The sequence below is a fragment of the Choloepus didactylus genome, assembly GCF_015220235.1.
Source record: "Choloepus didactylus isolate mChoDid1 chromosome 11 unlocalized genomic scaffold, mChoDid1.pri SUPER_11_unloc3, whole genome shotgun sequence".
NCBI lineage: Eukaryota > Metazoa > Chordata > Mammalia > Pilosa > Megalonychidae > Choloepus > Choloepus didactylus.
The window spans coordinates 2,053,790-2,125,878 of NW_023637580.1; the positions used below are offsets into that span (position 1 = coordinate 2,053,790).

The 72,089-nt window shown below is 36.4% G+C and overlaps 2 protein-coding genes and 1 pseudogene across 2 annotated transcripts; all 3 read right to left on the reverse strand.

Moving 5' to 3' along the window:
* Positions 1-19,511: 19,511 nt before the first annotated feature.
* Positions 19,512-34,278, reverse strand: LOC119524635 (olfactory receptor 2L8-like). The gene is made up of 2 exons (XM_037823341.1): positions 34,245-34,278; positions 19,512-20,191 (listed from the first exon to the last, which is right to left on the reverse strand). Exons 1-2 carry the CDS (start codon positions 34,276-34,278, stop codon positions 19,512-19,514), a joined length of 714 nt encoding a protein of 237 aa, XP_037679269.1.
* Positions 34,279-41,223: 6,945 nt separating this feature from the next.
* On the reverse strand, positions 41,224-42,162 carry LOC119524664 (olfactory receptor 2T8-like). Its single transcript, XM_037823356.1, has one exon. It carries the CDS (start codon positions 42,160-42,162, stop codon positions 41,224-41,226), a length of 939 nt encoding a protein of 312 aa, XP_037679284.1.
* Positions 42,163-47,713: 5,551 nt separating this feature from the next.
* LOC119524636 lies at positions 47,714-48,669 on the reverse strand (annotated as a pseudogene).
* Positions 48,670-72,089: the final 23,420 nt, after the last annotated feature.

Below are 72,089 nucleotides of genomic sequence, written 5' to 3' on the forward strand. Positions count from 1 at the left end.
GTTTGTTTTCATTTTTCTCTCAAGAAACTTAAGGCAGGTTTTATGGAGAAATGGAATAAAACTTCAAATGACTTTGTTTTGTTGGGTTTGTTTTCCCCAAGTTAAACTGGCCTGCTTATCTTGACCCTTTTCTTTCTCATATTCTTTCTTTCCTCAGTGCAAAACTCAGCCACAATCCAACTCATACGTTTGATCTCTGTCTCCACATGCTTATGTACTTTCTACTCAGCCCACTCTCCCTCAAGGACCTGATGTACATCTCCAGTACCATTTCCAAGATGGCATTCAGCTTCCTTTCTGGCCAGCAAAGAATACATATGCTGCTCTTATGTCATGAATCAGCCAAATTGAACAACATTAACCTTATATTACGACCAATGATAACCTTTCTTTAGGATTATCTTTGATTAAAAGGAAGGTGACTATAGAGAGAAAATTTTCATTTCAGTGAGAAACTATAGCACAACTCTCAAGATTATCAGATACTGGTGTTTTTCAGCCATTTTACATGTTATCTGTAAGCTGCAGATGATTTATGACTTTGTTACCTATATGTACATTGGACTAGATCCTGTTATCTTGCACATATTGTCAACCCTTAACCAACTTTTGAATTCTTGCATTTCTCAATATTAGGCTTCAACTATCCAGACAGTTCCAACTTTCCTCTCAACTTCCTGAATTTGCTTCATGAAAATCTAAGAGTTGATGGCTTAAATCCTTAATGAAACCCTAGGTTGCCTTATAGCTTGCCTGTTCCCAAAGATCTAGAAGTTTGCTGTGAGCTAAAATGAATTGATGTATACCTCAAAGAATCCTTTGCCTCAGCAGACCATGCATGCATTTGTCCTTAGACAAGCCACTCTCTGGGTCACTAGGAAAGACTGGTAATTTGTTTTGGTCATGTATGCTCTAATATGGGAGATAACAAAGACCATGGACAATATCCCCAAGAACATCTACATCTTAGCTTCAAGAAACTCAAGGAAGAGTGCAGCATAATAGGAATATTACATCCAATGACCTCTTAGACTTTAATACAACCTCCTACATTAACACTTTTTTCTTTTAGACCTCCTTCTTTTAAGCTGCCTGACCCCAAGAAAATTGATTCTACCATCACTTCTCAACAGATTATTCAACTAATTTTATAGAAAGTATACCAGAAACAGTTTTCATGAAAGCATGTCTTGGACCACACTCAGATCTGTGACCTTATAAATTGTTCAGCAATGAATAAAACATATTTGTCTTTAAAAAAAAAAAAAAAGAAAACAAGTGTTTAACCAAGATGGCCTTAATTTTCCTTTCTCTTGACTAAAATTTAGCTTCTCTCTGGCTCAAAATCACTGAGCTCCATCTTACTCTAGACCTTAAACTATCTGGGCCCCTGACAGAAGTTTAAACAAAGGATTTCTCATTTCTTTCCCCTCTCCAGGCCCTTATGAAATCATGTAACTTAATCACAGCAAAGAAAATGTTCTAAATCAAATGGCCCTAATTGCAGACTCAGTGAATAACTGACCCAGCTCAGTGATCATCATCCCTTAAATTACTCCAGCCCACTGCACTGCTCTTTGTCTTGGCATATACACATAAGCATATATATATATATATATATATATATAGTGGAGATAATGGTAGGCATCGATTAGACATATGACTGAGCAGGTACAGTTATTAAAACCACTGGTGCAGAGAAGTTTACTCCTCACTTTCCAAACTTTCTAGGTAGAGTTATGGGAAATGTGAATGAGAAAAAAATTGCTCAGGACAGAGATTATATTCTATAGGCAGTACCAATGGCTACATGTGTTGTAAAATTTGAAGGCATTATGGGAACTTGGATAATCTAGCATGTCTCCATTAGACTGCAACTTCTATTAATCCTATTATGAAGTAGTTTCTCATACTTTGATACCACATTTGTAGTCTTCCTAGCCTAATTTTAGAAGCTGAGGTAAACCTATTAATAAATCATTTCCTTGGAATTTACCCAGATTCATCCAGAACCTATATCATAGAAGACATAAATTTGTCATATTTCTTCCTTAATAGTATAAGGTCTTCTAAATTCCAGAGGAGCTCTCTGCCTTTTTCTATATAGTTTAGTTCCTTTGAATATTGGGTAAAGGTATAATCAGTACAAACCTGTTAAGTGTAAACCATAATAGAAAAAAGTCAAATTTATTTTGCTTTGAATAGATCCATCCATCCTAAAATACTCATTGCTCTGTTTTCCTAATTTAATCATATCAGGAAATAATAAATATAGTAGTACAGTTATGTTGAAGGAAACTTCAATTTAAGCAGTTTCCATTTCCATTTCTGTATATTAATACAAATATACCAATACAAATATGCTCATGTTTTAGTGGAAACTATATTCCCTTTGTATTTACAGAAAATGTTACTATAGAAAACAAAATTATGGCTTGGAAATATACAATTATGTTTTTTTATAAATGCAATTTTATTGAGATATATTCATACACCATATAATCCATTCAAAGTATATAATCAGTGGCTCACAGATTCATCATATAGTTGTGAATTCATCACCAAAAAACATTTTACAACATTTTCATTACTCCAAAAAAGAAAAGAAAGAAAAGAAAACTAAAAAAGAACACTCAAAACATCCTTATTCCTCCCTATTATTTTTTGTTTTCATTTTAATACTCATCTGCCCATACACTGGATAAAGGTGTCAGTCGCAAGGTTTTCACAGTCACACAGTTTTGTGTAATAAAAGCTATATAGTCAAACAATCGTTATCTAAAATGAAGTCTGCTGGATTACAGTTAAATGGTTCCAGGTATTTCCTTCTAGCCATTCTAATATACAAGTAACTAAAAAGGAATATCCATATAATGCATAAGAATAACCTCCAGAATGACCTCTCAACTCTATTTGAAATCTCTTAGCCACTGAAACTTTATTTAGTTTTAGTTCTCCCCCTTTTGGTCAAGAAGGCATTCTCAATCCCACTATGACAGGGCCAGGCTCATCCTTGGGAGACATTTCTCACATTGCCAGGGAGATTTACACCCCTCAGAGTCATGTCCCACGTAGTGGGGAGGGTAGTGAGTTTATTTGCAGAGTTGGCTGAGAGAGAGAGGCCACATCTGGGCAATAAAAGAGGTTCCCTGGGGGTGAATTTTAGGCATAATTATAAGTAAGCTTAGCTTCTCATTTGCAGGAATAGGTTTCATAAGGACAAACCCTAAAATAGAGGGCTTGATTTATTAAATTGGAACCCACTAATGATTGTGAGAATATCAGGAATTCCCCAGGTGGGGAAGTTTAATATTTCCACATTTTTCCCCATTACCTCAAGGGGGCTTTGCAAATACTTTTTAAATTTCTGCCCCAAAATATTCTGGGATGTATTGGGGTATTATATTAGCCTGTAGAGTGTAACAAGATCTCATTTCCTATTCTATGTTCCATGTAATTACATTGTTTAAATAAGGTGACCAGTCAGGTTACATTAGATATTGTGGTATGGAAAATAAAGGTTTTGCACAGAATAAACATCTCTTCCTATCTTCTCACACAGAAGTTGAAGTTTTAAAATAGAATCAAAATCATCCTTTTTTCTTTAGTCTTATTTACCTTAGCCCTAACCAATTCCATTTCATTAAGATCTGTGAAATCTAATCTCTTTTTCACCTTCTTTAACAGTTGCTGTATGGGGTAATGCTGACATTCATAGCTGCAAAACTGGCTATGAGTGTCAGGTGTAACACAGATACCCAAAGGTCCAGGAACGGTCTGTGTTATACACAGAGAGCTCAGCATCTCAGAATTTAGAAGTAACCATTGCAACTCAGGAATAGATGTGACTGCTGTAAGAGCTTACAATCCAGGGACCATTACAATAAGAGTTCCTCTGTGCTCTAAGATTCAATTCTCAGAGTTTACACATTATATTTAGTCCATATTAGTGAGACATTGAAGTTTGTCTTTTCAATTCTGGTTTATTTCACTCAAAACACTATCCTCAAGGTCCACTCACCTAGTTGCATGCCTCACAACTTCATTCCTTCTGGCAGCCAATCAATATTCCATTATATGCACACACTACATTCACCATTCCATTCTTCAGTGGATGTACCCTTAGGCCACCTCCAATCAGGCTAAATTGTGAATAATACAGACATAAACACTAGTGTGCAAACGTCCATTTGTACCCTTCCTCTCAGTTCTTCCAATTACATACTCAATGGGGGGCTGCAAGACTATATGGCACCCCACAGTAAACTTCCTGTGAAACCAATACACAGACCTTCAGATGGGCTGCACCATTTTAATTCCCTATGAACGGTGAATAGAAACATCACTCCAAATTTTTCCTGGACTTGTATCCCTCTCTTTATTTTTTGGACAATTTTATTCACACACCATAAAATCTGTTCTAAGTGAACTATCAATGGCTCCCAGTATAATTACATAGTTAAGCGTTCACCAACGTAATCTATATGAGGGCATTTCCATTTCCTCTGCAAAGAAAGAGGAAGAGATGAAAAAAATAAATGAAGAATATCAAGATAAAAAAAGAAAATAAATGAAACAAAATACAATAACAAAGTCAGACAACAATGACATTACCAAGACTCTGTTCCTTTCCCTTATATCCACTCTTATTGGCATTTAGCTCTGGTGTATTGTCTTTGTTACAATTAATGGAAGCATATTAAAATGTTAATGTTAAATATCGACTCTAGTTTTCCTTGACTGTATTTTCCCCCATATCACCCCATTTTCAACACTTTGCACTGTTGACATTCATTTGTTCTCCCCCATGTAAAATTATTATTATATTTGTATGTTTCATCACCATCATTGACCACTTTAGGTATCATTAAGTTTTATAGTGCCAGTCTTTATGTTCTCTTTCCTTCTGGTGTCATATATGCCTCTAAACTTCAACTGTACTCACAGTCATCTTTGCTAATTTTACTTACAATATTGTTCTACCATCACACAGTTATGCTATCCATTTGTAGATCTATATAATCAGTCCTGTTGAACATTCCATACTTCTTCAGCATCAAATGTCCAATCTCTACACTCTTTCTACCTCCTGATAAATTGTGTTTTCAAATTTATCTCTCAAAGTTCACTCATTAATTTTACTTCATATTAGTGAGACCATACAGTATTTGTCCTTTTGTTTCTGGCTAATTTCTCTCACATAATTTCCTCAAGGTTCATCTACATTGTTCTGTGATTCATGACTTTATTCTGTCTTTCCACTGCATAATATTCCATCATATGTATATAGCACAGCTTGTTTATTCACTTGACCACTGATGGACAATTGGGCTGTTTCCATTTCTTAGCAATTGTGAATAACACTGCTATAAACTTTGGTGTGCAAATGTCCATTAATGTTTGCCTTCAGTTCCTCCAAATATCTACCTTGTAATGGGATTGCTGGATCACATGGCAATTCTATATTTTGCTCCCTAAGGAACTGCCATTCTGCCTTCCAGAATGTTTTCACCATTCTACATTCCCACCAACAGTGAATAAATGTTCCTCTTTCTCCACATTCTCTCCAGCACTTTTAATTTACTTTTTATAATGACCATTATGATTGTTGTTAGATTATCTCCCTGTAGTTTTTGATTTGTATTTCCCTAATAGCTGGTGAAAATTAATATGTTTTCATATGTTTTTGAGACATTTGTTTTTCCTTTTCAGAAAACTGTCAGTCAATGTCTTTTGTCCATTTTTGAATTAGGTTGTTTGTCTTTGTTTGTTGAGTTGTAGGATCTCTTTGTATATTATGGAAATTAAACCCTTATCTGTTAGGTGGTTTCCAAATATTGTCTCTTATTGCATAGGCAACATTTTTACTTTTCTGACAAAGTCCTTTGATGCACAATATGGTTCAATTTTCAGGAGATCCCAGTAATGTATTTCTGCTTTCATCGCTCTTGCTTTGTGTGTAAGGTCTAGGAAACCACCAGCTTTCTCCAGATCTTTAAGGTCATTCCCTAAATTTTATTCCACAAGTTTTATGTTCTTAGCACTGATATTTAGGTCTTTGATCCTTTTAGAGTTAATTTTTGTACAAGGTGTGAGACAGGAGTCCTCTTTCGTTCTTTTGGACATTGATAAACAGTCTTCCAAACATTATTTATTGAAGAGGTTTCTGTGAAGTTTAGGTTCATGTGTCAACTTGGTCAGGTGATGGTACCCAAGTGTCTGGTCAAGCAAACCCTAGCCTAACTATTACAGCAATGACATTTTGTGGTTTGTTAATAAACTGGAAGGCTAGTTTATTACATCATCAGTCAATTGATTCCATCTGTGGGTAATTACATCTATCATCAACTAAGGGAATGTCTTCCACAATGAGAGAATAAAATCAGTTAGATTTAATCCAGTCAGTTGAAGTCTTTTAAGGGAGAAGGGAGAATTTTCATGTTATCTTCAGCTAGCCACTCTCTCCTGAGAAGTTCATCAAGGACATTCATTGGAGTTGCCAGCTCTCCAATTCTGCCCTACAGAATTTGGACTTGTGCATCCTGCCCTACAGAATTTGAATTCATGCATCTCCACACTTCTATAAATCTCTTATTTACAGATAGCTCATGTTGGTTTTGATTCCCTAGAAAACCCTAATTAATACAGCTGCTCTTTCCCAATTACATTTTGACTGCCTTATCAAAGATAAATTGCCCATAGATGGGATGGTCTATTTCTGAACACTCAATCCCACTTGTCAGTATATCTATCTTCATGCCAGTACCATGCTTTTTGACCACTGTAGCTTTTGTAATATGCCTTAAAGTCAGCTAGCATGAGACCTCCCAATTCATTCCTCTTTCTTCAGATAGTTTTGGCTGTTCAGGGCACACTGCCTTTCCAAATAAATTTGGTTATTGGTTTTCTCATTCTGCGAGGTAAGTTGTTGGGATTTTAATTGGTATTGCATTGAATTTATCAATCAATTTAGGTAGAATTGACATCTTCACAAAATATGGTCTCCCAATCCATGAACACAGTATGTCTGTCCATTTATTTAGGTCCTGTTTGATTTCTTTTAGCTTTTCTTGTAGTTTTCTGTGTACAGGTCTTTTCTGGCCTTGGTTAAATTTATTGCTAAAGATTTGATTCTTTTTGTTGCTATTGTAATTGGAATTTTTTTTTCTTGATTTCTTCTTCTGATTACTCATTACAAGTGTATAGAAACACTACTGATTTTTGTGTGTTGATCTTGTACTCTGCCATTTTGATTTATTCATTTATTAGATGTAGTAGCTTTGCTGTAGATTTTTCATGTTTTTCCAGGTGTAGTGACATGTCATCTGCAAATATTGGAAGTTTTACTTCTTGCTTTCCAATTTAGAGGTCTTTTGTTTCTTTGTTGCCTAATTGCTGTAGCTAGAGCTACCAGTGCAGTGGTGAATAACAGTGGTGACAGTGGGCACCCTTGTCTTGCTCCTGATCTTAGGAGGAAAGTGTTTAGTCTTTCATCATTGACTATTATAACTGTGGGTTTTTCATATATTGTCTATATTGAGAAAGTTCCCTTCTTTTCCTATGCATTTGAGTGTTTTCAATCAGGAAACAATGATGAATTTGCAAATGCCATTTCAGTATCAGTTGAGATGATCATGTGGCTTTTCCCCTTTGATTTAGTGATCTGAAGTGTTACATTAATTGATTTTTTTGTGTTGAACCAGTCTTGCTTACCTGGCATCAATCATGTGGTCATGGTGTATAATTCTTTTAATATACTGCTGGATTCAATTTAGGAGTATTTTTTTGAGGATTTTTGCATCTATATTCATTAGATTGGTCTGTAATTTTCTTTTCTTGTAGTATCTTTGTCTCACTTCAGTATTAGGGTGATGTTTGCTTCATAGAATGTGTTAGGTAGCTTTCTGTCCTCTTCAATTTTTTGAAAAGTTTGAGCATGATTTGTAGTAATTCTCTTTTGAATGCTCAGTAGAATTCAAATATGAAGCAATCTGGTCCTGGAATTTTCTTTTCTGGGTGCTTTTTGAAAACTGATTCCATCTCTTTACTTGTGATTATTTGTTTAGGTCATTTATTTCTTCTCAAGTCAATGTTTGTTGTTCATGCTTTTCTAGGAAGTTCTCGATTTCATCCAAGTTGTCTAGTTTTTTAGTGTATAGTTTCTCATAATATCATCTCAGTATCTCCTTTATTTCTGAAGGGTCAGTTGTTATTTCCCCTTCTCCATTTTTAGTTTTATTTCATCATCTCTTTTTGTTGTTGTTTTGTTAGCTTAGTTAAGGGTCCATAGATTTTATTGATTTTCTCAAAGAACAAATTTATAACTTTGATTCTCTGTATTGTTTACATATTTTGAACTTCACTTATCTGTGCTCTAATCTTTGATATTTCTTTCCATCTCTTTGATTTGGGGTTACTTTTATGTGTTTCTCTAGTTCCTCCAGGTGAACAGTTAATTCCTTGAATTTTGCTCTTTCTCCTTTTCTTAATATAGGCATTTAGGATAATAAATTTCCCTCTCCACACTGCCTTTGCTGCTTTCCATGACTTTTTTTATTAAGATTCTTCACATACCATACAACTATCCAAAGATCCAAAGTATACAATCAATTGCCCATGGTACCATCATACAGCTGTTCATCCATCACCACAGCTAATTTTTTCCCAACTTTTAGAACATTTTCATTACTCCAGAAAGGAAATAAAGAAAAAAAAGGGAACTGAAATTCTTCCATATCCCTAACCACCCCCACCCCTCCATTATTGATTCATAGTTTTGGTATAGTACATTTGTTTTTGTTGATGAAAGGATGTTAAAATACTACTAACTATAGTATATAGTTTGCAATAGGTATAATATCTTTTTCCTATATGACTCTCTATTATTAACTTCTAGTTATAGTGTCATACATTTGTTCTAGTTCATGAGAGGGATTTCTAATATTTGTACAGTTAATCATGGACAGTGTCCACCACAAGATTCACTGTTTTATACACTTTGATCTTTTAACCTCCAACTTTCCTTCTGATGACATGTGTGACTCTGAGCTTACCCTTTCCACTACCTTCACACAACATTCTGCACTGTTAGTTATTCTCATATTGTGCTACCATCACCTCTGTCCATTTCCAAACATTCAAGTTCATCTTAGTTGAACACTCTGCTCATAATAAGCAACCACTCCCCATTCTTTAGGCTCATTCTATACCTGATAACTTATATTTCATGTCTATGAGTTTACGTATTATAATTAGTTCACATAAGTGAGACCCTGCAATGTTTGTCCCTATGTTTCTGTCTTATTTCACTCAATATAGTGCCCTCAGGGTTTCTTCATCAGCCCATTTTTTTAAGATGTTTTTTTCACACATCATACATTATGTCCTAAGTAAACAATCATTGGTTCTCTGTATAGTGAAGTATTTGTGTCTTCAGTACCATTGCCACTATCTATATAAAGACATCTCCATTTCTTCCACAAAGAAGGAGGTAGAATCAAAGAAGGTAGAAAGACAAAAGAAAAAGAAAAAAGGAAGAGGGAGAAAAAATCATGACAGCTAGAAAGCAACAAAAGGAAAGATAGCATTAACCTAAAGTAGAATAAAGAGTCAGACGACATCACCAATGCCAGGAGTCCTGTACCCTTCCCCGACGTCTGCTCCCCATATGCATTTAGCTTTGGTATGTTGCCTTTGTTATATTAAAGGAAGCACAATACAATTTTTTCTGTTAATTATAGTCTCTAGTTTGCATCAACTGTATTTCCCCCCCAATCCCACCCTATTTTTAACACCTTGCAATGTTGACATTCATTTGTTCTACCTCATGTAAAAAATATTTGTACCTTTTATTACAATTGTTGAGCACCCTCGATTTCACTGAGTTAAACATTCCCAGTCTTTATCTTTCATCTTTCCTTCTGGTGTTCCACATGTTCCTCACCTTCCTCTTTCAACCATGCTCACAGTCATCTTTCTTCAATATACTTATATTGCTGTGCTACTATCTCCCAAAATTGTTTTCCAAACCTCACTCTTGTCTTTTCCTTTCTGTCTGCAGTGTTTCCTTTAGTGTTTCCTGTAGAGCAGGTATCTTGTTCACAAACTCTGTCATTGTCTGTTTGTCAGAATATTTTAAGATCTCCCTCATATTTGAAGGAAAGTTTTGCTGGATATAGGATTCTTGATTGGTGGTTTTTCTCTTTCAGTATCTTAAATATATCACCCCACTTCCTTCTTGCCTCCATGGTTTCTATTAAGAAATTTGCACATAATCTTATCAAGTTTCCCTTGTATGGAATGGATCACTTTTCTCTTGCTGCTTTCAGGATTCTCTTTTTATCTTTGAAATTTGATAATCTGATTATTAAGTGTCTTGGCATAGGCCTATTCAGATCTATTCTGTTTGGAATATGCTGCACTTCTTGGATCCATAATTTTATGTCTTTCATGAGATGGGAAATTTTCATTGATTATTTCCTCTATTATTGCTTCTGCCCCTTTTCCCTTCTCATCTCCTTCTGGAACACCAGTGACACATACATTACTGCATTTCATTTTGTCCTTAACTTCCCAGAGATGTTGCTCATATTTTTCCATTATTTTCCCTATCTGTTCTTTTTTTGTGTAGGCTTTCATGTGCCTTGCTCTCCTGTTCCTGAGTGTTTTCTTCTGCCTCTTGAGATCTTCTGTTTTATGTTTCCATTGTGTCTTTCATCTCTTGTGTTGTGCCTTTCATTTCCATAGATTCTGCCAGTTGTTTTTTGAACTTTCAATTTCTACCTTATCTATGACCAGTGTTTTCATTATGTGCTTCATCTCTTTTGCCGTATCTTCCCTAAACTTTTTCAATTGATTTGGTATTAGTTGTTCAAATTCCTGTATCTCAGTTGAAGTGTAAATTTGTTCCTTTAACTGGGCCATTACTTCATTTTTCTTATTGTAGATTTTAGTTTTCTGTTGTCTAGGCATCTGGTTTCCATGATTACCCCAATCAGGTTTTCCCAGACCAGAATTGGCTCAGGTCTCAGAAGGAGGCAATAGTATCATGTCTCCCTGAGGGGGTGTCTTAGAAGATTGATGCACCCTGTGAGGCCTCAAGTCACTGGGCTTTTCTGCCCAGCAGGTGGTGCCTGTCAGCCTGTAGCTCCAGACTGGTGTAAGGAGGTGTGTCCCATGGCTGTTTTCCCCTAGACTCTAGGGTCTGGTTCTGAATAGAAGGTGGGTAGTAGAGCTTGGCACCACCTACTTCCTCTTAGGGAAAATGCACCCCCCGGGGAGAGGTCATTTACATTTGAGTAGTCTCTCTGCCTGTGCTATGTCCACCCTTGTCTGGGTCAGAGTGGTGAGAAATGAAAATGGTTGAGGCTTTTTCCACTGAGCCAAAAAAGGGACAGAAATCTCCCTTCAGGGCCAGTCCATGGCCATTCTCCAGCTCTTTATGGTCATTCATCACCAAAAGCCTCTGTCTGCTTGTTGGGGATTCATATCTTGCATTGAGTAGCTCACATTTGTTAATTAAAACCCCAGTTGGAACTCAGCTGAGCTACATCTGCTTGCTTCAAGAGTGCTGCTTTCTAGTACCCTAAGGCTTTGCAGTTTGGTCTGTTGGGGGAGGGGGCTCCCAGATTGGACCTGCAGTTTTTACTTACAGATTTTATGCTGTGATCTTGGGCTTTCCTCCCAATTCAGTTTGGTGTATGATGAATGGACTGTAATATTTGTCCCCCCACAGTTATTCCAGATTATTTACTAGTTGTTCCTGGTTGTTTATTAGTTGTTCCAGGGGGACAAACTAGCTTCCACTCCTCTCTATGTCACTGTCTTCTTCCATCTTCCCATAACTTTTGATGTGTTGTGTTTTCATTTTCATTTGCCTCAAGATATTTACTAATTTCTCTTGTAATTTCTTCCTTGACCCAGTGGTTGTTTAAGACTGTGCCATTCAGCCTCTATATATTTGTGAATTTTCCATGCCTTTTGCCTGTTATTGACATCCAACTTCATTCCACTATAATCCAAGAAAGTGTGTTGCATAACATTCTGGTTTGCTAAAGCTGCCATTATATAAAATTCCAGAAATGGATTGGCTTTTATAAAGGGGGATTATTTGGTTACAAGTTTTCTGGGGTACATAATATATCCAAACAGGCCCATATAATATCAATATTTTAAAACTTATTGAAACTGGCTTTCTGCCCTACTGAGACCTATCCTGGAGAATGATCCTTGAGTGATTGAAAAAAATATGTATCCTGCTATTGTTGGGTGCAGTGTTTTATAAAGGCCCATTAAGTATAGTTCATTTGTTTTACTAGTCAACATCTCAGTTTCCTTATTTATCCTCTGTTTTGGTGTTCTAGTCATTGATGAGAGTGTTGTATTGAAGTCCCCAACTATTATTGTAGAGGTGTCTACTTCTACCTTCAGTATTGTCAATGTGTGCCTCATTTATTTTGGGGCACACTGTCTTGGTACATAAATATTTATTATTTTTATGTCTTCTTGATGAATTCTCCCTTTTGTTAATACTTATTGTCCTTCTTTGTCCCTTTTAATGGTTTTACATTTGTAGTCTAATTTGTCTGATATTAGTACAGTTGCTCCCAATCTTTTCTGGTTGTTTTTGTGAAATATGTTTTACAAAGTTTTCACTTTCAACTTATTTTTGTCCTTGTATCTAAAGTGAATCTCCTGTATACATCATATGGATGGGTCCTGATTTTTAATCCATTCTGCTAGTTTATGTATTTTTATGGGTGAATTTAATCCATTAACATTTAATGTTATTACTTTAAGGGCAGTACTTTCTTCTAGCATTTTTTCTTTTGAATTTTATGTCATATTGCAATTTTTTCTCTCTGTCCTGTTACTTTTCCTAATAGTCTTCATTTCTTCACTCTTCTCCAAATCTCTGTTTCTTGTCTTTTCCTATCATCCTATGGTACTCCCTTTTTTATTTCTTGTACAACAGGTCTCTTGTTCACAAACTCTCTCAGTGTCTGTATCAAATTATTTTAAACTCTCCCTCATTATTGAAGGACAGTTTTGCTGGATATAGAATTCTTGATTTGCAGATTTTCTTATTCTGTATCTTAAATATATCATACCACTGCCTTCTCATTCTATGGTTTCTTCTGAGGAATCCATATATAGTCTTATTGAGCTTTCCTTGTATGTGATGTATTATTTTCTCTTGCTGCTTCCAGAATTCTCCCTTTGTCTTTGATATTTGATAATCTAATTCTTAAGTGTCTTGCAAAAGGTCTATATGGATCTATTCTGTTTGAGGTACACTGCCTTTCTTGGATCTGTAATTTTATATCTTTCATAATAGTTGGGAAATTTTCAGTGATTATTTCCTCCACTACTCTTTTTACCCCTTTTCGCTTCTCTTCTCCTTCTGATATCCGATAACACATGCATTTGTGTGCTTCATATTTTCAATCAATTACTTGAGACTCTGCTCAAATTGTTCAATTATTTTCCCTATCTGTTCTTTTGTGTATAGGATTTCAGATGATCTGTCCTTTAGTTTACTGATCCTTTCTTCTGCTTTTCAAATCTGCTGTTTTAGGTTTCTGTTGTGTTTTTCATCTCTTTTATAGTGCCTTCATTCTCATAAGTTCTGCCTTTATTTTGTCAAACTTTTGAGCTCTTTTTTATGTTTACACAATGTCTTCTTTATACCCTTCATCTCTTTTGCCATATCTTCCCACAACTCACTGATTTGAGTTTTGAAGTGAGTTTTCATGTTTGTTTGAACATCTTTATTTAATTGTTTCAGCTCCTGTGTCTCATTTGATATGTTAGTTTGTTCTTTTGACTGGGCCATATCTTCATTTTTCCTAGTGTGACTTGTAATTTTTTGCTGGTGTCTGGCCATCTGATTTCCTTGATTGGTTTATTCTGGATGTTGTTTTCACTTTTTTACATAGGATTATCTTTTTCCTTGGCTTTTTTCTTTATCTATTCTTTGTTGTTCAGTTCAACTTATTCTAGACCCATAGCATAGCTTCTGTTTAATTGATCAGAATTTTTTGGCTATTGTTATTTGGTTCTTGGCCTGCATATATGTGAATTTTTTTGAAGTGGGTCTCCTAGATATGATTGAATCCAACCAAATTTCCCAAACTAGACTTGCCAAGCTCTCAGGAGGAGGGTTTAGTCAGTGTCATGTTTCCCCAAGAATGAGACCCAGCATGTTGTGACTCTCCTGTGAGACCTCTAGGCTCTGTGCTTTTCCTATTCCACCCAGCAGGTGCTGTTTGTTAGTCTGTAGCTCCCCACCAGAAAAATGAGTTGTAGTACATTTAATTCTCAGCAGACCCTGTCCCTGCCAGGGGTGTGGTTAAGGCAAGCTTAAGCAATTTCTGTTTATTTTCCAGTCCCTGGGTTCTGAGGTCTCTGAAGAAGGGCCACCATTTGATCTGGGTCCTGCCGACTCTTACTTGGGGAAGATCCACACTTGAGGGAATTATCTCCTTTTCTTGACTCCTTAATTGTCTCTCACACCTATCTTAACTCTACCTTTGCCTGGGTCAGCACTGACAAATGAAAATGCCTGAGTCTTTCCTTAATGAACTACTTAGAATGGTTTAAAAATGAAAAATGAGAGAGAGAGAGAGAGAGAGAAGAAATCACCTTTTCAGAGCCAGTCCCCAGACCCCAAGTTTCACCAGTCAGCAGCTGGAGTTGGTCCCTGGCTCTTCTATGACCCTTTACTTGGGCACAGCCCTTTTCTAATATTCTCTGCTCATTCAACTCCCAAATTATCTTTTTTGTTGTTGTTTTTTAGCCCCAGATCCTCACTGTCAGGATTAAAACCACAGTTGGAGTTTTGCTGAGCCATGTTCGCCTGCTCCCAGTAGGTACACAAGGTATGCCCTTTAGGGAATTATCTCCTTCACCTGACTAGTTACTCTCAGACATACCTTAAATCCACCCTTGCTTGGGCAGTGCTGAAACCTGATAATACCTGCAGCTCTAATAGGCTATTAAAACATATAAAAGCATTTCAATAATAAGGAGAGAAAGAAAAACAAACTTTTCAGAGCTAGAGCTCAGCCCCCTGGTTCACCGATTAAGAGCTGGATTTGGCACCCAGCTCTATGTGATTCTTCTTCTTGGGGATCAAACATTTTCCAGTATTCTGGGCTCCTCCAACTCCATAAGCCTCTGTTTTGTTGTTGTTGTTTTTCGCTCTGCCTCCTGTCCGCTGGGACAAAACATCCTGGTTCCTTTCATGCTTGCTCTTGGTTTGTCTGTGCTCAGAGCTTTTATTCAGCAGTCCAAATTTGTTAATTAATTCTGAAATTGGAGCCTGGTTGAGCCACCCTCCTTGCTCCCAGCAGAGACTGCTTCATTTTCCCTGTGAGAACTAGCTCCAAGACAGCCTGCCATGCCAGTAGGGGAGGGGCACCAGTCTCCAAATCCTAGGAGACTTACAGTTCTTAATTTCAATCTCAGGTATTTCACCCATTCCAGAGTTGTTTATGATGTGTGCCTGGTCACAGAAGTCCCCAAAACAAGGGATAATCTTTTCACCCAGCTTTGGGTCACACGTAGTCACCCAATGCTTACCCAATAGTGTCACAAACTCCTTCCTGACAACAGTTTTTTCTCTTTGGCCAGTCATAGACTACATCCAAATAGTTATATGAAGCCCTTGTGGCTTAATTGGGGAGTAGAAGTCAAATGGTTTATAATTTTTCAGTCCACTTGTCTATTTCCCAATGTATTTCATCTAAAATTAATTTTCACATATTCCTATATTTCATACATAATGACTCATGAAAATAGATATTGGTGGGTTAAGAAGAAAGGCTAGAGGATATTTGCCACACTTTTTTTGTATCTGAACCCTCTTCAAACATACCTGAGAAAAGAAAAAAGTTTCAATATCTATTATAGAACTCAAATACTCACTTCTCTGCCTGACAAGAGATATGACTAAGAACTAGACTCTGAATTAAACACTGACACAGGACTTTACTTGTGAGGTGCTTATTCAAGAAGCATGGCACATTTGCAACGAGTAAGGAAACACAGATGCAACAACATTACATTCAAACCTTTCCATAGGTGAAAATCATAGTGTTCTGGAAGCTGTCACTGGTTTCAAAGAAGGCAACACTGCAGTCTTTGCATGACTCATTCTCAGGTATATTGAGCAATGCTCAAGGCTTCAGAGTCTTCAAACCTCATTCACCTGCATTTCTGGAGGTTCCCTGAGCCACTCAATCTCTTTTAATAAAAAAAAAACTTTTCTGCTTATACTGTATGGAATTTATTTCTGTGTTTCCAGTTAAGGACCAGTACTGATAATATCAAACTCCAGATCCCAATTAGATACAACTATAAACCTCCAATAAAGAAGAGTGTATAAAAGAGAAGACAATCTGAAGTAAGTTTATGATTATAGGTACTAAGGGACAGAGAAAGTTGTTTAAAATATTCAGTAGAGAAGCTTAAGAAGATTTTGTGATTAATTCAATTTGTGGCAATGAAAGAAAATGCATTTAGATAAACATCTATTGCCAAATTGGCTCACAATTTTGTGTGATTCCTCAGTCTTTGTTTCTCCTGAAATGTATTAAGTGCTCAGTAGATAACTGTGCATGATCCTTAATCAGCAATTTCTGACTATTTTTTTCTCCAAATATGAAAGTCCAGTAAGTTATGGTAGATGAGATAAATCTTCCAACAGCAAGCAATTGTTTTCCTTTAGCCACATCAGTATGATATTGTCATATCATTCCTTGTCATAAAAAGGTTCATATCATTTAGATTAGGATATAAGCAACCCTAACTCATTTGTCAATCCACAAATCAAGAGTTTAACCCGTTAGTACAGGAGAAAACTCTAGATTTTATCTTGGAATTAGTATAAAACATCCAAATTGATATAATTTCTTCAAAATGTAGATCTTATAGTCTGGAAAATTTTTATTTAAATACTAATACTGTGTTCTTTCATCACTCTCCTGGTTTAGCTAATCCAGGCTTTTTCTAAAATGTTCAATCTTTCTTCTTCATACCTCTTTTTAGAGAATTAAAATTATATCAGCATTATTATCTACTTAGAAACAATGTCCCTTCTGCTAAGATGATTACATGTTACTGGAAATAAGGGTGGAACTGAACAGGTGTATCTATTAAAATACTTATCCAGATAAGTTTATTCCCTACTCCCCAAGATTGCTCAGTAGAATTATAAGACTAGTGAATTGAGAATAAATTTACAATGACAGCAATTATTTTGCATAAGGATATCAGTGGCTACTTGGAATGGAGGAATGTGTCCTGGGGAATGATTAAGAAGTGGCTTGGTTAACCTACTATGCACTCTTTAGACTGTAACTTCTAAAACTGTCTTATAAAATAGTCTCTCATTCCTTCATAGCCCAGTTGGAATCTCCCAAGCTTAATTATTTAAAAAGGAATAGAATTGTAATAATTCACTTACCTAGGATCCACCAACATAATTCCAGTACCACTGCTGTGGAAATGATAGACTTGTCAAATTTCTTCCATAGTGGTGCAAGGCTTTCTAATTTTCCAAGGAGTTATCTGACTAATCTCTACATCTGCCAGTTCCTTTGAATATCTGGACAAACAAGAAATCATACACATCCTTTAAGACTAAGCTATAACAAAAATAAATGGAAGATTCTTTTGCTTTCAATTAGATCCATATATTCTAAAATAGTCATTGTTCTGTTTTCCTAATTTAATCATACTAGAAATAAATTAGTATAGTAGAATTGTTTTTCTGGAGGTTAACTTCAAGCTAGGCTCCTTCTGTTTTCATTTCTATATGTTAAATCAACCTTGTTATTAACAAGTTCTTACTGGAATATATATTCTCTTTATATTTATGAAAAACATCATCAAAAAGAAACAAAATTATAGCTTTAGAAAATCCAATTATTTTGTAAAACCTTAGTATTTTAAATCCTCTTACATAATTCTCTTTCCTCAAGCCATGATAATATTTTTATTAATTACATACACTGTTTAAAGAATAAGCACATGAAGCCTAAGGACAAATGGAGAAACTTTGTCTCCATCTTCACAGAGCAGCTTCTCTACATCACAATTTCCAGGAATTTTCTTTATGAAGATGACATCTGCCCTTAGTCTTGAGAAATGTGAGAAACATAAATTATCCAGCCTAAGAAAGTTATGTGAGAATAGTGGGTAATATATTCTAGAAACAGGCTATTGCATAACTGAATTCATGAAAGGTTGAACTGGTTATCACTTGTTCAGAAATCTGCATTCAATTTAGCACGTAGAGAAAAAAAGTGGTAGGTAGGATGTCCTGGGATTTGATCTTAGAGATGTAGATAATGGAGATAATTGTGAGCCACTCCAAGGAAAGTGACATCATGAAAATTAAATTTAGTTAGATCACTTCAGGGGCAATTTCAAGTCAATCCATGTTTAAAGAGAATAAAAGGATGTTGAAAGATGTTGGGCACTTCAGATGCTAATGAGAGGGTGAGAGCATTCAAACTTCCCCACAGTTTCTACCCACTTGTGATCATTATTGATTCACCAGGCCCTAGGGGCACCAATGCTTGCCCAGTAGCTTTATAAATTCCATTTTGACAATGTGTCTTTATTCTTCTTTCATTCATGGTCTCTATCAAAATTGGGCCATAATATGTCTTTGAAATTTAAAGGGGAATGGGAATTAAATGATTTCTACTTTTTCCATATCCTATATCCCTTTCTTAAGCATTGTGTCTAAAACTAACTACTTACATATTCCTATTTCTCACTCATTAAAAAGAACATAAGTAGATAATTGAAGGGGCACCTGAAGTGGCTCTAAATCTTCTACTGCCTAATTGTCTTCTCCACAGCCCTAAATTTTGAGCCCAATGTAGACCTGTTAATAAATTACTTCCCTAACATTCACCCAGACAAATCCAGGTTCCCTTTCAAGAAAGACATAAACTTGTCATATATCCTCCATAGTGGTGGCCTTCTAAATCCTTGAGGGGTTCTCTGCCTAATCCCCATATATATAAGTCCACTAAAAATTTAGGAAGTAAACTAGTACACACCTCTTGAGAGCACATAACAATAGAAATAAAGTAAATATTCTTTTGGTTTCGATTAGGCCCACGGCTCCTAAAACAGCTATTGTTCTGCTGTCCTAATTTAATGATATTAAGAGATACACTAAAGGTAGTAGAGCTGTTATGATGAATGATAACTCCAAATTATGTCATTTCTATTTTTCTTCCTAGGTATTAACAAAATATTCCTATTTCCCACAAATTGGTGAAATATGTATGAACTTGATACTGATGGGAAAGGTCAGGTCAAAGCAAACGCAAATTATGACATGAGAGCATAACATTGTTTTCTAGAACTTCATTTTTGATCATTTATATTAATTTTCCCTGTCTTTAAGCCTGGAATAGAATTTTCTTAATTTTTATACATGGCTGAATTGTCATGCACCTGCACCTTTGACGCTAATGGAGAAACATTGTCTACCCCTTAAGATAACACATTCTCTGAGTCACTCTTCTCAGGGCCCCTACCACCTTCTTGTTTCTCAGGCTGCAGATGATAGGGTTGAGCATGAGGGTGAGGATGACATAGAAGACAGCCAGAACCTTGTCCTCTGTTGGAGATTGGAGGCATCTAGTGCTTAGATAGGTGTAAGCAAATGGTTCATGGTAGAAAGTCACAACAGTGAGGTGGATACTACATGTCAATTGGGCCCTTTTCCTCCCTTCCATTGACTGCATGCAGTGAACAGCAAGGAGAACCTGGCCATAGGAACATGTGATACCACTGAAAGGAAACACAAGGAAGAGGGCAGTGCTCACAAACACTGTGCAATCAGAGACCCAGGTGCCCATGCATGCCAGAGTCAGCATGGCTGGGACATCACACTTCAAAGGATTTATGTCCCTGGACTGGCAATAAGGGATGTGGAGTTCATATGCAGTGTGGGCACAGGCATTGATAGAGCCCATTATCCAAGATCCTGTGATCATCAGCACACACTTTCCTTGGCTTATACAAATGAGATAGTGGAGTTTAACACAAATAGCCACATGATGGTCATAGGCTATAGATGTCAGGAGCAGAGCTTCTGCAACTGCTAAAGTCAAGAAGAAGAAATTCTGAACCCGATACCCAATGGAGAAGGTCAAACATTGTACTTAAAAAGTGTGTACAAATTGTAAACCAGCTCAAATGAATAAGTGACTGATCCGTTATAATTATGCTTGGTTATACAAAGAGGATGATTTTTTCCATATTCAGGATTTTAATATTTGTCATCATCTAGCCATACACCAGTGACTACAACCTATTTTCTCACATTGAGAAGCCAGACTTACTTATTGAAATAACTCTGCAAAACATGACTTCCTAAAAATCACTTATCAGTATTTGGCTTTGGCTCATAAATGTATGAGTTTTTGTTGCCTATTCTTTTTTTTAATAATTCAATTTTATTGAGATATATTCACATACCATGCAGTCATACAAAGCATGCAATGAATTGTTCACAGTACCACCATATAGTTGTGTGTCCATCACCAAAATTAATTTTTGAACATTTTAATTACCACATACACAAAAGTAATAAGAATAAAAATTAAAGTGTAAAAGAACAATTAAAGTAAAAAAGAACACTGGATGCCTTTTTTTTGCCCCCATTTTTCCGCTCATCCATCCATACACTGGACAAAGGGAAGTGTGATCCACATGGCTTTCCCAATCACATGGCCACCCCTCATAAGCTAAATTTTTATACAATTATCTACCAGATTGAAAGATACTGGGTTGTAGTTTGATAGTTTCAGGTATTTATTGCTAGCTATTCCAATTCATTAGAACCTAAAAAGGGTTGCCTATATTGTGGATAAGAGTGCCCAACAGAGTGCCCTCTCAGCTCCTTTTGGAATCTCTCAGCCACTGAAACTTATTTCACTTCATTTCACATCCCCTTTTGGTCAAGATGTTCTCTATCCCATGAAGCTGGGTCCAGACTCCTTCCAGGGAATCATATTCCACACTATCAGTTGTATTTACACCCCTGGGTGTCAGATCCCATGTGTGGGGGGGGTCAGTGATTTCATCTGCCAAGTTGGCTTAGCTGGAGAGAGAGGGCCACATCTGAGAAACAAAGAAGCATTCAGGAAGAGACGCTTAGGCACAATTATAAGCAGGCCTATCCTGTTCTTTGCAGTAACAGGCTTCCCAAGGGAAAGTCCCATGATTGAGGGCTCAGCCCATCAAACCACCAGTCCCCAATGTCTGTGAGCACATAAGCAACCATCAAGGTGGGGAAGCCCAACACCCCTGCACTCTCCCTCAGCAATATTCACATTATTGGTAGCATATAACATTTCTCTTTTTGTGCCTGGCTTATTTCACTCAGCATTATGTCTTCAAGATTCATCCAACTTGTCACATGTTTCATGACATCATCCCTTCTTACAGCTGAATAGTATTCCATCTATGTATATACCACATTTTATTCATCCACTCATCTGTTGAAGGACATTTGGGTTGTTTCCATCTTTTGGCAATTGTGAATAATGCTGCTATGAACATTGGTGTGCATATATCTGTTCACATCACTGCTTTCAGATCTTCCAGATATATACCAAGAAGTGCAATTGCTGGATTGAAGGCTAACTCTGTATCTAGTCTTCTAAGAACAGCTAGACTGTCTTTCAGAGTGGCTGAACCATTATACAGTCCCACCAACAAGGAATAAGATTTCCAATTTCTCTGTATCCTCTCCAGCATTTGTAGTTCCCTGTTTGTTTAATGGTAGTCATTCTAATTGGTGTCAGATGGTATCTTGTTGTGGTCTTAATTTGCAACTCTCTAACAGCTAGTGAATCTGAACATTTTTTCATGTGTTTCTTGGCCATTTGTATTTCCCCTTCAGAGAACTGTCTCTTCATATCTTTTGCCCATTTTATAATTGGGCTGTCTGTATTATTGTCATTTGAGTATAGGATTTCTTTATATATATAAGATATCAGTCTTTTGTCATATATTTGGTTTCCAAAAATTTTTTCCCATTGAGTTGGCTGCCTCTTCACCTTTTTGACAAATTCCTCTGAGGTGCAGAAACTTCTAAGCTTGAGGAGTTTCCATTTATTTATTTTTTCCATTGTTGCTTGTGCTTTGGGTGTAAGGTCTAGGAAGTGACCTCATAATACAAGGTCTGGAAGATGTCTCCCTAAATTATCTTCCAGGAGTTCTATGGTACTGATTTTTATATTGAGGTCTTTGATCCACTTTGAGTTAATTTTTGTGTAGGGTGTGAGGTAGGGGTCCTCTTTCATTCTTTTGGATATGGATATCCAACTCTTCCAGCCCCATTTGTTGAAAAGACTGTTACATACCAGTTCAATAGCTTTAGGGGCCTTATCAAAGATCAGTCGGCTGTACATCTGGGGGTCTATCTCTGAATCCTCAATTTGACTCCGTTGATCAATATATCTATCTTTTTGCCAGTACCATGCTGTTTTGACTACTGTGGCTTTATAAGAAGCTTCAAAGTCAGGGAGTGTAAGTCCTCCCACTTCGTTTTTCTTTTAGAGTTTTTAGCAATTTGAGGCATCTTCTCTTTCCAAACAAATTTGATAACTAGCTTTTCCAAGTCTGCAAAGTAGGTTGCTGGAATTTTGACTGGGGTTGCATTGAATCTGTAGATGAGTTTGGGTAGAATTGACATCTTAATGACATTTATCCTTCCCATCCATGAACATGGAATATTTTTCCATCTTTTAAGGCCCCTTTCTATGTTTTTTAGTAGAGATATGTAGTTTTCTTTGTATAGGTCATTTATATCTTTGGTTAAGTTTATTCTTGATACTTGATTTTTTTAGTTGCTATTGAAAATGGCATCTTTTTCTTGAGTGTCTCTTCACTTTGTTCATTTCTAACATATAAAAACATTACTGATTTACGTGCATTAATCTTGTATCCCGCTACTTTGCTAAATTTGTTTATTAGCTGTAGTAACTGTATCATCAGTTTCTCAGGGTTTTCCAGATATAAGAGCATATCATCTGCAAATAAAGACAATGTTACTTATTCCATTTGAATGTGGATGCTTTTATTTCTTTCTCTTGCTGGATTGCCCTGGCTAGTACTTCTAGCACAATGTGGAATAACAGTGGTGACAGTGAGTATCCTTGTCTCATTCCTGACCCTAGAGGGAAGGCTTTCAGACTCTCACCATTGAGTACTATGCTGGCTGTGGGTTTTTCATGTATGCTTTTATCATATTGAAGAAGTGTCCTTCAATTCCTACCTTTTGAAGTGTTTTTATCAAAAGGTAGTATTGGATTTTGTCAAATGCTTTTTCAGCATCTATTGGGATGATCATTTGATTTTTCTCTTCTGATTTGTTAACGTGTAGTATGACATTGATTGATTTCCTTATGTTGAGCCATCCTTGCATGTCTGGAATGAACCCCACTTGGTCATGGTGTATGAATTTTTTATTGTGTCTTTGATTCAATTTGCAAGTATTTTGTTGAGAATTTTTGCCTCTATATTCATTAGGGAGATTAGCCTGTAGTTTTCCTTTTTTGTGGCATCTTTGCCTGGTTTTTGTATTGGATTGATGTTAGCGTCATAAAATGTGTTAGGTAGTGTTCCATTTACTTTGACGTTTTGAAACAGTTTAAGTAAGAGTGTTATCAGTTCTTTTTGGAAAGTTTGGTAGATTTCCCCTGTGAAGCCATCTGGCCCTGGGTATTTATTTGTGGGAAGTTTTTTGATGAATGATTGGATCTCTGTTTTTGATTGGTTGGTTGAGTTCTTCAGTTTCTTCTCTGGTTAGTCTAGTTTGTTCATATTTCCAGGGAATTGACCACTTCCTCTACATTATCTAGTTTATTGGCATACAGTTGTTTATAGTATCCTCATAATTTTTTTTTAAATTTCTTCCGAATCCACAGTAATGTCATATTTATCATTCATTATTTTGTTTATATGGGTCTTCTCTCTTTCTGATTTTGTCAGTCTAGCTAGGGGCTTGTCAAACTTGTTTATCTCCTCAAAGAATCATCTCTTGGTGTTATTTATTCTATTGTTTTTTTGTACTCTATGTCATTTATTTCTGCTTTAATCCTCATTATTTCTTTTCTTTTACTCAGTTTAGGATTAGTTTGCTGTTCATTTTCTAGCTTCTTCAGTTGCTCCATTAGTTCTGTGATTTTAGCTCTTTCTTCCTCTCTGATGTATGCATTTATTGCTATAAACTTCCCCCTCAGTAGCACTTTTGCTGCATCCCATAAGTTTTGATATGTTGTGTCTCAGTTTCATTCATTTCTATATATTTAGCAATTTCTCTTGTTGTTTCTTCTTTAACCCCCTGATTGTTTAGGAGTGTGTTGTTTAACCTCCAGGTATTTGTGAATTTTCTAAGTCTCTGATGGTTATTGATTTCCAATTGTATTCCATTGTGCTCAGAGAATGTGCTTTGAATAATTTCAGTTTTTTAAATTTATTGAGGCTTGTTTTATGTCCCAGCATATGATCTATTCTGGAGATAGTTCCATGAGAACTGGAGAAGAATGTGTGTCCTGGTGATTTGGGATGTAATGTTCTATAGATGTCTGTTAAATCAAATTCATTTATCAGATTGTTTATGTTTTCAATGTCCTTATTGTTCTACTGTCTGGTTCATCTATCTATAGGAGAGAGTGATGTGTTGAAGTCTCCCACAATTATTGTGTAAACATCAATTGCTTCCTTTAGTTTTGCCAGTGTTTCTCTCATGTATTTTGTGGCACCTTGATTGGGTGCATAAACATTTATGATCGTTATTCCTTCTTGTTGAATTGCCCCTTTCTTTCATATGTAGTGGCCTTCTATGTCTCTCATAACATCCCTACATTTAAAGTCTATTTTATCTGAGATTAACAAACATTGCTACTCCTGCTTTCTTTTGGCTGTAGCTTGTATGAAATTTTTTCCATCTTTTCACTATCAATTTCTTTGTGTCCCTGTATCTAAAATGAGCCTCTTGTATGCAACATATTCATGGTTCATATTTTTGATCCATTCTGCCAATCTATATCTTTTAATTGGGGAGTTTAATCCATTTACATTCAATGTTATTACTCTGAAGGCATTTCTTGAATCAGCCATCCTATCCTTTGGTTTATGTTTGTCAGATATATTTTTCCCTCTCTCTCATTGCCCTTTAATGAACTAGCATTGAATCTCTTTAGTGCTGAATCTTTCTCCATCTCTCTCTCTCCTTTCTTTATTTCTCTGTTGATAGGGCTCCCTTTCATATCTGAAGTAGGGCAGGTCTTTTATTAGCAAAATCTTTCAGCATTTGTTTGTCTGTGAAAAATTTAAACTCTCCCTCAAATTTGATGGAAAGCTTTGCTGGATAAAGAATTCTTGGTGGCAATTTTTCTGTCTCAGAATTTTAAATATGTTGTGCCACTCCCTTCTTGCCTCCATGGTGGCTGCTGAGTAGTCACTACTTAGTCTTATGTTGTTTCCTTTGTATGTGGTGAATTGCTTTTCTCTTGCTGCTTTCAGAACTTGCTCCTTCTCTTTAGATTTAACAGTCTGATCAGAATATGTCCTGGGGTCTGCTTATTTGTATTTATTCTATTTGGAGTTCTCTAGGCATTTATGCTTTGTGTATTTATGTTGTACAGAAAGTTTGGGAAGTTTTCCCTCACAATTTCTTTGAATACTCTCCCTAGAACTTTACACTTCTCTTCCCCTTCTGGGACCCCAATGAGTCTTATATTTGGACATTTTATTTCATCTATCATGTCACTGAATTCCATTTCAATTTTTTCAATGTTTTTCTCCATTCTTTCTTTTGTTCTTTCATTTCCATTTTGTCATCCTCCAGGTCACTGACTCATTGTTCAGCTTCCTGTAGTCTTGCACTATGAGTATCCATATTCTTTTTAATTTGGTTGACAGTTTCTTTTATTTCCATAAGATCATCTATTGCAATATCTTCTTTATGCTCTTCTATGGTCTTCTTCATGTCCTTTATATCCTGTGCCATGATCTCATTGTTTGTCTTTCATTCTTTGATTAATTGCTCCAAGTACTGCATCTTCTCTGATCTTTTTATTTGGGTGTTTGGGTTCGGGTTATCCATATCACCTGTTTTTTCATGTGCTTTAAAATTTTCTGTTGTTTTTGGCCTCTTGGCATTTGCTTAACTTGATAGGGTTCTTTTAGGATATGTAGCCTAATTCAAAGACTAATCTCTTAATTTGCCAGATCTACAGCTTGGTAGTGTACACTTTCTCTAACTAATAAGTCCATGAGCCACCTATTCCCCTCAAGTCAGTTCTCCCCAACTTTGTCTTTGTGGTGTGTGGGGGTATGATTCTTGTGGGGATACAATTGTTGCACCAAGTTTGGGTGTGTTGTTGGTGCTGTCAGCCATGAATATGGGGCATGTGTCAGAGTGGTTAGGGAGGGAGGGCAGCTTTAAAAATCAATCTTCCCAGTTGTTCCTGGAGATTTAAGGCTGTCACAAGAGTCTAAATATTCAGTTCATTCTCACCACAGATTGTCTCTGCCGCTGACCCACAAGACCTTGGTATTGACGTATGGTCCATGGGATTTCTGAGTGGGTTCCTCTTCCAAGTCATGCCCTCCTACGGCCTCTGCTGAGGGAAGGCTGTGCTACTTCACAAGTGCATGCCATCCCCCAAGGGAAGTTCTGGGCCACTGGGCCATGTAGGTGCATTCCCAGCCTGCTGAAAGGATGGCTTTATGGGGCATGTTAATTTCCCCCTTTTCACACAGCTCCACCTTCGTAGCTTCAGGACAATTAGCTATTGTCCATGCTGGATATTGTGGCATATGCATGTGATGGTGGAAACACTTCCCATCACACTGGATTTTTTGGCATGGCTCTGGGCTGTGATATTGGCACTGGGCAGGAGCATTCCCAGCCTGCCAGGGAGATGACTATAGGGGGCATCATTTTTTTCCCATTTTGGCTCACCTTTGCCTTCCTCACTCCAAGACAATTAGCAGTGGGGGCATGAAAGGCTATCATCCATGCCAGATATTGAGGCATGCCCACAGCTCATTCCTGCTGTGCTTCACTGTGTAGTTCTTGTTGCCATATCTGCAGCTGCTTTTGGGTTTTTTAAAAAAGAACTAGTCCAACTCTAAATGCCAACCCAGTTTCCCCACTACACAGTGTGACTGCCAGATATTCAGCAGGCTTACTCACTTGTTTAAGAATGCAGACTCCTGGAATCCAGAGAAGATGGTGGCATAGAGAGGCATGGAAGACTTAGTCCCCCCTGGAACAACTCATAAATGACCAAAAAACTAGTAAATAACCTGGAGTAACAGCAAGGAGACAAACATGAGTGCCCATTCATCATCCACCAACCTGAATTGGGAGGAATGCCTGAAATCACAGCATAAAATTTGTAAGTAAAACTGCGGACCTGCGCTGAGAGCCAGAGCCCAGAGCTGAGAGCTCCTCCCTCATGGAAGCTGCATGGTGAACTCTCTCAGCTGAGCTCCAAGTGAGGTTTTAATATTAACTGCTCAATACAGACAGTGAATCCTCAACAAGCAGACAGAGGCCTTTGGTGACAACTGACCTTGGGAGAATCGGGGGACATATCTGTCTCAGGATGGGGAGCCCAGAGGATCGGGTGCTATCTCTGGCTGACAGGTGAACCTGGGAGCTTTTCTGTCACTTTCTCTCTCTATGGAGAAAACCTCAGCTGTTCTCAGCCTGCAACACTTTGCAGTAAAGACAGCCTCAGACATTTTAAAACCAAAACGCTTCTATTGGCAGACTCACAGAAACAAAGAACTTATTGATATGCAAATGACATCTCTGAAGGGGGCATAGCTTCCCAAGAGGAAAGGGAGGGGCCCAGCTCTACTGTCCATCTTTCAGTCTTTCTGGAACCAGACCCCAAAGCCTGGGGGAGGAGAGCCACAGGCCACAACCTCTTACACAGGCAGTGACAGGCTGACAGGTGGATTTGCCAAGCAGAAAAGCACAGGTGTCTCAATCCTCTAAGTAAAGCCATCAGGGAAACCAGATACTGAAATATTACCTCTTTCTGTGACCTGAGCCTGTTCTCATCTGGGAAAACCTGATCGGGGTGGCCTAGGAGGTCAGATGCCTAGACAACAGAAAACTACAACCTACACTAACAAAAATGAAGCTATGACCCAGTCAAAGGAACAAACTTACACTTCAACTGAGATACAGGAATTTAAACAACTAATGTTAAATCAATTCAAAGAGTTTAGAGAATATTTCATAAAAGAGATAGAGGCTGTAAAGAAAACACTGGGCATATATAAGGCAAAAATTGAAAGTTAAAAAAAAAACAACCAGTATAATATATGGAAATGAAAGGCACAATACAAGAAATGAAAGACACAGTGGAAACATACAACAGTAGATCTCAAGAGGCAGCAGAAAACACTCAAGAACTGGAGAACAAAACACCTGAAAGCCTGCATGCAAAGGAGAAGATGGAGAAAAGAATGAAAAAATATGAGCAACATCTCCGGGAACTTAAAGATGAAACAAAGTACAAGAATCTGCATATCATTGGTGTCCCAGAAGGAGAAGAGAAGGGAAAAGGGGCAGAGGCAATACTAGAGGAAATAATCAATGAAAATTTCCCATTTCTTATGAAAGACATAGAATTAGAAATATAAGAAGCGCAGCATACTCCAAACAGAATAAATCTGAATAGGCCTATGCCAAGACACTTAATATTCAGATTATCAAATGTCAAAGACAAAGAGAGACTCCTGAAAGCAGCAAGAGAAAAGCAATCCATCACATACAAGGGAAGCTTAATGAGACTATGTGCAGATCTCTCAGCAGAAACCATGGAGGCTAGAAGGAAGTGGTGTGACATATTTAAGATACTGAAAGAGAAAAACCACCAACCAAGAATCCTATATCCAGCAAAGCTGTCCTTCAAATATGAGGGAGAGCTCAAAATATTTTCTGACAAACAGACAATGAGAGACTTTGTGAACAGGACACCCACCCTACAGGAATACTAAAGGGAACACTGCAGAGTAATACGAGAAGACAGGAGTGCATGATTTGGAACACAGTTTTGGGAGATGGTAACACAGCAATGTAAGTACACTGAACAAAGACAGCTATGTATATGGTTGAGAGAGGAAAATTGGGAGCATGTGGGATACCAGAAGAAAGGAGGAAAGATAAAGACTGGGACTGTGTAACTTGGTGAAATCTAGAGTGTTCAACAATTGTGATAAAATGTACAAATATGTTCTTTTACGAGGGAGAACAAGCAAATGTCAACCTTGCAAGGTGTTAGAAATGGGGAGGCATTGGGGGAGGGATGCAATCAATGTAAACTAGAGACTGTAACTAACAGAATCATTGTATTATGCTTCCTTTAATGTAACAAAGGCAATATACCATGGTAAATGCAGATAGGAGGGGAGGATAGGGAAGGCGTGTTGGACACTTGACATTGGTAGTGTTGTCTGACTCTTTACCCTACTTTGATTTGGGGTTGCTTTTCCTTTTGCTATTTCCTGGCTGTCATTTTTTTCCTCTTTCTTTTCCCTCTCTACCTTCTTTGATGCTCCCTCCTGCCTTGTGGAAGAAATGTAGATGACCTTATATAGATAGTGGTGAACACATAAATATGTGACCATACAGAGAACCATTGATTGTTTACTTAGGATGGAATGTATAGGGTGTGAACAAAACCATCTTAAAAAAAAAAAAAAAACCGGTTGCTGTCAAAACCTCAAGGGCAATATACTGAGTGAAATAAGACAGACACATAAGGACAAATATTGCAGGGTCTCACTGATAAGAACTAACTATAATATGTAAACTCATAGATATGAAATATAAGGTACCAAGATATAGGACAAGGCTTAAGAATGGGGAGTTGTTGCTTAGTATGAGCAGAATGTTCAACTAGGATGAACTTAAATGTTTGGAAATGAACAAAGGTGTTGGTAGCAAGATGTGAGAATAACTAACAGTGCTGAATGGCACGTGAATGAGGTGGAAACAGAAAGTTTAGAGTCATATATGTCACCAGAAGGAAAGTTGGAGGTCAAAAGATGGGAATATATAAAACTGAATCCTATGATGGGCATTGTCCATGATAAACTGTACAAATATTAGAAAACTCTTCCGTGAACCAGAACAAATGTATGACAATACAACTAGAAGTTAATAATAGAGGGACATATAGGGAAGAAATATATACCTATTGCAAACCATATACTACAGTTTGTAGTATTTCAACATTCTTTCATAAACAGTAACAAATGTACTATACCAACAGTACAAGTCAACAATTGAGGGGAGTTGGTTAGGGATATAGGAGGATTCAAATTTCCTTTTCTTTTCCTTTTTTTTTTCTCCATCTTTCACTGTATTTCTCATCTGGAGTAATGAAAAGTTTCTAAAAATTGAACAAAAATTAAGTGTGGTGATAGATGTACAGATGTATGAGGGTACCAGGGGCAACTGATTGTACACTTTGGATCTTTGGATAATTGTATGGTATCTGAACAATCCCAATAAAAAAAAATTAAAAAAAAAAAAGAATGCAGACTCCTGGTTTCACCAAGTGCATGGTCCCTGTGGTTTTAGCAGACCTTGTCCAGCTGGGGCATCACTGAAACTGGTGTTCTGGGTCACTTTCTGGCTTTTATCTAGTATTTTTCACAGAGGGTTTTTTTTTTTTTTTTTGCCCTGTCTCTCCTAACCGCCACCTTCCGGAAGCTGTTGCCTATTCTTAACAAGTACAAATTCATACCCTTGATTTCTCCTTTTTTATCTTCTTAATTCATTGGCTTGTTTTTGTATAGGACAGACTCATCAATGGACCCTCAGTTAGGAACATATATTTCAGTCCCCATGACACTGCTCAGGGATTCCCAAATATTTTAAGTATTTTAAGATATTTAAAGTATTTTAAGTTTCCTTCTCCCACTTATGTCTTTGTGTATATGTGTCTGTGTAAATATGTATATATGTATAGGTATGTATATATATATATATATATATATATATATATATATATATAGTTTGTTTTTGTTTTTATTTTGTTTGTACCAGCCAAACAAAAGTGGTAGTTTGACCACACATATTTATTATTCATTACCACTCCCTGTGAAAACACAACAATAATCATGGAAATGGAGTAAAATATGTTGCTAAATATTATCTCAAGAGAAGGCAAAAAACAAAAAGGAAAGAAATTTTTGATGAGAAATTTCAGTACATTTTGATAATGGTATTTGAATGGAGGGAGGGTTATTCAATTAATGGGGAAGAAAATTTTACATCCTAAGAACTTGTGAGAGTGGGGAAATGTTCATTTTGGAGGAAAGTCTAACAGTCCATAAACCTTGATGTCAACCATCTTGGTTTGCCTGGGACTATTGGGGTACCTAGATGTGGGGCTTTCAATTCTAAAACTGTTAAAGTACTAAGAAAACTGGGATGAGCCAATACCCATATTATTGAAACGTTGTTCTAGGTACAGTGGTTAGAAGACTTTTGAGGAAGCCACCATCGTGAAAGAGAGAAATCCTAATACGTCACACTATAAAAATTGACTGATAAGAAAAAGAGAAAATGTGGAAACAAAATATTTTTAAAATAAAAAGCAACATCTTAAGAGACACATAAAGAGATATTAAACCCACAAGAAAAGTATTATGTATTACATAAAAGCAGTACCAGGGGAAAGAAACTGCTCTTGAAAATTAAAATATATAGCTGATGTAAATTACTGATTCAATAATTTGAAAGACATTATATATGATTATCCATGAAAGTAGAATAAAATATAGAGAGATAACAAGAAAAAATACAAACATTAGAAGAGCAATAAACCAACACAGGAGTGCAAACAGATGATTAAGTTAGTTCCCAAAATGTATAGAATATAAAAAGACATGAAATTGTTGAAGTATTTCCTAGAACTGATAATATGAACCAACATTAAGACAACATATAATTAACCAGCAATATGAATGAGAACTACTTTATTGAAAGGTTTTTTTCTTGGAAATTCCAAATGTCTTCCTGAAAACACTCTCTTGAAAATTCATGTTTTTAAAGTCTATTTTTCATGAATGTGGAAACAGAATTTCATACATAACATCAACCACTGAAATATGTTTAATTTCAACACTTTTCACCTTCACTCCACAATAGACTATTTGAGATTGCAAAAATTCTTCCCAGAAATGAATAGAACTAAGTTTTTAGGCACAAAAAGAGCTTTGTCTTAAAAAAGTGCCCAATAATCACTTAGTTCTTTGATTTTTATTTTTTAAAGAAATACATGGGGAAATTTTATACCCTTCAGTAAAATAAAAAAAATATATATTTTGACACCCAGTTAAATAGATTTGGTATTTGTCAGTCACTTATATCATTACCACACAAAGACCAATTCTTTCTTATTTTTAATGAAAGTTCTTCTAAATCATTTCCATGTTTCTTCCCCATAAAATAAAAGTTAGAATCAGCATGCTTCCTTTCACGGCAGTCCCACATGTTTTACTTGAGCAGAATTCCACAAGTGCTTCCTATATAAAAGTACATACTTGTCATTACTGACTTTGATATTTTAGATACATCTGTGGAGACACACCAGCAAGTGTTACTCCAGGCTCCTTCACCTGCAGATTTATTTTTTTGCTATGTTTATTTTTAAATTCAATTTCATTGAGACATATTCACATAACATACAATCATCCAAAGTGTACAATGAATTGTTCACAGTGTCATCATATAGTTGTGCATTCATTAACCCAATCTATTTTTTGAACATTTTCCTTGTACCAGAAAAAGTAAAAATAAGAATAAAAAATAAAAGTAAAAAGAACACCCAAATCATCCCCCCATCCCACCCTATTTTTCATTTGGTTTTTGTCCCCATTTTTCTACTCATCCATCCATACACTATCGGGAGTGTGATCCACAAGGCTTTCACAATCACATTGTCACCCTTGTAAGCTACATTGTTATGCAATCATCTTCAAGAGTCAAGGCTACTGGGTTGCAGTTTAATAGTTTCAGGTATTTACTTACAGCTATTCCAATACTTGCAGATTTATTTTAATAATTTTGTTTGTGTTCACTTGGCATTGTCCCATGAGTCTTGATGGATGGAAGATGAATCACTAAATTTGGCTGGATGGCCTTAGGCCAGGCCAGGGTTTGGCAGAGTGTATGTATTGGGGGGTAAGGAGGTTGTGACAAATTTTTCAGATGTTTTCACAGGCTCAGTAACTGTCAATACAGTGGAAAAAGAGCCAAATATTGTCCATTTCACTCCCCCAAAATATCATTTCACTGAAATTATCTGTATTTTGTATACTCATATTCAGTAAATATACAGTAATTGTATGTCTAATCATATTAATTCATTATAACTCATTTACTAGTCATTAAGTTGGCAACACACCTAATAAATTAAAATAAGATGAAAAGAATATAATTTAAAAGATATGTAAATACATATATGCATGTGTTTATTTTAAATGTTAATTGATTTGGCTGAATTTTTTTATCATTCATACAATTTGGGTGATTTTTTCCATTTTTTTTTTACTTGAAAAAAATTAACTTTATTTTTTCTAGGTTAAAATAATAGAACCAGCCATTAATTTTTGTGATAAAATGCTTCTTTTGGTGTTTCATCTAAACTTCTGTAAAGGTGTTCTGTTGACTAAAGTAATTCCAAATGCATTCAATCAACCAGCTCCACATGTGACCAGCCCTTTACAAAAATTAATTACAGATACTACAGCCTTTATGTTCATTCTTACCATACATTACAACATGCAGACACACAAAGAAGGAAAGGTCAACAAGCTGAAGTAAAAAAAAAAAATCCATTTAGATAAAATAAATACTTCATAAAAACTGTAAAGAAAATGAAAGCACTTAATACAAATAATGGCAATTCTATACATAACTGTTTCATTACCCAGTCATAAAAATAATTTTGTAAAATACATAGACTCCTTCCATGTAAAGAATTTTGTGCATCAGTCATGAGTTTTCAACAGTTTTACACAATAAAAATGAAGCCATTCAAAATATGTGTGTATACTTTGCAACTAGAATATACTTCAAAATTTTTGCTTTTTAATTTGTTTAAAAATATTAAATGTAAAAATCCTCAAATGGAAATTTTGCAGAAAGCTCCATAATTTACCTTCCATATGACTACATTCACTCTTCCCCAACATTTCAGCACCCTTAGCTTATTCCAGGGTCCAGTTCCTAAGTGTATGGAACTGGTGCAAAATGATCTTAATAAAGCAACTACCAGTGGCAGCTCCAGAGAACATCTGACCAATTTCTGAATGGAAATTTCCAATTTAGATGCTTTTGGTCCCATGCATATTCATCTTAACTCCTCATAAATTGAACCACAATACCTGCTGCCCAGTGCTGCTTTTAACTTTGCCTTTCATGTTAACAGATGTAGTATTCACAACACTGCAGGGCAAAAAATAAGACAAGCCATTTTTACCCATTCTTTAGGGACCAGAGCTGAACATATTCATAAGGATAGCTCTGGAGTGGTGTTTTGTATCATGACTACAAAGAAGTAATGAAGAAAGCAAGTAACTCTTCCTACTCAGTGCAAACGAACATTTTCTTAAATACAAAAATAATTCCAATTCACATAAAAATACCCACGATTAAAGGCTACTTTCTATGATTATAACCATGTCCACCTAGTTGAGAAAAGTCTTTTGGGAAGTGATTGTCAGAAAACGTTGCCAAGATAAATCTACAAGTAGTAACATGAGCAAAGAATGCAGAGGCATTCTTAACATCACTTCAAACAGCATTGATACTAGAATGATGTTCTGAAGTTTACATTTGGTGATTTAAGATTTCATTTTCATAAAACACCTTGAGACTAACTTCAATACCACCAACTCTTGATTATTCAGAAATCCATTTTCTAGTTCCTGGATTATTCAAGCTTTTGTTTCTCTTCTTCCTGACCACTCTCTCTCTGTCTTTCCAACTCATTTCATGACTCATTAACACAGCCATAAATACACAGGCAAGAGTAATTAATAAACAACTCAATTTCTTTTTTTAGACAAGTAAGCATCCCTTGGGCGGTTCCGACCAAGGATGCGGGAGCCAGGGCAGCCAGAGAATGCAAGGCCGGCAGCGGAGCCCACAGAAAGATGCAGTGGCATGACCCAGCCCAGCTTTTGCTTCTGTGTGACTTGTGCATGGTCTTCTGCAGAGTGGAGACTCAGTCCTTAGGGTAGGCAGCGTTTGCCGGGGCTGGTAGGTTTATTCCTTTAATTTTTAGGTACATGGTATTTTATGTTTTAGTTTTTCCATTCTGTTGGAAACACCAGATAAAACAGTGTGTATTAATATGACGGTTGAAGTATTACTAACTACGGTTTATGATACTTTGAAAATGTGCACTAATATAACCTTGTTTCAGATAATACATAATTTTCCTATGGTTACATGCCTCAAATTAATGGTAATTGTATTCAATGTGAACGTTATCAAAATGAAAATGATTAAATAATCCTGACAAGGAGAATTTTCTGAAATAAATGAAAGTACGTAATTTTGCGAGACCAAGTTTCTTTTAAAAAAATGTTTTTTGAAGATTAAACACTTTGTTTTGCAAATAAACAACAAAATCTTGATGATCCAGAGCACAATGTTTATAACTTCTTCTCTAGAGGATAAAAACATTCATGATGAAAGAGGAGGCAAGAGCGCTTATTGATACAGGGAGGAAGTTGGTAAATTTTCTGTAGGAAAGTAAGATATTTCAGACCCTGCATTCCAGCGACCCCCTTGAGGTCTTAAATATATGCCTAGGGTATTGGAAATGGAAACTGTATATGTATTTGGTGATTTAAAACCAAGGAATTTGAGGTCCAGATCTCAGGGCAGAAACAATCTCATGGGACCCACAATTACCAGTGCATGGGTTGGTTGCTAGAGGGTAGACAGGTCAGGATTGCTTATTGTATGTTGAACTGGAGAAGTACCTAGGAAGCCCCTGAGAGGAAATGAACAAATTCTGTAATATCCTTGTGATCCCTGAAAGAGTTTTTGGAATGACGTGGTATCTGAGAACCCTGGACCTCCCCAAGAACTCAATAGCACATAGCATGGAGTGAGGCCATGACAGAGTCCTGGAGAGCCAGATGGGACAGCAAGTAGGTGGAAGATTAGGCTAAGCTCCAGAGGGATTTTGAGCCAGCAGAATACTCGTAGAATTTGAGGATTCCTTAACCAGTGGCACAATGCTGCAAACCCTTCAGCAGAAATACTGTGAAAAAAACAAAGGGTAAGGACCTGGGTCCCTTAGAAGGGACTTTCCTGCTGAGAATAATCAGCCTGTTAACCCTGTATAGGAACTTGGTGAGATCAGAGAACTCAAACATGAAAAAAATTGGAGCTCAGTTCCAAGAGGAACTCACAGTTGGCTCTGAGGAGACAGCAAGAAGGACTTTGAATATATTGGGTTCTAGCAGGTACCACACCTGTCTTCAGGTTAATCACAGATCCATCAGTAGTTTCCTTTGGGTCCCTTCATGATCAACAAAATAACTGTTAGAATAAAACTTAAGTAAAACTTGGTTAGATTTCAGAAGAGTTTTATTGAATCAATTCATGAATTAGGAAGACTCCAATAGCCATGAGATAAAGAAGAATTTCACTGAACAGAGAGAGCAATAGGCTTTTGTAGACAGAAAAAGCAAGTACATTGTGAGGAAATTCTAACTGATTAATGCAGACTACATTTCCCAGTATGGTTAGTGCAGTTGGTTGCTGATGTAAGAATAGAGAGTTCGTGACAGCTTATTGTTAGATTTAAATTCTGTTTTCTGGGTGAGCTGGGCATTTACAAGGAATAGAAACTTACTTAGGTATTTGTTTTGTTGTCATGGGAATTAACATGAGAGCCTGCCCTTGGGTCTACTAAATTTTATTTATCATCTTTGAACTTGCTACTACCTAGACTGTATATTTTATTAGAACCTCCATTGAGGAGAATATCAGGGGCTCCAAACACTTAAGGATAATCACGTCTGCCGTAAGACTTGTTTGGTAAGGCTTTGTGTCAGGAACTTGAAAATCTCAGTTAAAAGGATGCAGGATTAGAGACATGGCTAGTAAATCTTTCCATTTCAGCTGCCAACTGGTCTCTAGTCTGAAGATCCTTGAAGATAGTTAATGTGTATTTAAACCTTGCATCACCTGCATGTAGCTCAGGGAATAAATGTGGAGCTCCATGTTTATTTCATGTTTGCCTTAAATACCAAGGCTTTTCTGTATCCCTTTGTTGGCCTTAATGTCATAAGTTTGTATTAAAGCAGTAGTACAAACTTGGAGAATGTGGGGTTTACTCAATGGCTATCAATCAGAGTTAAGATGTCAACCAGTATTCTTTTCTCAATCCATGCAGTTAATTAACAACAATAACAATAACAATGAAGAAAATGGAATATACAATTATTAAGAGAATAACCCAGTTTCAAGAGCAGAGCTGAGCTGACAGAGCTAAAATGTGACCGTTTCTCTAACTTTTTTGTACCTCTCATTCAATAGAGAGTGTAGCAGATCTGCCATTTCCATTCCACCTATCATAGGACTTTGTGGTGGTTAGTTTCTTATGTCAACTTGGATAGGCTAAAACACCTAGTTATTTAGTCAAACACTAGTCTAGATGTTGCTGTGAAGGTATTTGTATATGTGGTTATCATCTGCAATTAGCTGACTTTAAGCAAAGGAGATTATCATAGATAATGTGGGTGGGCCTCAATCAATGGAAGGTCTTAAGAAGGAAACCTCAAGTTTCCCAGAAAAGATGAAAGTCTGATGAAAGATTACCATATCAAATCTTTTAGTTTCCAATCTGCTGGCCTGGCCTAAAGATATAAAACCTGCCAGCTCCCACGTTTGCCTGAGCCAATGCCTTAATATATTCTTAATACTATATGGTATACACACGTACACACACACACACACACACACACACACACACACACACACGTTAAATTTATATGCAATATGCCTGAGCCAATGCCTTAATATATATATTGTATCGGTTCTGTTTATCTGCAGAAACCTGACTGACTGATTAAATATGGTTGTAGATGAAAAGAGTCTTAGGGATGAGTTTTCTAAAATTGTTCTGGAGCATCAGAAATTGGTTCTCTATCTGATTTATTTTAAAGTCATTAATAATTCTTATTTCTACTGGTAGCAAGGGCCTGGAGGGCATATGAGCACCCAGAATGGCAATGAAATCGGCTATGCTGGTTCCGATGACGTTGAAGGGAGACTTCTTGCTAACATCAGAATGAACTACCCAGGCTCTGGTCAGAAAACTCCCAGGTCTAGAGAAGACAGGATATAAGCAAGCATTACCAGTTACAGGGCACAGCTGCTAGAGCTGAAAGTGGCAAACTGAAACACTGAAGACTTTAAAGGGTCGGTAGAGACAATGCATTGCAAATACCATCACAAAGTGTTTTGAGTGTTTATGAAGCATTAGAAACTTATTTTCTCTGTAATAGAATGCAAGATCAGGGGAATTGAGTTGCTTCCTGTCTCCAGGATTGTCTTTAATTTTTAAACTATTTTCCTGCAAGGCTCTTATATATATTTGTGAATTAATATCTGTAACTGAATCTACTTTGTCATGTTACCATTTTCACACATCATGAGTTTTCACTATTTGTTAATACTTTCAGAGACAATTGGGCAGAAAAATCATTGATTTGGTATAGATATTTCACATAAATTTACAATTATGTCACATTGAAATTAAAGTAATTGAATATTTTACCCCTAATTTGGATGGCCACACATCCATTATTATGTAGCGAATGCTCTAATTATCTGTTACTGTATATTTCTTAGAATAAAATAGAAAAAGCTTAAATTGATTTTTTCCTTTAAAATTTTAATAACAGGTTCACTAGTAGAAGATGCAGACATACATGATGGTTTGGATTGTAATAAAAATTTCTGAGGTTTTTCTTTTTTGGGGGGGTTTGTTTTTGTTTTAAGAAAAGAATGTTTGTACCCATGGGTTTAACATTTCTGCCATACTGTTGGGTTTCATTTTCCCTATGAAAGTTGAATGGTTTCATTGTTCTTTTCTTTTTGACCAAAGTTTAGTCCTTAACTCCAAAGATTTGGTTTAAACATTTAGTGATAACCTTAAGATTTTGGTACATTTTCTCATTAGAGATGATATGCTATTAGGGAATATAAGATTATAAGTGATTCTCTTATTAATTGAAAGTTATTTCGCATGACATGGATTGATATAGCTTTCATTATTTTCCAAACTACAAAATGTTAACTTTTAGTACTTTTAAAGTAAGAATCTGAATTTTTTTTGAAAAGGACATGGATCATGCTTGCAATTATGTGGCAAGAGAGATATGCAGATATCACCCTTTGGTATCTTAATCAATTAACATATAAAAGGCAAGGTTCCAAGTGACCATGTATTTGATATTTAAGAACATTTTTCAAAGCTAGGTATGATGAGATGGGTAGAGTGAACGAGAAACTTTGGGAAGAAAAGGATAAGCTCAGGTTTTCAAATTCCCTTTGCAAACTCTGCAAAAATGATATGAAAAATTATATATCTGCTTGCAAGAAAACTTATCTCCTGTTGCCATAGGGCTGATATTTCTGAAAACAAAGTACAACCTTCAACCATGAGTGGCTCACTTACAAGAAAACTGAAATCCCATACTTGCAGGTTATCTGTTTTTAAAGCAAGGGCTTTGATTGAGAATTAATGTGGTCCTAAAATGTTGAATGAAAACATCTGGACAGATCCTGATGAGTTCAGTTAGGGGGTATTGAAGCCCTAAATTCTCTGAATCTCCGTTGCCAGCAGAAATAGTCCTTCTACCCCTGTCTAAGCTAACCCTACTTCTATCTGAAGACAAGGTAATTTACCCTGATGGAGTTGCTTCGCAAGATACTGCTAAGTCATTTCAGGAACAACCCCACACTGCCCATCTCTGCTTCTAGACCTATAACTAGATTTAAGCCCCAGCTGTTTACAAAGAATGAGGCTCAAATTATAACCCATTATGAGGTGCACTGCATACCAAAAGAACTGTGCAACTTTTCCAATTTTTTTTACTAGCAAAATCTGGGTAATACACACTGGAATGGGTATTAAGGATATGGAATAGTAGTTGAAAGATCACAAAGTTTAATCACACCTAATTTTAAATACTACTGAGTCCACTAGAATTCCTAAAATGAACAAGGTTTACAGCCATCAGCATTGCTGACAATGTCAAGAAATTAAAACTTACATTCATGGATGATGGAGTGTAAAATTGTACAACCAATTTGAAAACTTTTATTTAACTTAGTCATACCTCACCCAAGAGAAATAACTTACAATCAAAACAAGGAAGCTATAGCAGATTTAGTTATAATGACCCCAAACTGACAATGGCCAACATGTGAGTCAAAAACATAATGGATACATATACAAAAATACATCTATAGAATGGCACAGTATCAAGTAATAAAAGTGAATAAAACTCTGGATATAGTATGCAGGGATAAAGTTGAGTGAATGAAGCAAGAAACGCAAAATTTAGTTTCTGTTCCAATGAAATTTTAGAATTGCCTGGATTAAAGCATGTTGATAAAAATTATACCAGTAGGTGCACATGACCTTGGATGTTTCACTGGAAAAGAGCATCAGGATTATTTCTGAAGGAACAGACATTTTGTCTTTTGATAGTAGATGTGAGTTATATGAGTGTATGTACTTCTCAAGACTTGTTAACAGTAACAGTATGTCTTTGATGTATTTTAATAAGAGTAAACTATACATCATATCAAAAAGTCAGCAATTAATCCTCAAAATTGCTTGACTACTTAGTTAATTCTTTCAAGAAATATTTACTGGGATATAGGGTGTTGAACATTTTACAAAGTGGGTGTGATTTACAGATGTTGATTCTTCCACAATTTGCAAATGAGACTGAATGAGACCAAAATATGAATATTGATACATATTTCCAAAAAGATAGATAAATAATATATAGATATAAATGCATACAATGTTATGCATTCACTCTGAGATATCACACACGGTCACTTTGGATAGCCTTCAAAATTGGGACAAATCAATCTTACTCATGAGTTAAGGCAATACACTGATACATACATTTCTGTAAGGCTTCCTTGACCTCATTGTTCCTCAGACTGTAGATGAGGGGGTTCAAATCAGGGGTGATGATAGTATAAAAAGCTGACACAATCTTATCATGGTTTGCTGACCTGTAGGTTTTGGGTCTCATGTAAATAAAAATTGCAGCTCCATAAAAGAGTCCCACCACAGCCAAATGTGATGAGCAGGTGGCAAAAGCTTTCTTGAGGGCTTTTGTAGATCTCATTTGGAGAACAGCAGCTAAGATGAGACTGTAGGAAGTCAGGATCAAGGAGATTGGGACCAGAAGCATTAACACACAGCAGATGTACATGGCATACTCAAAGACAGATGTGTCAGCACAAGCCAGGTGCAACAGTGTGGGTGGCTCACAGAAGAAATGATCAATCTCATGTGATTTGCAAAAAGGGAAGCTCAGGGTAGCAGCAGCCTGCATAAACCCATCAGCTGCTCCCAGAAACCAAGACCCCAATGTCATTCTCAGGCACAATTGCCAGCTCATGAGGATGGGATACCTCAGAGGGTGACATATAGCCACATAGCGGTCATAGGACATGGCTGCCAGGAGGAAGGACTCTCCACCATCCAAGGTGAGGAAGAGAATGATCTGTAGCCCACAGCCAGCAGGGGAGATGAACTTATTTCCAGTCAAGTAGTCAGCAGTCATTTTGGGCACAATGGTGAAAACCAGCATCATGTCCATGAGGGAGAGTTGGCTCAGTAGAAAGTACATGGGTGTGTGAAGGTGGCGGTCCTGGTGAATCAGGAAGATCATGAGGGAATTCCCAATCAGAGAGTTGAAGACAACTGTCAGCATCAACACAAAGAGGAAGAGGTGGGCTCCTGTGATGTTAAAGAGTCCTAGAAGAATAAAATCTGATGTGTGCTTTCCGTTTTCCATGATTTGACAGGAGTAATGCTGTAAATAAAAAAATATAGTTAAGACAGTTTACCAGGGGCTAGTGTTTGGTGGAAAGGGGAGTATTCAAAAAAGGAAACACAATTTCTGTTAGGGCAGATGAAAATTTTGGGAATTAGATGGTGGTTATGGTAGCACAATTTTGTGAATGTAATTAACGTCACTGGATTGTACATATGAAAGTAGTTAAAATGGGAAATTTGTGTTGACTATATATTACCAAATTAAAATATTTTAAACATTTAAAAAGGCGAATTTTCAGATTTTACAATGCTCCATTGGAATTACTTATGTCTTGAAAAATCACTATGATGAATATCATGAAACTAATATTACATTTTTCATTTGCCATTTGCTAAATGTTTTCATACTTACAAGATTTCCATGAGAAGTAGTCTTCAGGGTGAGTAGTGATTAAATGATACAATGAAGAAAAACAATAAAACTCTTGTTAAACTCCCATTTCTATGTAAATATCATTTAGCTGTTTCAGATACCAAAACATATGGACAGGAAAAATGATTTCCAGAATTACTAATTTATATTTGTGCTTGCCATACATCATTTGTAGTTAATATTCTTAGAAACAAATTAATCTAATGTTTTTGAGTACATAAAAGCTAGGTACTTGACAATTCAGTTATACATCTTCAGTTATACAATTCAGTTATGCATATAAAAACACATTGAAACCTACCAAAATCATGTAATTTTTCCAGACAGGGATTAATCCTGCAAGAATATTTTTCTTTCCAAAGAAAGGACTTATTTTCTTAGATATAAGACTTGGGTGTACTGTGTCTGCATATAGAAATAAAACTTAATTTGCAAATGTTTGTAAATTTAGTTTGATTTCAGAGTTATACTCCAAAAACAAAAATGAATTTCTTAGACTCTTTTCCCCATAATGAAAGACTACAATATCAACTGCACACTTTCATTTGATGTCAATCTGTACTATACCGTGAGACTGTTTCCCCACACAGTCACAAAAATAAATACATTTCAATAGGCAAAATTGAAGCAAACAAAACAAACACAAGTATATTAATTTTTATTGAATTGCATGTCGTATCTTTGCACATAAACATGTTGAGATAATGAATCAGAAACAAGGATAGTTTACTCTTTCACTCCCCAAACCTTTAAAAAAAAGGGAAAATAATTAAAGCTATTAAAATAGATAGAAATCCCCTATAGCTGGTAAATGGTGGAGAAAGCATATGAAGACTACATTGTTTTACTGTTTAAAATTTACTCCTTTCATCTTTGTCTTCTGTTTCCTCACATCTCCTGGCCTTGCCATGTTCTACCGTGTTCTCAGCAAAAAACACCCTAACTTATTGAATGGTGGAAGAAGATTCATACATTATCAGAGAAATGTGATTTTTTGTTGTATCTAAATAAAGTCCAATTTTTGTTCAGTTGTAATTCAAAAGTGTCCCTGACTAGATGTGCTCTACAATGGAACCCTCACTTTACACGTCTGTAGTGCAGGCTGTAGACATGCATATTCATTCATGAGGAAGGGAAGAATATCCTCCGATTGCCACCCAAATGTTAACATGAATTATATATAACATTCACCCAAGTTCAATAAGTATGAATTTATTTGCATAGTCATTATTTTCCTATGCCTCAAATTCATTAGTGAAAATAAAATTGTACATAAATGTCTCCCTTTGTATTTAAACATATGTATAATACATATTTACATGATATATATTAATGTTATATATTTACAGAAGACAATAGTTTTAATTATAGTCTCATTATTGTAAGATGACATAAAATGAATTCCAGATATTTGAAGTGAGTTATTTAAAACCATACCTTACATAGAGTAAAAATGCTCAACTGGAGGGACGTCCTCTAGAGTCTAGACAATGCATAGTTTTTCACTGAAACAAACATTTATTTTCCTACACTATTGATGAAAAATGTTCTCTAGGAAAGATCACTGTATCACAAAATAAGTTTGGTATCATTTCATTTGGCTGATCATTTACTTGGTGTGGCAAGAATGAGAATTTTCCATAGAAGCAACCTTATTTGCCTATGTTGAAGTTCTATGAGGAATCTCAAATTGGACTTTAAAAGCCCCTAAAACTCATGAAACTATAATTTGGGCCAATTCCTCTCTCTTAAGCTGTCAAAATAGCCTAATATCTTGGGTCTTCTTGAAAGTGACCTTTCCATAGTCACAAATAATGACCTTTAACCTATGAACCAGTACAAGGCCAGTTTTCCTACAAGGGTTTTCTATGTATTGTCTTCAGAAAGCTAACCTAAGTTCCTTAAAAGTGGTTCATCATATTTGAATCTACAGGTCATAAACGAGAATTAGTTTTATTGCCATCAGTTATCTAGAATTTACTCTATTGGAAAATGAGTTTCATAGAATAAGAATCAGATGTCCCTGTAGAGTGTTTTCTGTAGTCTAGACAAAGCCTAATCTTCCAAGTGTCCTTGCATGTAATCCTATGTATGAATCCTCATTGCATCAAAGGTTTCCGCAACAAATTCTACTAAAGAACAAGCAAAAGAGTATAAATTCATTTATATTAGGTTACCTACTTAGGAATTAATATTCTTAGGTAAGATTTTTAAAAGTATAATTTAAATATTCAGAAGGGCATAGAGTTGTGACCATAAAATTGTTAGTATATAAAGAGATTTAGAATAATTTAGTATTTAGTATTTAGATTTAGTATTCCTGATAATTTGCATGTGCATGTCTATGAGTTTCTAAATCATACATTTCCATGATATTCCACATTGGAGAATCAGCAATATTAATAGATACATAGATAAGCAATCAGATGGCTACTTTGATAGAATATAAAGAAACTGTTGACTAGAGTGCTTGAATTTTGGTTTAGAATGTGGTGGATGTATTCCACTTCATTGAATAAGAAAACTGAAGAGAGTTTGGGGTCAAAACTAGATCCAATTCTAACTCTTTCACATTCTAGTTATTAGTGATTGTAACTCTCAGAGACTGTACCTTATGAATAAGATGGTTACAAAGAGATGTGGATTTTTACAAGGTATATATGAGATAATACGTAGTGACTATTTAACAGATGTCTGAGCAAGTTACCATTGAACAGTTGCTGTGAATTCTCCCATCTTCATCATCAACATTGTCATCACTATCAACATAACCACCCTTGTTTTTACTTACAAACTTGTCACCCAATAAGGTTATACAGCGATGTAGTTTTCACAATTCCCCCATACACACCACACCCTTTTGATTCTCACAAAAGCTCTTTCAGGTTGCTAGTGATGATGATTGCACTGGAAGTTTATTGGTATTTGTAGAAAGCATAAAATAACAATTAAAACCAAATGGTAAAAAGACAAAACACTGTAAGTTGATGCAATTTGTCTTTAGAGAAAAGTGAACAACAGTGAAACATTCACTAGTCCTTTGATTGCCTGCATTATATCAGAAGTCATCTTTTACATTTAGAAAGATTTCATTTCTCCACAAAATGGTTATTTTAGCCATTCTGATTCTACCTTCAAATAAGTTCCATTTTTATATTTTCATATAAATCTCAAAGTATAAATTCAATCTTTATAATATCCAGGTATTTAATTAGAAAGAGAGAATTCATATAAGGCAAATAGCAAGTAAGAAGCAGCAATAAGATAACCACAGATGCCATGAACTCCTTGTGACTCTGGAGAAAAATAAATGCTGGTAGAAAACAGGAAATTATACCCTCGACACAACTGTTAATGAGGATTGGAACCCTTAAGTGTTAGATGTATTCACCTCATTTTCTGCATTATTCTGAGTGATAGAGTTAAAGCTGACTCCAGGGTGTTTCTTCAGTATCTCTTCCAGTGAGCTGATCTCCTTTCTGATCAAGATAGCACATATATGAGTTACTTCATACATACTTTCTGCCTGTAGCACATACTCTAAGATTTCTGTCAAATAGTGTTGAAAAATGCAACCAATGACCCTCCAACTGCACTTCAAAATTCCAATTCTGAACTGCACCATCTTTTACATAGACTATGCTACTCATTTCTTAAACTGATCACATTTTGAAAGAACAGATAATCAAATCTTGAACATATGAAGAACAAAAGATGACACTATTGATCATTAAAATTTAGTGATTCAGGAAAGAACAACTAACAATTGACGATTTCTCTATATTGTGTGATTATGTGATATATTTTAGAAATAATAGTATACATGAGAGCACAGGTAAAGGATCCAGTAGAATGTATGGTTTCAAGGATGATTAAGTCAATGACCTCAACTTAGCTTTGAAAATGTGAGAAATATGAATCATTCAATCAGAGAACTTTATTTGAGGATAGTTGGTGCAGAATTCCAGATACAAGCAGTTGCATAACTGAAGGCATGAAGAATTGAACATGTAATCACTTCTTCAGATAACTGCATTCACTTTAGCCTGAAGAAAAATGAAATTTTAGGAAGAGGATGCCTGGATATGGTCTTGAAGTTGTAGAAATGGCTGTTAAAAGCAAGAATTATGTACTGTACAAACAAAAGTGGTATCATTAAAATTTCTTTTAATTAGATCAGTCCAGGAGATATTTCAAGTAAGTCTGGCTTTAAAGTGAGAAATAAGAGTAAAAGAATTGTGCTGTGATGTCCTGGTATCACAATCATCTCCAGATTCCACCAGCTGTGAGAACATACAGCTGCTGGAAACCTCCACAAGAAAGCTCCGTCTCCAGAAATCTGAATTCTGCAGGGCCCTTGAAATGGAAAAAAGGGGAGAACATTCAGACTTTGCCACATTTCTGCTGCCATACATTTTTCATTTCTGAAATGAAGGGATGGTCTTAGTACCCAGCTCTGGGTCCCAATTGGCCATTGGCCTTAGAAGCATCAAAACTTATGTTTCCATAACAGGTATCCTGGAGTTATCTGGGTGAATCCTAGGGATTCACAATGTCTGTCATGCCAAGGGTTTCTCTCTTCTGCTTCCATTCATGGTCTACATCCAAATAGGTGAGTATGAAATCTTTGCAGCCTAACCAGATGAGAAATCAAAATTTTCTACTTTTTCTAAGCCCCAAACTTACTTCCCCACACACTATGTCTAAATCTAACTTCTGACATATTCTTATATTTCATTCATAAAGACCCACCTACATGGATGCTGAGGGGATCAGCAGAAAGGCTAGAAGACATATGCTATACTTTTTGAATCTGAACTCTGTGCACATGCCTTAGAAAAAAACTTCAATATCTATTATTTAACCAAAATAATCATTTTCCTGCCTGACTTATAGCTATTGCTGAAGCATCCATCCTAGGCTCTGCATTAGACTCTTTGTCCCAGAATTAATTTGCAATTTGATTACTCAAAGTCAGCACAAAGCAAACACAAAGTATGACATGAAAATATACAGCTGTTTGTTTCAAACTTTACTTTATCATTTCAATTAATTTTTTATCTGTCTTTAAGCCAGGAATGTAACTTTTCTTAATTTTTATACATGACTGAATTATCATAAACCTGTATTTTGGAGACTAGTGGAGAACTCTATAACCATTCCCAGAAGATATTATCTGAGTCACCCTTCACAGGGCCCCTAATACCTCCTTGCATCTCGGGCTGTAAATAACAGGGTTGAGCATGGGGGTGGGTTGGTGTAGAAGACAGCCAGAAGCTTATCATTTGTTGGAGATCAGAGGGATCTTGGGCATAGATAAGTGTAAGCAAAGGGTGTGCAGTAGAAAGTCACCACAGTGATGTGGGTACTAAATGTTGAAAAGAACTTCTTCCTCCCTTCCACTGACTGCAAGCAGTGAACAGCAAGGAGAACCTGACCATAGGAACATGTGATGCACATGAAAGGAAACATGAGGAAGAAGAAGGCAGTGCTCAAAAGCACTGTGTACTTGTAGACTCAGTTATCCATACATACAAGTGTCAGCATGGTTGGTACATCAGAGAAGGAATGATTGAAGTCCCTGGACTGGCAAAAATGGATGTGGAGTGCATATGCAGTATGGGTACAGGCATCAATGGAATGCCATTAATCCAAGATCCTGTCATCATCAGCACACATATTCTTTTGCTCATATGAATGACATAGTGTAGTGGAACACAAATAGCCACATAACAGTCATAGGCTATAGATGTCAAGAGCAGAGCTTCTGCACCTGCTAAAGTCAAGAAGAAGAAACTCTGAACCCCACACCTAAATGATGGAAATAGACTTGTTTCCAAACAGATAACTGGACTCCATCTTGGGGACAATTGTGGAGATGTAATTCAGGTCCACAAGGGAGAGTTGACTAAGTAAAAGATACATGGGAGTGTGGAGATGGGGGTCCAAGAGGATGAGGAGAATCATGGAGAGGTTGCCAATCAGAACAGTTAGGAAAATGAGAATGATGACAGTAAGGAGAAACAGGCTAATTCTTGTTGGTGGAAACAACCCTAACAAGATGAAATCAGTTGTTTGATTATAATTCTCCATGGGCTATACCTTGGTTTATCCTAAAAGAAGAGAGAAATATATGCGAGTTAAATAAAGAATAAGGATCAGTCTATTTAGTTTTTTTTTTTTTTTTTTGTTTAACTTCTGGTTTAGTCCAACTGCTGATTTTCTATAAATGTACACAACTCTCAACATAAATAATTAAATATACCTATTTTGAAGAAGAAACCTCATTCTATTGTACAAAAATATGAGGTAACAAGCATTTACTTCCAAAATATTTTGTAACAAAAGAATAATAAAATAAAACACCTGTTACTAATTTAAGAGTATGTGGTTGATTCTCTGCCCTTCATAAAATCATGTTATGAGACATTCACCCATTATACTTAAACACAAGATGTTCAACTTGGAAATCAGTTTGAATGAATGACTGATCCATTATGTGAATAAGTTTAATTACACAAAGAGGATGACTTATTTTCCTATTAAGGATTTTAATACTTGCTCATGCCCTAGACATACATTAGTGATTGCAACTCTTTTTCTCAGGTTGAGAAGCCAGACTTACTTTTTAAAATCACTCTGCCCACATGAAATCCTAAAACTTACTTAGGATTTGGAACAAGTTTTTAAAGCTTATACATTTCAGCATCTTCTGCTTAGAGAAGATGTCTCAGAGAAGATGTTCCACATGTCTTCTGAGTTTACCATATTGTCACTGGTTCCCTGCAGTGACTCACAGTTTCCCAGACCAGCCTCAAATGAATGGGGGAGTAGAGTCCTCAAATCATCACTCACACATTCATGGTTTCTCAGGGCCTCTACGTGGAGTCCAAATCATGTGCAACTTTCAATGAAAAAAATGTCCCTACATAGAAAGATGCACTTACAAAGAAAACATATACTATCTCTGCAAACCAGTTTGCAGACATAGATTATGAAGAGGAGAAAATTTCTGTAATTGCTCTTCAGGTTTGGAGTGACATGTTACCATTTTTGTAAGTACTTTCTTAGCATAGGCACTATTTTATGTCATTCCTTTTTGATGTTTGAAAGTAAATTATGAGAAAATTTGGCTCAATTTTAGAATTCATGTATCTACTGTTCATACAGATATTTCAAATGTATTTCTATCATTATGCAGATAAAAAACGTGAACCCTACATATTCTGAAGTAATTTATTCCAGACTAAACTGTGACCTGATGTCACAGCAGGAGCTAAATTAATGTTTTCTGATTCCTAATTCAGCTCTATTCTCCAGGCCTAAACTGTCCTAAATCCCTGAAACCCTTCTTTTCATCTTTTAGTATTTTTAACCAGCTCAGGTATAGATGCTGAGGGTTCTATCTTTTTTAGGCTTTTGGAAATGTAATCCTTTATGAGAGCACACATTCAATCAAAGCTTTTCTCAACCATTTCCAAGATAAGGTTCACAAAAAAGAACTAAATATTGTGTATTAGTTGAGTGCCTTAAATGTTTAATTACTGTTTTTTGAAATTTAAGATTTATTACTTAAATTATATTTTCAATTACTAGGTACCAAGTTATGTTTTGTTCTTATGAGTATTTTTCCATAAAATTCCACAAGTTAAAATTATAATTTGTATTTTATATAAACATAAGTAAACATATGGGGGGAGGGATAAAGAGACAGAGAGAGATTACTAGAATATATCATCTGAATTGGGTGTCAGATGGGGATGTGTTGACACCATTACATTTCTCAAGTAAACTGCAGAATTTACTTTCAAACCTCAGATCGCATTTTAGCACTGTCACTTAGGAATTTGACCATAGTCTAGGGAATTTAACTATCTGATCTTATATTGTGTAAATTAAACAGATATAAGAAATTAAATAAAGAAATACATAGTGAGCACTTAATACCTCTTACATATGTTATCAGTACATGCAGGGGGTGATTTTGGTCCCCCAGGGGACATATAACAATGTGTGGATACATAACTCCAGTTATTGTAGCTGGGGAGCTGCTATTAGTGTCTCATGGGTAGAGGCCAAAGTTGCTGCCAAATATTCTACAATGACCAAGATAACTCTCCTCACCCCCAGAACAAAGAATTATCAGTCCAAAATGTCAACTTTGTTGATGTAGAGAAACACTGGATGATTGGTACTTTGATCTCCTATTTCTGTTTCCTTCTTCTGTTTCCTTCTCCTACGTCTCCAGCTTCACTTTCTTCCTTTGCCTACTTGTCATCTATTAAGATTATACAGTAATAAATTTTTCCAATTTTTTTCTGTACATTATTCAAACTTGATTCTCACAAGTCCTCTGCCAGGTTGTCAGTGCAAATATTATTATGCATTTGTCTCTGAGAGTTGAGTGAACATGCAAGGCATAACAGCAAGTAAGAGCTAGCAATAAGATGAAGCCTTCAGCACTGTGAGTGTTAGGTTCATGTGTCAACCTGGCCAGGTGATGATGCCCAGTTGTCTGGTCAAGGAAGCATCAGCTTATATGTTGTTGCAAGACATTTTCTGGACTTCAGTCATGAGAATATTGATTGCATCTATGACTGATTACATCTGCAGTTGTTTAGGGGACTGTATTCCACAATGAGAGACATTTAATCAAATCAGTTGAAGGCTTTTAAGTGGGAGATGACAGCTTCAGCAATCAGAAGAGACAACCTTAATCTCTATTTCAACCAGTGAGCATTTCCTGGGGAATTCATCAAAGACCTTCATCAGAGTGCCAGTTTGCAGCCTGCCCTATGGAATTTGGATTCATGCTTCCCCAAAGTTGCATGACACTCTTTTTTAAAATCTCATACTAGTTACAGATATCTCTAGTTGATTCTGTTTCCCTAGAGAACCCTAACTAAAACAAGCACTTCTCCTTCACAGGAAAAAAGATTAAAAGGGAAAATTGTCCTCATTGATTATTATTGGTCACTTAACAGGAGTGTTACCATTGTTCTCTGGTTCTTCTGCAGCAACCCAAATTGAATTCAGCTCTCATGTGGAAGGACACTGCACATGTCTGTGCCAATAGGTCTCACTATGATCCTCTTCTCTTTTCCAATTCAGGCATCATGTTTATAAATTAGCTCAAAACATAAACACAATAAAATAAAATGCACAACTGTTTCTTGCCTGGGCTTCCACCTCATAGATATTGTTGAAGAGTGCTGTATAAAAAGCAGCCAGCTTCTACATCCACTTCTAAACTTCTAATAATTATCTTTACTTATCTTTGAATTGACCACCATAACTATGGTATCATTTCCTACCATAGAGTCAACCACACTGTTAAGAGATAATTTAAAAGGGAATAAAAATATATAGTCACATGAGGTGCCAGCATGTAAACATTTACAAGGTCAAAAATATAAAATCCATTGCAAACAATCTCAACTTTACTGTCACCCTCAGCTCTAACTCAGAGATTCTGTAAACTCTCTAGCCGTCTATACTACCGCTGTCTGCTCTTTAAAAAATCCCTTTTCACTGTCATCCTGAAGTTCTCTTTTCTGCACTGACCAATGTGCTAAATCCTATTTATCTTTTAATTTTCATTTTAAATACACCTTGCTATTCAAATTTCTTTGGTCAAGTCTGGCTCAATATTCAACCACATGTGTTTTCATCTATTTCACATATACTTTTATTTTGATATTGATCACCTGCTATCATCACACTTTGACTTGATTGGTTCTGTAGTTTTGGAATTTATCTTGAATTGGATCTTCAATGCAATAAGTAAGACCTTGTTATTTTATAATAGCATGGCTATTTATATCTATCTATTTAAGAGTGAATTTAGTTTAGGTCGGTAGACTGTAATACTCTATCAAATAGACATTTAAGATTTCTATCAGATAGTAAAATGCATCGTATAGTATAAACAAGAGTATAAAGAAACCAATATTTCATAACATCCAATAAACTTTGACATTAATATTTTAGAAGATAATAAATATTTCCACATGTCTTTTCCCATGGCCCCCATCACATCCTTATTTTGCAGACTATTGGTCATGGGGTTGAGAATAGAAGTAAAAATAGTATAGAAAACAGACACTATTTTACCTTGGCCTGGAGTATGGGAAGAGATTGGTTTCATGTACATGAAAATAATGGCTACATAATATAGGCTAAATACTGTCAAATGAGAGGAGCAGGTGGAGACAGCTTTCTTATGGCCCTCAGAAGAAGCCATAAGGGTGATGGTGACCAAGATGAGTGTGGAAGAGGTCAGGATAAGAATGGAATAAGAAGCAGAACAGGGGTGCTGATCAATACGCCAGTCTCATAGGGCAAGGAGTCCTCACAGGAGAGATGCAACACCAGGAAGTCCACAGTAGAAATGATGGATTTCTCAGGCTACAGAGAAAGTAAAGTAATGGTGTAGACATTATGTATCAAGGCACTGAAAGCACAGGTGGTCCATGAGGTTACAGCCATCTGCCTGCTGAGGGGCCAGTTCATGAGGAGAGGATAATGCAGAGGCTTCCAGATGGCAACATAGTGCTCATAGGACAGGAGGCCCAAGAAGATACACTCAGTTCCACCCAGGGCCAATGCCAGGAAGATGTGGGTCACACACCCAGAAGCAGAAATGGCTGCCCTGTGCAGAAGGTAGTCAGTCAACTTGGGGAAAATGGCAAGCATGAACAGGATGTCAATGAGAGAGAGCTGCCAGAGGAAAAAATACATAGGAGTGTGAAGGTGGGGTCTACCAGGATGAGCAGAATCAAAAGTCTTCCAGCCAGTTTGAGAAGGAACATCATGGTGATGAAAGCAAAGAAACAGAAATGTGTTGGTGTGTATTGTAGCAAGCTAAGAAGAATTAATTCAGTGACTGCATAGTTCTTGAAATGCGTCATCCTCAGAATCTCCATATAGATAAAAGGAAAAACACATAAATAGAAACTATTTCACAATTAAATGTGTTCTATATGGAGGGTGACCCATTAAAAACATTCATATTACTTTAAGAATTTTGGGGAAAATGGTGGACCAGTATGACTAAATTGATCAAATTCCATTTGTTCTTGATTTTGTGTTAAATGATGTGAAATTGTCAGTTAGACTGACTTTGTCCATGTTTTAATATATTTTGGATACAGTCTCTTTCAGTCTGAAATAGGCTGAGTAAATGTATCTGTGTGTGTGTATGGGGTTTTTCATTTGTTTATTTGTTTACTGGTGCTTCACCAGCACTTTTATTGATGGATCTTCAGCGGAATATGTTTAACCATAATGACTTCCTTTTCTGCACCTTCATAAGTTCCCTTTGGATTGATAATGCTGATTCCCAGAACAAGCAAAGCTCTGTAAGCAAGTGTGTTAAAAATGAAAGCACTGGGTATAGCATCCTCACTTCACACATAAGTACACACTGGTTCTGTGTTGATTAGTAGAATCTAATTCTCCTAAAATCCTTTAGAACTTCCTAGATACTTTTATTGTTCCAGATACCTAGAGTTCTATACAATGGGCATTTTATGGATAGTTTCCACATAAATATCATCCACTATCATTCATTCTTTTGACTGTTCACCCACTGTCAATAATAAATGGGGATAATGGGGATATTCTTGTGGTCATTTTACCACGTTGATGAAGAAATTATGTACTAGGTTCCAGTGGTAAATGTTCACTTTAGAAATCCTCTGTCTTCTATAACTCCACATACCAGCATGCACCTCATCTCAACATGGGAAAAAAGGCTAAGCTTTGTCCAAATATATAACTGCCCATCATTTTCTACTAAGTTCAGAATTCTTCTGTCTCACAAGGTCATTATTTAAGGAATAATTTCAAACCTCTTCTTGAAAAATCTAATAAAATTGATAAAGAGCTTGCTCACAATTTAGTTATATTAAGCAAATTATTTTCTATACATAAGTTTTACCCCCTTTTGTGGTTTCATGCAGTAATAAGATTCCCTATACATCATAAAATCTCATACTAAAAATGATGTTCTAATGGTTTAAAAAGTGGGATATGTGATAGTGACCAGTGCATACTGAATTACAAAAATATGTCTGCATAAATTTCAGCAATAATTGCGATCCATAACTATAATGTATTTGTGCGGTCGCGTCTATTGCGTCGGGGGGGGCGGCCGGTTGCTGAACCCTCGGCTCTCGGCGTTGCTCGGAGGGTACCGGCGGCGGGGGCTCTTTCCCAGAGGCGAGGGCGAGGCGGGGGACTTGGCCAGGTCCCCAGCGGTGGCATGCAAGGTGTGGAGGGCGGCGAGAGGAAACAGGCGGGACGCTTTTTTGAGGAGGGTAAAGCCAAGAGCCTTTATTAGGGGAGAGTACAAGTTTATATAGGCTGGCATAGAGGGCGGGGGTTGTTTGAAAAAGGGGCGGGAGTTGCTCTGTCAACGGGGGTGGCGGGCAAGATAAGGGGGGCGGTTTTCTCTGGCAAGCTTCCTGGCGCCCAACATGGGGCAAGATATTTTGGGTGAGGAAATGGGGCCTGCATCCGGCTCCACTTTCTCAGGCCCGGGGGGCTGTGGAGGGCGCTACCGCCCGTGCCCACCACCCTCCCCAGGGGCGGATCCGGTCCCCCGGCCCAGGCCCGCCAAGTCGGAGCACGTAATCAGTATCCCGCATATTTGCACTTAATTATTTGGCATAAAACATGTGTTGATCAAAACAGATAAAAGGAAATAAATGCATAATTACACAACAAAAGACATCCATTATTTGTTATGTCAAAAATTGTAAGCAAACACAAGAATAAAAATAATAGCTTCAGAGATTACCAATATTATGCAGAAGAGCTGAGAATCTGGATGCTAAAATTAAAAAAAAAAAACCTAAAAACTAAGTGCTCTATAGTGTACATCCAATAATGTTTATTCTTTATTAGGTGTTGAAATTTGGAATAACTGGAATTAAAATAAACAAAAACCCATGAGATACAAATAATTTTTTATACAAATAATTCAAATTATACATCACATGCTGTGATTAAATGCCTGAATCTCCAGATAAGTATCTTTACTCATGCCTCTTTTGATTGAGGACTTCCACTTTATTCTACTTTATCCTCCTTAAATAACTATGCAGTCTTCTCAAAGCTATAAGCACATGCTCTAGACCCACATCATCCTCTTCCATGCTTAACATTTGAAGTTGTCATGAATTCATCTTCTTTATGTTCTATGGTACTTTGATATCTATCATGTTACCATATTTACAGCCTTATTATACTTTATATCTGTTGGTGAGGACTTGCTATTTATTTTTAAATGTCTGTCATTTTTCCTATTATAAACTCCTTTGAACAGTGTGCAGTGAGTTTTACCATGTTTATTCTTACACACAGAGCTCAATATTATTAAATATATTGTTATTTAATTATTAAGGTTTAAACATATTGATAATTGCACCTTAGTGGGAAAAGCATGGAATTTAAAGTCAGGATTTAGTAACAGGGTTTTATTTCTTGTATTTATTAGCTGTATGTCATGGGATGAAGAACTTACTCAATCTAAACCTTAGATTTATCATTATAAAATTGAGATTTAATTCATCTCAAATTTTTTCAGCACATGTCAAAGAAGATATGGATATAAATTATTTTTAATTTTAAATATAAACTGACTGATGATAATAAAACATATTTATTGCAATGGATTAATTAGTTCCAGATCTAACTAGGGAAATGAAATGATTTTGTGTTCAATTGGTCCTACTGTTTCCACCCAGTATTTTAAAGCTATGAACTGAACCTCTGTCTTTGAGTGGTCTCTAGGGTGTCAACACAGTAGATTGTCAGAAGTGGAAGGGTTACTGTTTGCAAACTTTTGCCTAACAGACATGACTGTTTTTTCTGCTGACAATTCTTACACTGGGGAAACAAAGAAATCTGTTCTTTTAATATAATTTACTAAATAGAATCTTTGTAAAGTTTGTTGATACCTTAAATTTTTCATCACTTTCATCTTCCTCTTTTGTATGCCACTAGGGAACTGTAGGAATTGAGTGCATATTCTGAACTTTCCAGGGATATTTGCATTGTAAGCATAAAATGTTAGCCAGTGTAATTATAAAGGAAGCATGATTAACAGAACATTAGCTGTTCAGTTAGACAGATTTTGTTTATAATCGCACTGCCATTTATTTGCTGATGGCTTTATGTAACCTACAGTATATTTGGAACTTTGCTTCCTTCACCCTCAAAATGGTATGGTGATCCCCACCTGGAAGGAAAAAAAGATTTCATATGAAACATCTTTAGGACAATGGATAGGACAATACTAAGAAATACTGATATTCCTCCTATCTGCCTTCTTTACCTACTCCAAACTTCTGGGCTTTGTCCTTCCTCCTACCTGTCTTTCCTTCCTTCCTTCCTTCCTTCTTTCCTTCCTTCCTTCCTTCCTTCCTTCCTTCCTCCCATGTTACTTCCCTACTTCCTTCTTTCCTTTCTCCCTTCTTTCTGTCCTAACTCCTTCTTTCCCTATCTCCATTTCATTGTGTCTTCAAAAGTGCTACTTTAAATTCCAAAGTTTATGCATTACTAGGGATGTGGTTTTGAGAAAGTGAATTTATCTTTCTAAACTAAAATGGATATGATCACCTCAATGCCTACCTCACATAGTGTGAGAAAATTTTTGAAAATAATAGAAAATGTAAAAAATTTACTTAATCATATATCCATTGAATGCCAACATTAGGCCAGTTAATTTACATGGCATGTTTAAGGGATAAATTTATGACTATAGGTGCTAGCATTCTGTTTTTAAAGTAACAGGAGTGTGGCAGAAGACCCATTATGAACAACAGTTGAAGATTTCAAAAGGTTTGAGTCCCAAAAAGGATAGGGCACAGCAAGACAACAAGCAAACAAAATGTAAAATATTAATAAAGAAGCCTCTAATAGATTGTTTCCACAATGTTATTTAAAATAGAAAAATGCATATTTGATTAGACAGTCATTGTTCATTGAGTTGTCATCCTATAAGTAATTCTTTTATTGGAATTTCTAGATAAAAAATAACCACATTCGTGATGAATCTTTTATTGTCAAGATTCATTATTTGGTAGAAATTCCCATTCATAATAAAAAATATGTGAAAACCTGAAATTTTAAGTAAACAATTGGCAATAGGTTGGATTTCTTCTTTCACTTGTTGTTTAGTAAGCAATTAAAATTATTTTTGGTAGCCCTTTTTAGATACTGCCAAGTTAAGAATGTGCTTGTTGGTGAAACAGAATCATCATTCTTTACAAGCACTTAGAAGCAGAGAATATTCCATCACACCTAAGCCAGTGATACAAAAATGAAAAATAAGCCTGGAGATGTTTCGTAGTAATGCATTTGAAACAACATGTGCAGAAACATCCATTTTTATAGCTTCTTACCTTTGAAGGGATTAAATTGCTGGTTGACAAAGACTTAGGATGTTAATCAAATGTAATCTTGACTTACTTCACAGACCCCTAAAGAGGAACATTTAAACTAAATAAATGAATAGAAAGAGCATTAGGTAAGTGATATCTTCTATGCATATTGCACAAGAAAATGAGCACTAAGCAAAGTAATTAAATTTCCAGGATGTGGAAATATGGGGATTCATTTTCCCTTGATAATGACATCATTTTGAATCCTGTCAAGTGGGATTTTACTCATAGAGAAATGGTTCATTGGAGGAAAATGCCTGAGTGGAGAGAGCTGGGGAATTCTGTCTTACCAATTCCATGTTTCCAAAGGGAAGAAGATGTATATCAGTGACTAAATATGATCCATGTAAATGTTAAGAAAATGGAATATGTTTACTTATGTCAATACCATTATTTGTAAAAATTTCACATATCAATTGAGCCATTTTGTGACAAATGAGGTGTGGTTAAAGAGCCTTAAGTAAATGACACAACAATATTCCATTTTATTAATGCAATTAGTTTGTTGAAGATTATATATATATATATATATATATATATATATATATATATAACTAAAATTTCTTAGTAAGATCATTGTAAAGATGTGGAAAAAAATCATTGAAAACAATTTGAAACATTGTGCCAAATATTAGCCAATCAGAATAAATGCCTTCAATAAAACTGAAGCTAGAAAAGAAAAACTGAAGGGGTAATGATAACATCTATCCATGTTTCTTTATATTGCCATCAGTAAGGTCCATTTCTAAAAACATATAAATGTCCACGCACTCCATAGAGTTGTTCATTTAAAATGGATAAAGACATGATATTCAAGTAGGCAATGTGAGAAACATCATTTAAAACTGAGGGGTATAGAGACTGACTTCAGCAAGATGACAGAGTAAGAATCTTCTAACAACAAAACCTGAAAGGAAGGTACAAAAATAAGAATAAACTGACATTAAAAATCTCTCAGAACTCTTGCAAATTGTTAAAGGTTTAAAGCAACTAAGTAATTTCTGAGAAAAATCTGGCAAAGACATTGTGCTCCAAAGTACAGTCTCCAAATGGGAATAGACTCTACACCTGGGTAATATGAATGTTAGAAACCCTTTTCAAAGCAATGTAAAAGTGGTAGAAAAGTTCCATGTCACTTTTTCTAGCTCATATACCTCCATCCTCCCCAGTTTGGTAGCAACCCATGTTCCTAGGGGCTTCCCTTGTCCCTGGTTCCAGGAGGAGGAGAACACACCTTAATCAGAAATTATGGAGTGGGCATGTCTGTTCCAACACATCTCATGGCTCTCTGAAGGACTGACTCAATATGCACATCTCTGTTTCATCTACCCTGGAATTCTTTCAGGGCTCAGAAGTGACAGGCTTTGCCATGGAAACACTGAAAGAGAGTGATCAAACTACATCCACATAGGTTGAAGTTTATGATTGTGACATACTACAGTGCATGTGAGCTGAGATGAAAAGCTGTGGGGAGTTTCCTTTGTGATTAGGACATTCAGCAGCATCCATGAATACAAGCTTATTTAGAAAGCCACACACATGCCCAGGGAAACATGCAGACTCAGAGAAGACTTGATGGACCTTAAACTGTCACCTCGGGCTGATCTCTCCAGTCACTTTAAGCCTTGGTAAGCATTGAAGGAAAGCTGAAAAGACTGAGTGGTGTTTTTTTTTTTCTTTTGCATTTGTTTGTTTTGAGGTCCTTGCATTCCAAGAAATACTAGTCAAAACACTAGGTGAATATAAGCTAAAGCACCAGATACTTCCCTGGCCACAATAGGAATACAATCTTTGCAAAAACAGTTTGGAAAAATTGTTAAAGAATAGACTACTATACACTTCAAAATATTGGTAAGGAAAAACAAACAAACAGAAAGAAACCACAAACACTGAGAAAGAGGGAGAATCTGATTTTTTAGGTTTCATACATTATAATATTCAAATGTGGAGATTTCAATGAAAAGAACCAAAATGCATGCACAAAATAGAAACAGGAAAGGATGATCTATTAAGAGGTACAAAATAAATCAAGAGAAACCATGCCTGAGGAATTCCAGGTATTGGAATTACTAGTCAAAAATGTTAAATCAAGTGTTCTAAATATTCAATGAGCTAAAGAAAAACATGAGCAAAGACTATAAGGTATCAAGAAATAATATATGAACAAAATGAGACTTTAAATTAAGAGCTAGAGATTTTTAAAAGGAACAAACAAATTCTTGGACTGAAAAGTAAAATAATGGAAATTAAAAATCCCTAAGACATATTTCACAGGCCTGTGTATTGGGAGTTTTAAATGAGATTATCTATGTAAATTGCTTCACACAATGCCTAGAACATAAAATCTCTCAATAAATCCTGGATACTACTGTTAAAAAGTAGTACAATTATAAGAAAGTGCTGTCATCAATTGTAACAGGTGTTACACACCAATGCAAGGTATTGGTAGTGGGGTGGTTTATGGGAATCCTATATTTTATGCATGATTGTTCTGTAAACCCACAAATTCTCCAATATAAAAAGTAAAAAGTAATTGGTGAATCACTGAATGGGGGAAAATCGTTAGGCCAACACAAAGTCACCAGTCTTTAGATTCATTCACAAAACCTGTGGACTTTGAATCAAATTGTGAAAAAGAAGAAATTAATCCACACAGTATACATATATATTTTTCAGCTCTCTTGGCACAAATAACATTTTTTTTCAATTTTATTAAGGTATATTAACACAGCACACAAACCATCCAATGTATTTAATCACTGGCTCACAGTATCTTCACATAATTATGCATACATTCCAATGATCAATTTTAGAACATTTTTATTACTCCAGAACAGAAATAAGAGTAAAAATAAAACCTATACTCTTTACCCCCCATTGTTGACCCATAGTATTGGTGTAGTAAATTTGTTACTCTTGATGAAAGAATATTAAAACATTACTATTAAGTATAGTCCATAGTTTGAAACATCTATGCTTTTTTCCCATATACCCTTCTATTATTTATTTTTTTATATTTGTTGTAGCTCATGCAGGAACTTATTTATATTTGTAGTGTTATTCAGTGCATACATGACTTTAAACAACCATTTGCAATCAAATTCACCTACAATACTGCAATATTACTTATAATCCCAGTAATGAGCTACTATCACCTCTATCCATTCCCAAACATTTAAGTTCAACCTCATTAACAATTTTGTACATATTACGTAACCACTCCCCACTCTCTAGCTTCTGTCTATCTTTAGGTACCCTATATTCTACATTTTGACTCTGAGTTTACATGTTCTAGTTAGTTCATATTAGTGAAATTGTACACTATCTGTCCTATTGTGTATGGGTTATTTCTTTCAGCATTATGTCTTCAAGATTCATCCTTGTTGTCCAGTGCTTCATGAGCTCATTCCTTCTTACTGCTGCATAATATTCCACTTGGTATACATATTCCATTTTTTGTTTATCCATTCATCTGTTAATGGACTTTTGGATGTTTCCATTTTTTGGCAATTGTGAGTAATGCCACTAGGAACATCAGTCAGTAAATGTCTGTTGTGTCCCTGCTTGTAGAAGTTTTGAGTATATAAAGAGTACTGGAATTGTTGGGTCATAGGGCAACTCAATATTTAGTTTTCTGGGGAACCATCAAAATCTCTGCCACAGTAGCTGTATCATTTTAAATTCCTGCCAGCAGTGAATAAGTGTTCCTATTTCTCCACATACTCTCCGTCATTTGTAGCTTCCTTTTTGTTTAATAGTGGCCATTCTTATAGGTATGAGATGATATCTTGTAGTTTTGATTTGGATTTCCCTAATAATTGATGAAGTTGAGCATCTTTTCACATGATTTAAGCCATTTGTATTTCCTCTTTGGAAAAACACCTATTCATATATTTTGCCAATTTTATAATTGAGCTGTTTGTCCTCTTGTGATGAGTTGTAGGATTTCTTTATATATACTGGATATCAAACCATTATCAGACATATGGTTACTAAATATTCTTTCCCAGAGAGTTGGTTCCTTCCTCAACTTTTTGACAAAGTCCTTTTTCAAAAGCACAGAAAGTGTTTAATCTTGAGGAGTACCCATGTATCTATTTTTATTTCATTGCTTTTGTTTTGAGTGTAAGGTCTAAGAAGCTACCTCGTATCACTAGGTCTTGAAGATATTTACCTATATTTTCTTCTCAGAGTTTCATGGTACTGGCTCTTATATTTAGGTTTTTTATCCACCTTCAATTAATTATTGTATTGGGTGTGAGGTAGGGGGCCTCTTTCATTCCTTTGGATATGAATATCTGTTTATCCCTGGCCCATTTATTGAAGAGACTATTCTGTCCTAGTACAGTGGATTTGGGAGCCTTGCCAAAAATCAATTTACCAGAGATCTGACAGTCTATTTCTGAACTCTCAATTTGATTCCATTGATCAATATGTCTATCTTTGTGCCAATACAATGTTATTTTGACCACTGTGGCTGTATAATAAGCTTTAAAGTGAAAAGTGTTAAGTCCCCCACTTCATTCTTCTTTTTCAGGATGCTTTTGGCTATTTGCAGTCCCTTTCCCTTTCAAATAAATTTAATAACTATCTTTTACAAATCTGCAGAGTAGGTTGTTGGAATTTTGATTGGTATTGCATTGTGTTTGGTGATTCATTTTTCTCTTGATGCTTTCAGGACTCTCTCCTTCTCTTCAGTATTTGTCAGTCTGATTAGTATGTGTTTGATACTGGGTCTATTTAGACTTATTCTATTTAGGAGATTTATAAGAATATCTTTAATTAGTTTTTTTCCAAATTCTGAATCTCCTCCAGGTTCTTAATATTGTCATTTGGTTTGGCCATATCTTCTTGCTTCTTCATGTGCTTTGTGATTTTTTGCTGGTTTCTTTGAATTTGATTATCTTGATAAGTTTGTTTTGAAAGTTGATTTCCCTCATTCATCTAAGACTTTGTAGTTGTTTGTATTTGCACTGAATGCCTCCTTTGGCACTTTGCTTGTCAGTAATTTCCAGCCAAACAAGGGTTTTTGCTTCACAAAGGAGATGCAACATTTTTGGATGACCATTAGGGGCTGAGTAGGAAATCAGTGTGCCAGATGGCACTTTCCCTGTCTCCCCAAGAGTTGGTGCTCTTGGGTCACCTCTTCCACAACACCATCTATCCCCATTTGTGGCAACCCACTGGGCTGGGACCCAATAGGCAACAACCCAGTCAAGGCCACAGTTCTCTTTCTGCACTAGAAGTTGCCAACCCTGGTGGTAGGAGATTGCACAATGCACCTTGGCTGAGACCCCACTTGAGGATACAGTGTGTCTGGTGATTCCCAGGCTCCCACATGGAAAAACCTCAGGCTGGGATCCTGAGAGGTTCAACTACCCCAGCCAGCATCCAGCCAGTAGTGCTCTGCTTTTTGCCAGCTAACCAGACCTGGTTCTGTTTTCAGGCACTAATTTGATGGTTGGGTTGTCTGTATATATCAGCTAAAACATGGCTCAGGTCCCATGCTGGGGTTGTAGACCAGCTCTAGTGGGCCTGGGATATAGTCTGGAGAGACTCTGTAAAACTCTACAATTACCCTACATTTTCCAGACTGCCCAGCAGATGGCACTGTTTGGTGACTTAATCATCTAAAGAAGCTCTTTACCTCCTGGATGCCTGGCAGCATCCAACTGGGTGGGACTAAAACTGTGGGGTTCCTGTGCACTCACTTTGCCAGCCAAAATCTTACTCAGTGTGGGTCTGTATTCCTCACTTTACTTGCAGCAGAGTATTCCCCCAGCTGCCCAATTGTGCAGCCATCTGCCAGGCAAGGATCAGGCTGCCTGCTGTTGTTTCCCTCAAGTGTCAGGAATGGACACCAGGACCCATGACTGGAATCACAGTCTCTGTCCACATTTTCTCAGACTCTTCATCTCTCACTGACCTGGGCCTTCAGATCTCCTTTCCCATCCTCCAGGACCCCAAAAATTGATTTTGGTAGTACCTGCCATGCTTCTTGCTGCTTTTAGGGAATATTTTGTGTTTCCCTCTCTGAACCTCGATTTTGTAAGCTCTTCCTTGCTGCCCTTTTGTATTTTACACTTCTCGGCAGGTTAAGTCCTGCCATGGGTCTCTTTAGGCTTCAGTCTCTGTGTCCAGATACAGGTGGAGATCTCACTCACTGTTGTGGGACATTTTATAGTTTATGTCCCCAGTGGGATGTGGGAGGGATCCTGGCTGCTGCATCTGTGCACTTCCTAAGCTGTGTGGAACTAAGTGAGGGGGAGTGGAGTGGACCAGCCCATCTGGGACAGAAGTTTCCTATATGATATATTTCTCTTTCTTTGATTAAGAATTTATGGGGTCCTTCTCCATTGTGTACCTTCCTTGAAAGTTCTGAACACATGATAATTGTCCTTTTATTCACTGAATCTCTAGGGAGAGGGTTTCATTAGCTGTTTAATTCACTATGTTGATGACATTACTCTAAGAAACTTTTTTTCATAATAGGTATGTCGGTGTATTTTTGACTATCACACATTTCAATTTCCTGTGTTTTTTCAAGAATTAATCAAGTGCAAAAGCAACATGTATATTTATTAAGGAATAAGAATGAAGTACTGATTCATACTACACCATGGATGAACTCTGAAAACCTTATGTTGCATGAAAATCAGCCACAAAAGACCACATATTGTATGATTCCACTTATATGAACTTTCCAGGAAAGACAAATCCATAGGGACAGAAAATACAGTAAAAGTTGCAAGGGGCTTGGGGAGATGGAAATGGGGAGTGGCACCTAAAGTTTCCAGGATTTCTTTCTGTTTTTGTTTTTCCCTCTGTTTGTGGGTGGGTGGGTATTAAACCTCCTTGGCAGAGGTTGGGGCCTGAGATATATCTCAAGCTGAGCCAGAGTCAAGAGGTCACCTTGTTTCAAAACATCCTTATTTTTCTTATTATTTATAATTCAATTTTATTGACATATAGTTGCACACCATGCAATCAATCCAAAGTGTACAATCAATGACTCATAGTATCAACACATAGTTGGACATTTACCACCATTATCAAGTTTAGATCATTTTAATTATTCTGGAAAAAGAAATTAAAAAAAATTAAAACCCTAAACATCCTATACTCCTTATCCCCTTCTATTATTGATCTCTATTATTGGTGTGGTACATTTTTTACTGTTGATGAAAGCATATTATATACGGTATATATTTTGCAATAGGTTCATTTTTCCCATATACTCCTTGTTTCCATTTGCTAAAGCTGTCAGAATGCAAATTACCAGAAATGATTCAGCATTTATAATAGGGATTCATTAGGTTGCAAATTTACAGTTCTAAGGTCATGAAAATGTCCAAATTAAGGCATCAAGAGGTAGTTATCTTCTTTGAGGAAAGTCCAATAGCATCCAGGGTTCCTCTGTCACATGGAAAGGCACATGGTGACATCTGCTGACCCTACTCTCCTCAAAATGTCTCTGGCTTCTATTTGTATTTGCTTGTTAAACCTAGGGAATTTCTGCCTCTGAGCTCTCTCCAAATGTCTCTGCCTTTTATCCTCTCATGGAAGACTCCAGCAAGGCTATTAAGACACACCTTCAATAGGCAGGGTTACTTCACCATGGAAAGAATCTAAGCAAAAGTTCCCAACCACAGTAATTTCTGCCCCCACAATAGTAGCTTAAAAGAACTTTTATGGGGTACAAAACAGATTCAAAACAGCACACCCCTCTATTATTAACTGCTTGTAACAGGGTTGTACATTTGTTCTAGTTCATGAAAGAATTTTTTAAATTTGTAAAGTTTTAACCACAGTCATCATCCACTACATGATTCACTGTTACATGCTCCCAAGTTTTAACGTCCATCTTTCCTTCAGATTAAATACATCACTCTAAACTTCCCCTTTTGACCACATTCACCCACAATTAAGCACTGTTAATTATACTCACCATAACATGTTATCATTACCTCTATGCGTTTTCAAACGTTTAAGTGTGATCTAGGTAAAAATTCTGCACACATGAAGCAACTGCTTCCCATTCTGTAGCCTCATTCTATACTCAGGTAGCCTATATTCTAGATTTTATGTCTGTGAGTTTACATATTATAATTTTTTCATAATAGCGAGGTCATACAATATTTGTTCTTTGGTGTCTGACTTATTTTACTTAACTTAATGTCCTCAAGCTTCATCCTCATTGTCCAATGTTCAGAGCATCATTTATTCTTACTGCTGAATAATATCCCATTGTATGTATATACCACATTTTGCTTATACATTCATCTGTTGATGGACTCTTGGATCTTTCCATCTTTGACACTTGTCAATAAGGCTGCTATGGACATCAGTGTGCTAATGTCTGTGGGCATCCTTGCATTTAAATCTTCTGGAAGCATGCCAAGTAGTGGGATTGCCAGATCATAAGTCAGTTCTATGCTAGCTTTCTGAGGAACCACCAAACCATCCTCCACAGCAGTTGTACCATTTTACATTCCCACCAGCAGTGAATAAGTGTTCCTATTTCTCCACATGCTCTTCAACACTTGTAGGTTCTTGTTTGTTTAATTGTGGCCTTTCTAATAGGTGTGAAATAATAGCTCATTGTGTTTGGTTGGTTGGTTGTTTGTCTGCATTTCCTTAATGGTTAGTAAAGTTGAATGTCTTTTCATGTGCTTTTTAGCCATTCGTATTTCCTCTTTGGAAAAATGTCTATTCAAGTCTTTTGCCAGATTTTTTTCAATTATGTTGTTTGTCTTTTTACTGGAAAGTTGTAGGATTTCTTTATATATATACTGGATATCAATCCCTTATCAGATGTGTGGTTTTTAATATTTTTCTCCCATTTAGTTGGCTGCATTTTCACACTTTTGACAAAGTCCTTTGGTGCAATGAAGTATTTAATTTTGAGGAGTTCCATTTATCTATTTTTATTTCATTGTTTGCACTTTTGGTGTAAGGGCTAAGAAACCACCACCTACCACAAGATCTTGAAGATGTGTCCCTATATTTTCTTCTAGGAGTTTTATGCTCATGGCTCTTATGTTTAGGTCTTTGATACATTTTGAGTTAATTTCATATAGATTGTGAGATAGGGATCCTCTTTTTCTTTCTTTCTTTCTTTTTTTTTTTTTTTTTTGGATATGGATATCCAGTTCTTGCAACACCATTTGTTAAAGTTACTGTTCTATCTCAGTTGAGTGGACTTGGGACCCTTGTCAAAAACCAGTTGACCACAGATCTAAGGATCTATTTCTGATACCTCAGTTTGATTCCATTGGTCAATATGTCTATATTTATGCCAGTACCATGCTGTTTTGACCACTGTGACTTTATAATATGGTTTAAACTCAGAAAACATGAGTCTTCCCACTTCATTCTTCTTTTTCAAGATGGGGTTAGATATTTGAGGCCCATTACCCTTCCAGATAATTTTGTAATCAGCTTTTCCATTTCTGTAAAGTAGGCTGCTGGAATTTTGTTTGATATTGCACTGAATCTCTAGATCAATTTGAGTAGAATTTATATCTTAATAACATTTAGCCTTCCAATCCATGAACATGGAATATCTTTCCATTCATTTAGGTCTTCTTTGATTTTTTTTAGCAACGTTTTGTAGTTACCTGTATATAGGTTCTTTACAACTTTCGTTAAGTTTATACCTAGATATTTTATTCTGTTAGTTGCTAATTTATGTGAATAATTTTTCTTGATTCCCTCCTTGGATAGCTCATTAATAGTGTATAGAAATACCACTGATTTTTGCCTCTTGATCCTTTATCCCACCAATTCTTGAACTTTGAACTTTGCTGACTTAAATAGCTTAGAATTTTCCAAATATAGGATCATATCATCTGCAAATAGTGAAAGCTTTACTTTTTCATTTTCTGATTTGGATGCCTTTGATTCCTTTTTATTACCTAATTGCTCTGAACTTCCATCACTATGTTGAATAACAATGGTGACAGTGATCATCCTTGTCTTATCCCAATCTTAGAGGGAAAGCTTTCCATCTCTCACCGTTGAGTATGATGGCAACTGTGAGTTTTCATATATGCCCTTTATCATGTTGAGGAACTTTCCTCTTATTCCTGTTTTTCAAAGTTTTTAATCAAGAAAGAGTGCTGGATTTTGTCACATGCCTCTTCTGTATTAATTGAGATGATCATGTGGTTTTCCCTCTTTTCTTTGTTAATATGCTATATTACACTTAATGATTCCTTGTGTTGAACCACCCTTGCTTACCTTGAATAAAATCCACTTAGTCATGGTGTATAGTATTTTTAATGTGCTGTTGTTTTTGATTTGCAAGTATATTGCTAGGGAATTTTTCATCTATATTCCTTAGAGAGAATGGTCTGTAGTTTTCCTTTCATCTAGTATCCTTATAAGGGTTTGTTATTAGGGTGACATTAGATTCATAGAGTGATTTAAGTGGTTTTCACTGTTCTTCAATTTTTTGGAAGAGTTTGAGAAGGGTTTGTATTAATTCTCTTCTTGGAATGCTTGGTAAAATTCCATTGTGAAGCCATCTGATCTGGGGTGTTTCTTTGTTGGAAGGCTTTTCATGACTGATTCAATCTCTTTCCTTGTTCTTCGTATGTTGTGGTCTTCTATTCTCAAGTCAGTGTAGGTTGTTCATGTGTTTCTAGGAAGATGCCGTTTTATGTAAATTGTATAGTTTGTTGGCATACTGTTGGTCATGGTATCCTCTTATGATCCATTTTTATCTCATTGGGGTCCTTGGTAATGTCCCCTCTCATTTCTGATTTTATTTATTTTCATCTTCCCTCCTTTTGTCTCTGTCAGTCTAGCTAAGGGTTTGTCAGTTTTATTGATCTTCTAAAAGAACCAACTTATAGTTTTCTTTATGATCTTTATTGTTTTATTATTCTTCTTTTTATTTATTTCTGCTCTAATCTTTGTTATTTCTTTCATTCTGCTTGCCTTGGGATTAATTTGCTGTTCTTTCTCTAGTTTCTCCAGTTGTTCAGTTAAGTCATTGGTATTAGCTGTTTCTAGCTTTGTGCTCTAGGCATTTAGGGCTATAAATTTCTCTCTTAGCACTTCCTTCACTGTTTACCATAAGTTTTGGTATGCTGTGTTTCATTTCTAGTCATCTGAAGATATTTACTGATTTCTCTTGCAATTTTTTCTTTGACCCAATGATAGTTTAAGAGTGCTGTTTAACCTCCATGTATTTGTGAAACTTCTGCTTCTCTGGTTGTTTTTTATTTCTAACATCATCCATTATAATCAGAGAAAGTGTTTTGAATAATTTTAATCTTTCTGAATTTATTCAGAACTGTTTTGTGACAAGCATATGATTTATCTTGGAGAAATTTCCATGAGCACTTGAGAAAAATGTATATCCTTCTGTCAGGATATTTTTTTTGAAATGATGAAAAGATTCAAAATTGATTGTGGTAATGCTTGCAAAGCTCTTGGAATATACTAAAGCTACTGTTAAAAGAATGTATTATATAGTATATGAGTTATGTATCAACAAAGCTGTTTTAAAAAATCCATTATAGTTGAACAGCAGATTTGGGCATACAAAAAAAAAAAGAATCAGTAAACATGAAGACAGAATAATTACATTTATTAGTCTGAGGAGTGGAAAGAACAAAAGAAAGAAGCAATGTTAACAAAACCTGAGACCTGTTTGAAACCATCAATGGAAACAACAAAGATCTTAGGGTAGACACAGAAGGGGGGATAGACAGAGAGAGGTAGAGAAAGGGAGAGAGAGCAAGAGAGAAAGAATTGGTGTACTAAATATTTAAAAAATGATGGCTGACAACATCCCAAATTTGAGGAATGATATGAATATACCCATTTAAGAAGCCCAACACACTCCAAATTGGATAATCTCAAATAGACCAATATTAGGACACAGTATAATCAAACTTTTGAATATCAAAGACAAAAAGTACCCTAAAGCAACAAGAGTATAGAGACATGCTGTGTTTACAAGGGATCTACAATATAATTCGCAGCAGATTTCTCATCAGCAGCCTTGTAAGGCAGAAGGTAGTTGGATGATATATTTAAAGTACTGAAGTAGGAAAAAGAAGCTCATCCACCCAGAATTCTGTCCAGCAAACTGTCCTTCAATAAGTAAAGTTAAATTAAAACATTCTCAGATTTAAAAAAAAAAAAGCTTTGGGGAGAGGCAGGGCAAGATGGCAGACTGATGAGATGTATGTTTTAGTTACTCCTCCAGGAAAGTAGGTAGAAAGCCAGGAACTGCATGGACTGGACACCACAGAGCAATCTGACTTTGGGCATACTTCATACAACACTCATGAAAACGTGGAACTGCTGAGATCAGCGAAATCTGTAAGTTTTTGTGGCCAGGGGACCCGCGCCCCTCCCTGCCAGGCTTAGTCCCGTGGGAGGAGGAGCTGTCAGCTCCGGGAAGGAGAAGGGAGAACTGCAGTGGCAGCCCTTATCGGAAACTCATTCTACTGATCCAAACTCCAACCATAGATAGACTGAGACCAGACACCAGAGAATCTGAGAGCAGCCAGCCCAGCAGAGAGGAGACAGGCATAGAAAAAAAACAACACGAAAAACTCCAAAATAAAAGCGGAGGATTTTTGAAGTTCTGGTGAACATAGAAAGGGGAAGGGCAGAGCTCAGGCCCTGAGGCGCATATGCAAATCCCGAAGAAAAGCTGATCTCTCTGCCCTGTGGACCTTTCCTTAATGGCCCTGGTTGCTTTGTCTCTTAGCATTTCAATAACCCATTAGATCTCTGAGGAAGGCCCTTTTTTGTTTTTTAATCCTTTTTTCTTTTTCTAAAACAATTACTCTAAGAAGCCCAATACAGAAAGCTTCAAAGACTTGCAATTTGGGCAGGTCAAGTCAAGAGCAGAACTAAGAGAGCTCTGAGACAAAAGGCAATAATCCAGTGGCTGAGAAAATTCACTAAACACCACAACTTCCCAAGAAAAGGGGGGTGTCTGCTCACAGCCATCATCCTGGTGGACAGGAAACACTCCTGTCCATCGCCAGCCCCATAGCCCAGAGCTGCCCCAGACAACCCAGTGTGATGGAAGTGCTTCAAATAACAGGCACACACTACAAAACTGGGCGTGGACATTAGCCTTCCCTGCAACCTCAGCTGATTGTCCCAGAGTTGGGAAGGTGGAGCAGTGTGAATTAACAAAGCCCCATTCAGCCATTATTTGAGCAGACTGGGAGCCTCCCTACACAGCCCAGCAGCCCAGAACTACCCTGGGGGGACGGCACTCACCTGTGACATAGCACAGTCATCCCTCAACAGAGGACCCGGGGTGCACAGCCTGGAAGAGGGGCCCACTTGCAAGTCTCAGGAGCCATACGCCAATACCAAGGACTTGTGGGTCAGTGGCAGAGACAAACTGTGGCAGGACTGAACTGAAGGATTAGACTATTGCAGCAGCTTTAAAACTCTAGGATCAGCAGGGAGATTTGATTGTTAGAGCCACCCACCCTCCCTGACTGCCCAGAAACATGCCCCATATACAGGGCAGGCAACACCAACTACACACGCAAGCTTGGTACACCAATTGGACCCCACAAGACTCACTCCCCCACTCACCAAAAAGGCTAAGCAGGGGAGAACTGGCTTGTGGAGAACAGGTGGCTCATGGATGCCACCTGCTGGTTAGTTAGAGAAGGTGTACTCCACAAAGCTGTAGATCTGATAAATTAGAGATAAGGACTTCAATTGGTCTATAAATCCTAAAAGAACCCTATCAAGTTCAGCAAATGCCATGAGGCCAAAAACAACAGAAAATTATAAAGCATATGAAAAAACCAGACGATATGGATAACCCAAGCCCAAGCACCCAAATCAAAAGATCAGAAGAGACACAGCACCTAGAGCAGCTACTCAAAGAACTAAAGATGAACGATGAGACCATAGTACGGGATACAAAGGAAATCAAGAAGACCCTAGAAGAGCATAAAGAAGACATTGCAAGACTAAATTAAAAAAATGGATGATCTTATGGAAATTAAAGAAACTGTTGACCAAATTAAAAAGATTCTGGACACTCATAGTACAAGACTAGAGGAA

Excerpts from the sequence above, each read along its gene's own strand:
- LOC119524635 (XM_037823341.1), bottom strand. The coding sequence starts at position 34,278 with ATGTTGGGGAAGAGTGAATGTAGTCATATGGAAG. Across the intron at positions 20,192-34,244 it reads TGAATGTAGTCATATGGAAG|TACAATGTTTGACCTTCTCC; the intron begins GTAAATTATGGA and ends ACACTTTTTAAG.
- LOC119524664 (XM_037823356.1), bottom strand. The coding sequence starts at position 42,162 with ATGGAAAACGGAAAGCACACATCAGATTTTATTCTTCTAGGACTCTTT.